General features: G+C 41.0%; 2 protein-coding genes across 4 annotated transcripts in view; both read left to right on the forward strand.

Annotated features, from left to right (window-relative positions):
• Positions 1-2,482, forward strand: part of Cnep1r1 (CTD nuclear envelope phosphatase 1 regulatory subunit 1) — a 12,846-nt gene extending 10,364 nt beyond the window's left edge. Inside the window, exon 6 of the mRNA XM_046435103.2 lies at positions 1,130-2,482. Coding sequence (XP_046291059.1) covers positions 1,130-1,171 — 42 coding nt within the window. The 3' untranslated portion in view covers positions 1,172-2,482. The remainder of the gene's footprint in view (positions 1-1,129) is intronic.
• Positions 2,483-15,070: 12,588 nt separating this feature from the next.
• Positions 15,071-47,968, forward strand: Heatr3 (HEAT repeat containing 3). Of its 3 annotated transcripts, none has more exons than XM_058575839.1 (16): positions 15,071-15,382; positions 15,509-15,681; positions 17,545-17,632; positions 19,819-19,931; positions 21,827-21,936; positions 24,509-24,649; positions 25,372-25,449; positions 26,252-26,529; positions 30,517-30,607; positions 30,707-30,864; positions 31,119-31,201; positions 31,827-31,963; positions 38,279-38,367; positions 42,413-42,556; positions 44,899-44,981; positions 47,089-47,225. In XM_058575839.1, the coding sequence occupies exons 1-15, from the start codon at positions 15,251-15,253 to the stop codon at positions 44,950-44,952; spliced, it is 1,869 nt and encodes a 622-aa protein (XP_058431822.1). In that variant the 5' UTR covers positions 15,071-15,250; the 3' UTR covers positions 44,953-44,981; positions 47,089-47,225. The 3 variants fall into 3 exon arrangements, with proteins under 3 accessions (XP_058431822.1, XP_058431821.1, XP_046290905.1); XM_058575838.1 differs by having other exon boundaries at positions 15,073-15,382; positions 44,805-44,981; positions 47,089-47,968; XM_046434949.2 differs by lacking the exon at positions 25,372-25,449 and having other exon boundaries at positions 15,169-15,382; positions 44,805-44,981; positions 47,089-47,968.
• The last annotated feature ends 12,980 nt before the right edge of the window (positions 47,969-60,948 follow it).

A 60,948-nucleotide genomic window follows, 5' to 3' on the forward strand; every position in this document is an offset into this window, starting at 1 on the left:
TCCTGATTGAACTCAGAGTCTCATGCATGTGAGTAACCACCCTCCACTGAGCTAAATCCCCAAGCCCTCTTATTGACTTATAAAAAGAATATGGTCTAGATTTTTCAAATTTGCTTCTTTTACCACCAGTTATTGGGCAATAATCACATGCAGGTCCTTTATCTCATTTTTGGTCTTGATTTTTTTTATTTGCATATTGTCCCATTTTTATGAATCATAATTTAATCCCCCATTGAACATACAGTTGTTTCCCTACTTTCCATACTATATGTGTTTGTATTCTATGATGGAACTTAAGCTCCATGATGATAGGGGACTTGGTCTAGTTCATTACTAGATCCCAGCACTTCACACAGGGCCTGGCACATAGTAGGTGTTTGATAAATATTGAATAAATGCATTGTTAATAGTACGTATATCTGTGCACTTGAATCTAGTTTCCATAAGATAAATTCCCAGAATTGTTTGGATTATGTAACATGCACTTAACTATTATTATTTTTATTGATTTTTTTTTGTAAACTTGACTCAGCTTACACAGTTTTACCAGCATACTGAATAAAACAATGGAAAAGGTATTTATTTATGAAATTTCAAACATAATTAAAGAGCAGTGTGTAAATGTTAATTGTTCTAAACCATTTTACTTTTTTTGTGAAGAAATTAAAACTTTTTTTTTTTTTTTAATTGGAAAGGAGAAATGGTTTTTGTGTCAGACTTTGGTAAGAAGTATAAATTGTACCAGTTTGGCATTTTATCAAGTGGATTGATTGGCTGGTTTCTAGGTAACCGGTGGGCAGGGTCTTCAAATAAAGACGTATATGTGTGGTTTTATTTTTTTATGTTTCTGATGCTGGAAATTGAACCCAGAGCTTCATGCATGCTAAACATGATTTCTACCCTTGAGTTACACCCCCAACTTTGTGCATGTGTGTTAAAGTAATAATTCAGTCCACAAAAAGGAAACTTTGAAGACATAACTATTAATTGTTTAGTATTGACTAAGTATAGAGAAGTATTTCTATTTTTAAGTATTTCTGGTTTCCTGCAAATGTCCTTTAAAGCTTATAAATAAATGGTGGTATGTTAATAGAACTATATTGAAAAACATTATTTTTCTTTTTTACAGACAGGAAAACTAATTTTGAAACCTAGGCCTCACGTTCAATGACAATCTGCACTCATTGTTATAGGACCTAAAACAGTCTTTTCTTCAAATAAGTGATACAGCAAAAAGCCATAAAGGATTCCTTTTGCAGTTGGATATGTGAAGGTTATAGAACAACTGACAAGAAGTGTGCAATATATACCCAAATTATCCTGATGATGGTGATGACTCAAGTTATCAGTGCTTTGGTACCTTTGATTACCTGTGTTCAGTATTAGTGTCACTTTAGTACTTCAGCACCTGCGAAGATTTTTGCAGATGAAGTATGTATGTATGTTACTAAGTTAAACTTAGAAACAGAACCTCATTCAGTTTTTATAATGTATTTTTGCAAACTACTGTAAATAGCAAATCAATGCCAATGTTAAAGAGGAAAATGTTGTGTGGACTTTGTTCTCCTGCACCAGTGTTTTCAGGAACATCTGCTTGCCATCCCCACAGCTCTTCAAAACCAGCTATTATGTGTGCCTTTCATTCGTGACTCCTCTTTTAATTGTACTGCAGGAAAAACATTGGATTCCGCTTATTCTGAGGAAAACTCATCTCCATTATGTTGTAAGAAATTATAGATGTTTTGACAATTTTTGTTAAACCAGATACTGACCTCTCACATCTATTGTCATATTTTTCAGTTCACTGTTTTCATTTAATGCTAAATATACTTTATATTTTTTTAAGAATTTTAAGAACACCCAGAGTCTTCTGAATGTACAATTTTAGTTATAAATTATGTATTGTTTGGGGATTTGATAGTTGTCGTTTTAGATAATTGGATTGAATGCTGTGGTGGATATACTGTTACACTAGTAGTATACAGGTGTGACTGAGTGTCCTGCTCCATTCCCAGGATAACACAGGAGCGGTGCCACAAACTAGAGTCTACAATTCTCACTGTTTAGAGAGCGTTAATGACATACTGTGTATGTATAACAGCCACATGTACTATAATAACCCTTAAAATTAAACTATTGGGATTGCTGTAAATATTTTAAAGTACTGGAGGTGCCTTTTACCTGTTTAATAGAAGATTTTGGAAGTTTAAATTATTTCATGAGCAATCTTTTAAATTTCATTTAACATAAAGCTGAAATTTCAATAATAAGACAAAAACTTTTTAACAAGGCTGCCATTTAACATAAATGTATTTATCTTGGCTTTCACACGTAAAAAAAAATTTATTCTTCGAACTGCAGCAATAAAACCCTCTGCTCCTAAGAAGTCTTAGAGGGTATTCTATATATTATGCTTTGTTTTATTTTCTGTAAATTTTGTAGGTAAATGTGTGCATAAAAATAAATACTTTATATATAACTAGTGATTAGACTTTTTTTCTTTGCTTTATGTAAGTATGTAACTCTGAAAAAAAAATATTTTAAACATACTGTCTGTATCAGATAAAGGCCAATTCCAAATGAGATAATTTACCTTAACTCTGTATCCAGTAGAGCAAATTTGAAGCATTAATTGTAGGTACCTAATTTATTAGGTTATTGTTACCTTTAATATGTCTTATTAATCATAACCTAGTAACATTTGGCTTTTAATCAGAAAGTGCAGGTTTTCTCATGTTGCTTTTTACAAACTTAGATTGCCAGTTTCCTCCAAGACTATAAAGCTGAAGAGGGAATTATAGGTCCTAAATTGTTTTTGGAGTTATGAACTCTTGAATATTTAATAAAAATCTTGACTCTTCTCCCCTAGAAAAATATGCCTGTATGCATTTGCATGCACTTGAAAGGTATATCCTGATGCCAGACTACTTGGAGTCCATTGGCTCCAAAAAAAAAACTTCTGTTACCCTTCCAGAGAATTTCTTCACTTTATTTCTACCAGAACATCTCATTTCCCAAAAAAAAATTTTGCTCCAGATGAAATGGCTCAAGGATCCTTGCCACATGTGTTTCTCAACACCACCTCCATCCCCTCCTCCCTCCTTCCACACTGTTGGGAGAGTTACAGTTGAACAGTTCTCTAATTTTACAAGTAGGGAAAGCAGTCTCAGACTTGTGATGACCTTACTCTGGGTTCCCAGGATTTAAGATAGCCAAGCCAGACATGGTGGTATTCATATGTAATCCCAGTGATTTGGGAGGCTGAGGCAAGAGGATCACAAGTTCCAGGCCAGCCTCAGCAACTTAGTGAGGCCCTGTTTCAAAATAAAAACAAAAATAAAAAGGCTGGGGATATGCACAGTGGTTTAGCACCCCCAGTTTCAATTCCCAACATCAAAACTCAAATCTCTGACTTAAAAATTTAAGAGTCTTTATAATATGGTTAAGAGTGTAGGCCTATAGGTCAGACTGGGTTTTGAATTAGGTTTGCTGCTTGCTAGTTTTCTAACAAGTCAAATTATGTAACCTTAGTTTCTTCATTTATTAAATGGCCATAATACCAATATCCTAGATAAAGGAAGATATATAAGATATATATATATGATGTAAGTCTAATGCCAGTCTTTTTATATATATATTTATTTTTTGGTTGTAATTGGGACACAATACCTTTATTTCACTTATTTATTTTTATGTGGTGCTGAGGATCGAACCCAGGGTCCCTCACTGAGGCAAGCACTCTACCTCTGAGCCACAACTCCAGCCCTAATGCCAGTCTTTCCAAGTTTATTCTAAGTATTGAAGTCTTCATTCATGTAAAACACTTAAAGCTGTGTGGCTGAGGGTCCGTCTCTGTAAGATTAGTTGTCATACCAAATCATCAAAGTAAAAAAATTAAATATAATTGTAACTTTGCAAAATTTTAATTGCGATAACCAACATTTTTAAATGTGCTTTAAAAATCTTGATGGAATGCTTTACACTTTCCACAGAACAGAAACTAAAAATAGTCTGTTATACAATTAGTCACAAATATAGTCCTGGGGATTTTTTGAGAACATATGTGAGCATTGTCTAAAACGTTTTCTGTAGCAGCTAGGCCCTGCCACACTGTGCTTGGCTCAGTTTACAAATGTGCTCTAACTTCGAGCTTCACTGTCACTTCTGTGGTTCCCCTCTCCTGCTAGGCTTGTTTTCTGGCAGTAATTAAAACCTGTCACTTCCACGGCTCCTGCACCTGCCCACTAGAGCCACCTTGGTTTCATAGTTTGACAAAGTATTGACCTCTTCCACCATAAGGACCAGAGCTCTCCCTCCAGTTACCTTCAGTTTAAGGTTGATTGTTGTAACTGCCAAAATCATTGTAGTGTCCACCACCTCCAAACTGCTTCTGTCCACTGCCACCATATCCAGCCCACCATGGTTGACATCAAAGCCAGCACTGAAGTTTCTTCTATTACCAAAATTGTCATTGTCTCTAAAGCCGTCTCTATGACCATCACCAAAGTTTTCAGAACCACTTTGACCTCTTTGGCCACACAAAGCACTAGCCGTCTCTTGCTTGGCAGGGCTCTCCTCACTTCCTAGTTGGGACCCAGGCTCCACAGTATATTATAATCTAACAGCGTGGTCATCCAAGTTCCACTGCCTCAGTCTGTCATGATTTTAATCACTTCTATTTTCCCAAATTGTTCAAAATAAGCTTTGAAGGTGATGTTCTCCAGTGCCATCTTAATGCCACCAACAAAGATTGTTTTCACAGTTAAGTAGTCCCTGGTTTTTGAGGGTCTTTGGTTCCACACTCTTCCATCTGTTAGGCCTTATGTTCATACTGCATCCATCCCCTCCACAGTGGTAGGGGTGACAGACCCAAAGCCCCAGGAGCACTTAGTGTTCAAACCTCTCATTACCATGTAGCCCCAGAGTGTTCTCCACTGCTCAGAATGGCTTCTCAGACTCTGATCAGTCGTTTGAAATTTCAGCCCTCCAATGAAGAGCTTCCACAGCTGTTCCTGCTCTGGAGGAGACTTGACAGACCTAATGGCAGCGCAAAGGGGGACTTCAACAATGCTTCCTTTGTGGCATCCTTGGGCAGGAAGCTCTGCTTATGTTTTGAACTAAGCAGATTCCTGAATAGTGGATTAAATGAATATTTGGCCTCTAATGAAGAAGAAACTAAAATGGCATCTTGGTGTTCAGGTAACCTCACTGAAAGCAATCAAGCTGATGACTGCCTGGCAATGCTGCTTTTTGAGGGTTTTTGCTCCCTTAGAACTGGCCTCTTAGATGTTGCAGACTAAGTTTCCTCTGTAACAAAGGCTCAGCCTTCGTCAGCTAGCTGAGTTTAAACACTTCTTGTCCTGTTGAAACAGAAATTTCTTGTTTCCCCTCAGAATCCAAACTCTGTTTATCCTTCTATAAGGGTAAGTACATTTTCTATCTTCCCTCTCCTTTTCCTCCCCCATTAAAAACAGGAAATCCACCTTGTCTGCTTCATCATGGAGCACAAACATTTTTAAAACGGATGTTTCGGGTACAACTGATGTTTGCTGTGTAAGTTTGTGTCAGAGGCAAAAAAGAAGAGGATATTTGTTACTAAGTTTGGGGTTGGTTTGGTTTTGTGGCACTGGGGATTGAGCCCAGGAGTGCTTTATCACTGAGCTACACCCCTAACCCTTTTATTTTTTGAGACAGGGTCTGGGTAAGTTGCCAAGGCTGGCCTCCACCAGTGATGACCTCTTCCCCTTAGGGATCCCTCATGTTCTAAAACACTCCTGGGGGCCCTGTCATTGTGTGCCTGCCCATTTCCTTGCTGTTTTGTTGAAGACTTATTATCATTCATGGTGAATCCAGATGTTGGACATGGTTTCTGTCTGCCCAGCTCCTTTTGAGTGGCCTCACTAAGTTTGGGAGATGCCAGCAGTCAGTCCAGCCTCCCGGTGACAAACAGAAAACTTCCCCAGCACCCTTGCATTTGGGGCACAGGCATGTTGCTGGGCACTCAGTGATGTTCAGGGATGGTGCCATCACTTTCTCATCAAACCAGTTGTATAGAAAGGCTTTGGACGATTTTTTTCTGAGAGTTTAATCCTTGAGCCAATCTTTCTGGACTCCAAAATTCTAAGGTACCCAATATGTTTTAAATAATCTGTTTAATCAGGCAAAGCTTTCTGTTCACCTGATTGCTGGAGTATTGCAACAGAAGCAGTGTTCCAAGGAACATACTTTTTTATTTTAATATTTTTATTGGAGCTTTATAGTTATATGTAGTAGTTGAGTTCATCCCAACAAACTCATACATCATGGAATTCGATTTCAGTTCATGATGCCCCCTTTCCCCTTCCATCCTCCCTCCCCTCTCCCATTATTTTTTTCCTCTGCTCTACTAGGCTCAAAGGTCACACTTTGAGGAGCCCTGATCTGTATGCAAACTAGGAAGCTGCTTCCAGACAGTGCTAGCTGACAGGTAAGAGGGTGTAGGGATGCTTGTGGCCGGAGCCCCCCAGCTTAGCACACTGACTTGGATTACAGTCCTGGTTTCCTCCATCAAACACGTGGACCAGTGATTTGTTCTCTCCAAACCCTACTTTCTTCACTTAGGTCTATTAATAGCTATCTTTCAGAATCATCTTAAGGGATAAATTAAGTAGTATATGTAAGAAATATAATTTTCCATTTTTTAAATTACAAATTTTTATTTTGAGTCCCTATTCTAAGTTCTTGTCATATATGTATCTTCTGTGGTTTGAAGAAGTGTTCCCCAAGACCCATGTATTGAAGGCATGATCTCAGCCCATGGTGCATGAGGGGTGGTAGAACCTTTAAGAAACAGGGCCTAGTGGGAGTTCTCCCAGTCGGGAGCATGCCCTTGATGCAGGTACTAGAACCCCAACCCCTCCTTACTGGCCATGAGGTAAGTAGCATTTTGTTCCGCTACACACTCTTGTCATGATGTGCTGCCTCGCCACAGGTCCTAAAGCAACTGACGCCTACAAAACTGTGTTAAAATAAACCTGTCTTCTGTTTAAGTATGTTAGCTCAGGTGTTTTGTTATAGTAACAGAAATCAGATTATCACGGTGTCTTTAACACACAGGAGTACCTGGCATGTGGGAAATGCGCAATTACTGTCAGTTGAATGAATAAACCTTGACTTTGGTATTTAAATTGTGTTTGTATATAAATACCCTACATCATAAAATTTTATTATATCATGTTGTTCATATAGTTTTGGGGAGAAGATAGTATAATGGGCCCCCCAACTATTATAGCAAGTCTTATTTCTTATATATACCCTATTTTTACTTATTTCCTCAGTCCCACAAAGGATTAATTTGAAACATCCCACACATCATTTCATCTAGAAATATTTCAGGAAATGTTTCCAAAAGACAAAGACTTTTTTAGCATAATCACAATAACTGTATCATACACACAAAAAAAAACCCCAATAATTTTATACCTTCAAATATTCAGCTTAACCTTCCCCAACTATCTCATAAATCTGTCTTTGTCTGTACTGAGGATCAAAACCAGATCTTTGCATATACTAAGCACATGCTGTATCACTGAGTTATACTCCCAACCGTAAATATCTCTTTTCCTGTTGATTTGTTTGAATTAAGATCCAGATAAAGGAAACTCGAATAGTAACAGTTTGGGGGAAACACAACCTAGGAGCTAGGTTTTTGAAATCTCTGTATCTGATGACATTTGTGCACAAGGAACACTTTCCAATAAGTAATGTCCAGTGATTTCTGCCAAGGGCTCTACAGCAAACCAGCACTCCCGAGGTGTGAGCTTCAGTACCGCCTCTTCATGTACTAATAGCCACACAGGAAATGGGGAATTGGACGCATGAACCACAGTGAAAGTACAGGGCAAGTGCCATGTAGCATCTTTAGATAGCACCCAGTCCAGGGGATGTGGCTCAGTGGTGGAGCACCCCTGAGTTCAGTCCCACTTGGAAAAAAAAGCAAAAAACCAAAAAACTGGAGAGCACTCAGTCCAATAAGAGTGACTCAGGGGCTGGGGTTGTGGCTCAGTGGTAGAGCCCTTGACTAAAGTGTGAGGCACTGGGTTTGATTCTCAGCACCACATATAAATAAATAAGATAAAGGTTATCAACAACTAAAAAAAAAATTATATATGTGTGTGTGTGTGTGTGTGTGTGTGTGTGTGTTTGAGAGAGAGAGAGACAGAGACACTCAGGAGGGAGACCACCAGGAAGACCTTGGAATAGATATGTTTGAAAGTATGGAACATACTATTGATAGATAAAGATGTTTAGACATTTGGGGGAAATAATGACATTGATGGAAAAACAGGATAATGAAAAAAATCAGTTATTATCTTCAGGAAAAATGAAGGATTGTGCAGGAAAGGAGTGTGGTTTGGTGGACTTCTTAGTTCAAAAGTGAGTAATACTTGCATTGCCCTCCTAATTTAAACAGTGACAATCTAATCAAGAACCCCCAGGTGTAGTGGTGTGCACCCATAATTCCAGCTCCTTAGGAGGCCAAGGCAAGAAGACTGCTCATGCCCAGGAATTGGGCACCAGCCTGGGCATCACAAAGACACCTTGTCTCAAAAAACAAACAATCAACAACCCACACAAACAAAATAACATTCATGTTGAAATAAGCAAAAGTGAGATATGTTTTAAAAAGGGAGAATCTGTACACAAACTCTGAATTGTGACTGTGTAGGTAAATTCTGTCTTTGTACAAATCATGTACTCTTAGGAAAATCACTTAACTTCTGAACCCCAGTCCCCTCACATCTGAAGTGGGGACATTAATGTTGCAGGGGATTGTCAAAGCTCTTAGAGCAGTGTCTGACACAGTGAGGGATGCCTGCTCTCAAGAGGGAGAGGGGAGACCTTTATAATTATCAATGAATCTGGAGAACCAGTCAAAGCAGGGATAGATTCTGTGAGCTTTTCTTTAATCAGCTTTGGGGCTGGGGTAGTAACTCCGAGGTAGAGCACTAGCCTACTATGTGCAAGGCTCTGGGTTCAATCCCAGCACAAAATACAAAACAATCAACTTTATTTAGGTTAATTTATATATAATAAAATGCACCCAGTGTAATTGTACAGTTTGATGAATTTTAATAAATGTAGTGCCCGTGTAACAATCACCATAAGCAAGATACAGAACATTTTTGATACCTTGAAAGACTCCTTTGTCAAGTTCTGTCCCCAACCCCTGGTCCCAGGCAACTTCTGCCCTGCTTCTGACTCTATAGATTACATTAGTCTTTTCTAGAGTTCCATGTAAATGAAATTATAGTATAATTATATAATACCATAATCTTTTTGGTCTTCTTTTTCTTAACATGTTTTTGAGATTTTTATCTATGTAAATACATATGTTAGTAACTTGTTCCTATTTATTTAAAAAATTTACTTATTTACCTATTGATGGGCATGTGGGCTATTTTCAATTTGGGGCTATTATTAATAAAGCTTCTGTGAATTGTCTCGTACAAATCTATGTGGATACATTCACCTTTCTTGGGATTATCTTGGAGTGGAATTGCTGGGTCATAGGCTAAGTATATGTGTAAGGGTAAAAGAAATTGAAGTTAAAGCATAAAAGTTAAAGGGTAAAAGACCGGGTGTTGTAAAGTTTCTAAGCTGCAAGGTCTGAGTTAAAATGTAAAGGATTAGGTATTGTTAGGTTTCTATGCTACCTGCAAAACCTGAAATTTCTGTAGCTGTTAAGACAATGCTTAGAACCGCCCAGTAAACATTTCCCCTGGCTGTTTGGTTGTTTAATAACTGAAGGGCTCTGTGTAACTGGTCACATAGTCCTTTAGGTCCTAAAACCAATCAGTTTGAATGTGTACCCCATTTAGAAATGACTATCACTCCAGCCTGACCTGTTCCCGCCAATGAATGAACTAATCATGTTTAGGAGTTGTTGTTCAATTTTCCCGCGCCTCATGATGATTTGTTCTGATGTATACAAAGCCCTCCGCCCTCCCCATAAAGTGTACTTAAGCAGTGCTCAGCCCCTGCTCTGGGCTCTGGGCTGCTTTCCCTTCTTGAGTGGGCACGGAGCCCCAGCATGCTGGTTCAATAAATCCCCTTCTGCCAATTGCATGAGTGGTCACTTGGTGGTCTCTTTCTCCGATGTTTCGCGGGACCCTTACATATGTAGCTTTTATTTTTTTGGTATAAGGAATGGAACCCCGGGCCTCTCGTAGGCTAGGCAAGTGCTCTACCACCGAACCACATCCTCAGCCTGCATATTAGCTTTATCAGAAACTGCCAAACTGTTTCCTAAAACAATTGTGCCATTTTACATCCCCATCATCCATCAATGTTTGAGAATTCCAGTTGCTACACACCAGCCAAGATGGTTAGAATGAGGAAGGCCGACAATACCAGCATTGGTGAGGATGCAGATCAGCTTAAAGTGTTTCCTCAGCACTCCAAAACAAAAATAAAAAAGAAAGAAAGAAAAGAAAAAGAAACTAATGCCTGTTGGGAGAGTTAGGATTTGGGGCAATTTGAATTAGAAATAAATCCATTCAAGCAGATGCAACATGACCATCCCAGGTATTCTCTTTTACAATGTCCACTTGGTCCAAACAATCACAAAAACAAGTAATAGATTGCAAGGATAAAGATATATTCCCTGTCTCAAAACAAAAAATAAAAAGGACTGGGTATGTGTAATAAAGTACCCCTGGGTTCAATCCCCAGTGCCAAATAAAAGATTCAGAAAGAAAGAAAAGAAATCTCCTTTAATTCCACTCAAAAGCAAACATAGGTGACATTTTGGTATATATACTTTCTTAAGTTTTTCTCTTCATATGTAAACAAACAAGGTCCCTTTTGCCCACCGTGTAGTACACCAATCACCAAAACAATGTATCGTTTGGTACTAGGGATTGAGTCCACAGGTACTTTACCACTGAGCTACATCCCCAGTCTTCTTTATTTTTTATTTTAAGTCAGGGTCTTACTAAGTTGCTTAGAGCCTTGCTAAATTGCTGAGGGTGGCCTCAAACTTGTAATCTCCTGCCTCAGCCTCCTGAGCCACTGCTGCAGTCTGGCTGGGCACAAATAACCGAGCCGCCATAAAGCCTTGTAGATTCAAAAAGCAACTCTTTATTCCTGAACTCTCACCGGCACTCTACACACACTTCCCGGGAACACACTCCCTCCACCAGGCTCCTTGCGCCAATTCTCCCAGAATCCCCCGCGAGAACTCAACAGAAACTCCAAAGTAGCGGGCGCCGGGATCCGCCCTAATCCCAGAGCAGGGTCATCTTTCAACCATTCCCTCTAGCAAAATGCCAGGCGTCATTCCGACTACACAAGCCACCAGGATTATAAGTGAGGGCCACTATGCCTGGGCCAAAACAATGAGTTTTGCAAAAGAGAGTTTATTATTAAGGTGGCCAAGCTTGAAGATCAGACACCAACTCTCAAAGCCTCCTCCCTGAGATTCATAAGATAAAGAAGCCAAGTGGTTTTAGGAGGGGGAAAGGTGATTGGAAGTGAAGTAACCAGTGGTCTGTGAATGCATAATCAGTCTTCATAGCTCTTCCTAGGGCACATGGTCAGAAAATGGCAGCATTACCATGATCTGAGGGTAGGATTATCAGCCTCCTGACATCAAAGAGGACATCCACTGGACACTTACACAGGCCCAAGTGAAGAGTCAGCGGTTTCATCACATCAGCCTTCAAGTTCATGAAAAGTAACCAGGTGACCATTACCATCATGATCCACACATCAGAGGTGCCATGGATGGCAAGGCTCATGCAAAATTAGTAATACATGACCTCCAAAATTAGTGAGTGTGAAATTCAAACTAAAAGAAGTGAAATTAATGGATTTATTCAGGATTTCCCTCAGTTTCATATTTTACTCTGGAGTAGCAATTCTCAACCAAAGGTGATTTTGCCTCTCAGGGGACATATGGCCATCACTGAAGACGTGTTTGGCTAATCACAACTGGGGATTGCTCCTGGCATCTAGTGTGCTGTTGAATATGCTAGAATACACAGGATGTCCCTCCCAGCCCACCATGTCAACCATGCCTGCCTCTATCTGTTAGATGCCAGTGGCACCTCCTCAGTTGTGACAACGAAAGCATCCCCAAATGCGGCCATCTTTCCTCTGCAGAGCAAAATTGCCCCTGGTTCAGACCCACTGCTCTAAAGCTTTGCTTTACTAATCTGGAGCCACCATTTAAAGTAAAAGAGCTGTTTAAAAATTAAAATTAATTAAAATTGAAAATGGAGCTCCTCAGTTGCACCAGCCACATTTCCAGTGCTTGATAACCACATGTGGCTTGTGGCCACTGTACTGGAGAGGGTAGAGAACAATTTCCTCATTGTAGAAATTTCTGCTGGATAGTAGTGCCCTGCAGAATCCTTCAACAGGTCTGTCAAACCCTGGGCCCATTTAAAAAATATGCAATCATCTTTTTTCCTCACTTCTAAGCTTGGGATAGTCTTCCTTAACAGTTCACTTGTATAGTAGCTGTGTTAACATCAGAGACTGGGTCTTAATTATCTCCTTATCCCTAGCACCCAGTATTGTGCCTGACACATAGGAAGCACACAGCAGTAGATATTTATTAAATGAATGAATAAATGATGTGACATTTAGTGGGCAGCAAGTCCCTTTGCAGTGGACTTTCTTGGCTAGCTATCAGTAATCCCGTTATCATCTTACCTGCCATGGCAAATTGAGGCCCAGATGGGAGGTCAGCAACAATAGTGTCTGTCCCACATGCTCCGGAGGCCATCAACATGCAATTTTCTTTCCAAAAATAATTTCCTTTTTTCCCCAAAAAATGATCAAAATGGTTCCCAGCCCTTTGATATTTTGAGACCCCTCAAAGTCTTTCTGAATAGAGAAACCTTCCCTTGGTCATTACAGTTCATTGGTGGCAGATCTGGAATAACCAGAGGCCATCATCTATCTTGCAGAGGACTGACAGCAATGACATTCCTTGCTGATGACTGCCTGGTCATTTTGTGTAGGGCCAGCTGAGACAGAGGGCAGTAACCATATAACAGGAGTGGACGCCGCAGGGACTTTCATTGAGCTGTCGGGTGCTGCTAATACAAATGCTATCCTTGGCCCTCCTCCCAGGAGCTCCCAGGCTAGTGAGGGCAGCACCCAGGCATCCCGGGTGCATGCTGCATCCCAGCCCCTACATACATACTTTAAAAATAACAACAAAAAATGTAGTTGTAGATGGACAACATGCCTTTATTTTATTTGTTTATTTTTATGTGGTGCAAAGGATCAAACCCAGTGCCTAACAAGTGCTAGGAAAGTGTTCTGCCACTGAGCTACAGCCCCAGCCCCCTACATGCACATCTTTGATGACAATTCATGGACAACTCTAAAAAAGAGAGGCAGAGGACATGAAATACATGGAGGGCCCAAGCGTGGTATATCTAATGGAACAGCAGGGAGGGTAAGGACAACAGGCCAGGTCCAATGGGCTGGCCCTTTTTTCTTTTTTTATGTCTCCCTCCCCTCCCACAATAAGTCCCTACAGTTGTAAATAGATCTGAGACTGTATACCGGGAAAGTGGAAATGATCCATGTCAGAGGGAGCAGTAGAAGTTTGCTGAGCTCTCCAGTTCCCCAGGCTTAGGAAAAGAATGGTCCAAATGTGGTTTGGGGAAGGCTGAAGAGGCTTCTCTGGCTGGAGATGAGGTGTTGGCCCTACATAGCAGGGTGCTGTGGCCACCTGGATTCTGCAGCCACAAAAGGGACTGTCAGGTTTTTAGGAAGTGTTGCAGAGCATGTTTTGCAGAGCAGGTCACATTACAAACATGTGAAGGGGGAGAAACAGAAGTCCAGGGTAGTATTTAGCTTTCTTTCCTGATTGAACCCAGCCAGGGGCACTCTACTACTGAGCTACATCGAAGTCCTTTTATTTTTATTTTTTTTTATTTTAATACAGGGTCTTGCTAAGTTGCCCAAGCTGGCTTGGAACTTGCCATCCTCCTGCCTCAGCCTTCCAAGTACCTGGGATTACAGCGGTGCACCACCATACCAGGCACCAGTTATGGTTTCTGAACAATTTTTTTTTCTTGCTTATTCCCACAGAGAAAAGCAGGAATTTGGTTTTATCTCTTCAAAATTCTTATCATTTTACTCCATCTAGATTTCCTGATTTATGTAGTCTCCATTCATTCAAGAAGTTGTATGCCAATTTTGTGCCAGACCCTGGGCTAGTGTTGGAAATACTATGTGTGGAAACTGTTCATTTTGTCCTCACAGGATGGTGTTAAGCTGGTAACTGTACAGCTACACAAAGAAACTGTGTTTCACGACTGTAATCTTGACCTGTGCTTTGTAACAAAGGAACAAGGTATAAACTGTTTCAAGACAGACCTGGGTCTGGGGATACAGCTCCGTTGGTAGAGTGCTCCCCTTGCTCCCACAAGACCCTGGGTTCAATCCCCAGCACCAAAAAAAAAAAAAAAAAAAAAAAGGAAAGAAAAGAAAGAAAGATCTATCCCTGACCACAAAATCAGTGGAGGTGCCTATGGCCATGGAAAGATTTTTAAGCAAGGGAGTGAAAATAAAGAGAAAGTGGAGGGATGTTTTGAAAATGTCACACAACTGCTCTGTGGATGGGGGTGGGTAGGATGGAAATGGAGAAACAATGAAGACAGTAACTTGGACTAGGGAGACGCAGAATCTGTGGCCAGATACGAGAGAGATCTAGGGAAAAAAATCCTATCAACATAAATTGGTAGCGCCAAAGTTTCCTTATATTTAAAGTAGATCTTTGCTAGGCCTGCGTTTCTGTATGGGAACTGCATCTCTGGAATTATTTTCTAAAATATGTTTTGGAAATATGTTATTTCCCTTGTTAGACAGTCAACTCCTGGAGGACAGGATTACTGCGAGACGGAACTTTCCTTCCTTACAGAGCTCACTTAAAAGCTATGCATTTATTGGATGGAGGCGGAGACCCTGTCATTCTCAGGAGAAAGCACAGGACTCCGCCTCCTGCCAGGGCTGGCCCCGCCCACACTCTCCTACACGCCTGCGCAATCCCCGTGCCAGCCCCCTCCTCGCCGCCAACGCGACGCACGCATGCGCGCTCCTTCTCCATGTGTGCTCGGGCCGTCACCCGGCCCAGCTAAGCAGAACACGAATACCCCTCAGCGACGAGGCCTTATCACGAGCTCCGCAGCCCCCACAGTCTGCTGTTGCCTTCCTTTCTCGGTCCATCCCCACAGCGCGCGTCGCCATGGGAAAGAGTCGGACGAAACGCTTCAAGCGACCTCAGTTCTCTCCCACCGGCAACTGTCAGGCCGAGGCGGCAGCAGCAGAGAACGGAGAAGAAGATGACGACGGGCCAGAGGCGGAGCTGCTGGAAAAGGTGAGTGAGGCGAGAACACCGCCAGACCCGGGGAGCGGGTACTGGGCTGGGGCAGACCGAGCTCCAGCGCCAAGCCCCGGGCGCGCGTGCGCACTGCGTCCCTGACGCCTTGCTCTTGTACCGCAGCTCCAGCACCCGACCGCCGAGGTTCGCGAGTGCGCCTGCGCGGGGCTGGCCCGGCTGGTGCAGCAGAAGCCGGTGCTCCCGGCTCTGGCTCGCCGCGATGCTGTGCGCCGACTCGGGCCGCTGCTGCTCGACCCCAGCCTGGCTGTTAGGGAGACGGCGGCCGGCGCGCTGAGGTGAGCCGGGAGAGGGTCCGGGGTGGTGCCCACCGCTGCTGTCCTCTGAGCCTGAGCTGTCACAGTAGGCAGCCAGCGCTTTATGTTTGCCAGGCACGCACTCTCCTTGCTTCATTCCCAGGCGCTTGGAAGGGCGAAAAACCTGCTCCTGGTCTCACAGTGGCAGGAGTCTGGGGATGTGAACCTACGCTCCATCTAGACTTCAGAGGACACCAGGACTCCCGCATTTCATCTGTCGGTTGGCAGCAGCCACCTGGCCAGGCTCCTTGCCTTCAAACCTGGCTCTCATTTCTTCCTCTCCTTGAACCCTCCAGAGAGTCACTCAGTTGTCTGACCTCTTCCAGTTTGTGCTAGGAATTGGTCTAAGGGCAGGCAGGACGTTGAGCGTGACAGCCACGATCCTATCTTTGCAGAAGCTACGTTGATGGGGAGAGAAAACGAGTAAAATGATAAATAGATGATATTAGATAGAACTGCTCTGGAAAAACATGAGAATGATGATTTGCCGGTGGGAAGTTTAAATTGGGTGCTTTCTAGATGACATTTGTGAACTGCGACCTGAAGAATGAGAGGGAAATAGGGGGAAGAGCATTCCCCATGAGAGGACCGGCAATAGCAGAGAAGTGAGGCAGCACACGGCTTGACTGATGTGGTTAATCCGCAGAATGGTTAGTGTGTGGCTCAGTAGAGTAGGAGTGGGGAATTGTAGGAGCCCTGGTGGGAGAGCTGGATAAGGTGGAGGGTATTGTGGAGCCAAAGGACCTAAGCTGGGGAGTGACATGGTCTGATTTGCTTTGGTGGCTGTATAGAGAATGGACTGTAGGGGGGGCAAGAGTAGAAGTAATGATTTGTTGTTCTTACATTTCTGTGTATATGTATTATTTATGTTTCCATCACTGACAGCAGTTTTGTATCACATGCCTACTATGTGCCAGGCACTGGCTAGGGTCTGGGCATGGGGTAATGAGGAAGGCAGGCATAATTTCTTTCCTTAATGAATATCTATTGAGGTAGACAAGCATTAACCAAACCATTTACATTAAGTGTGCAATTCCAACCAGTAGGAAGTGCAAAAGATGCTTTCTTTGAGAGGATATAACTAGTAGTTCAGGGAAGAAAATCCTGAGCCAATGATGTTTGAGGTGAGATTAAGGGATGGGTGGGAATTTCCCACTTGATAGAGGGTGGTTGAACATCCTTCTACCTCTGGGGAGAAAATGGTATGTGGAAAACCCTACCATTCCCCCTAATACAAACCGGGAGCACCTGGAATATTTTAAGGGCATCTTCTGACTTATCTCTATGTTTTTAGAGCTGGTACAAAGCTGTGCATTCAGAAGGCAAGCAGTGTTTTCTCAATTAAAATTAAATGTAGCCAGGGCTACTTCAGACTGTGTAATTCCCAGTAGCCTCACCTGCTCTTGCCCCTGTAGTCTTATTTGGGCAATTCTGGGGATCAAACCCAGGGCTTCCTACACGACAGGCAAATCTTCTACCACTAAGCCCCACCCCAACCCCTCTTGCAGTCTTGATTGCAAGAAATGGTCCCTTCATACAAGATGTAATTTATTCACTTTTCTAAAGTCTTTTCCCTTTCCTTTAGCCAAGCACCTGTGTGCTACCTCAGTTAAATTATTAAATAATAAAGTCATCTAGTAGAATAACTAGTGGTTTACATCTAGTAGAATAAGGACGAGAACAGGTGGAATTCTGTGGATTGGTTTTGCAGCATATGACAGAAATAATGAAGATTTCCTTTGGTAAAATGTACATATGGTTAAAGGTAGAAATAAATTTGAGGGCCTAATAGTATTTTGTGGCTTGTGATATGAAAGTAAAACATATTTTAAACTTCTTATATAGAAACTTCAGTGCTTGTGGAGGCTTTGAAATTTGCGATGACATGGTAACTAAGGACGTCATGACTCCTCTGGTGGCACTACTAAAAGAGGTATGCAGTTTTTAAGGTATCTGAATGGCAGCTTCCAAACGTCGCTTTTTGAAGGCAAGCTAAGATGGACTTTTTTTTTTTTTTTTTAAGTACTTTGGTGTTCTTTGTCTTTCCTTAAAACATCCTACAGAAATTTTGTTTATTTTCTTGGAAACACTGATCTACTCTCATCATTGATCCCAATCTCTCTTATTTTGAGCCTGTTTCCTTATATTTATATGATAATTGGAAAGGACCTTCCTAAAACTATGCAGATTTCTTATAGCCATTTTTTAGACTTTAAATTTTATACAGTGAAAATAGTTAAGTGTGTGTTGATTGCATCTTATGTACCAGGTATGGTTTTTATGTTGTGCGTGTTAATTTAATCCTCACAGCAATCCTGTGAGACAGGATTCTTTTTCTTGCAGTGCTGGGATCACACCCAGGGCCAGTGCATGCCAGGCAAGGGCCCTGCCGCTGAACTGTACCCCCAGGCTGCAGCCGTGGATTAGTCAGCTTTTTGTTGTTGTAACCAGAATACCTGACAAGAACAACTTAGAGGAGAAGAGTCCATTTTGGCTCTCAGTTTAGAGGTCCAGTCCATAGTCAGCTGGCTTCATTGTTTGGGACCAGAACATCATGCCATGTTGACCACTCAGTCCATTCAAATCAGGATGGACTGATTAGCTATAACATTCATAATCCAGTCATTTTACCTCTGAATATTCCTGGATTAACACAGGAGTTTTGGGGGGATACCTTATATCCAAACCATAACAGGCAGGTATTATATTATCCTCATTTTATAGATGACAGACCCAGGACACAGACTTTATGAACTAACGAAGATCGTATTGAGTTCTTATGTTTAATATCACACCATTCTTATCACATGGTATAGTTCGGTTGTTAAGGAACACCTACTTTCTCACACACACACACAAACACACACTCACACTCACACTCTCTCTCACATTCACCCAGGGCCTTGTGCCTCCTACACAAGTGTATAACCACTGGGCTACATCCCCAGTCCACTATTCTATATTAACTATTAACTTTCATTTAAGGCTACCTAAAAGTTATCCTTTTTTTTTTTTTTTAAGATTTTTTTTTTTTCACAATACCTTTATTCTATTTATTTTTTATGTGGTGCTGAGGATTGAACCCAGGGACTCACACGTGCTAGGCAAGTGCTCTACCACTGAGCTGCAGCCCCAGCCCAAGATTTTGTTTTGATGCCAGGCATCAGTATTATTTCCATTAGAGCAATGATGCTCGACTGGGGGTGATTTTGCTCCACAGGGAACATTTGACAACATCTGAAGACATTCAGATTGTCACAGTTTGGAGGGGAGGGGTAAGGGTTGCTGCTGCCATATAGTGAATAGAGGCCAGGGATGTTGCTGACCCTCCTTTAATGCAGGGGGCAGTCTTCTCACAACAAAGAATCATCTGATCCAAATATGGGAATGATAGAGGAGACTTAGATGGGGAAGCTCTTGTCATGGACTGCAGTTGCAGAGTGGTAGAGGGTGCCAGCTCTGGTCCGGCCTCACCACATGCTAAGCTGCACCCTCAGCAGCCTCCCAGCGCTCAGTTTCCTAGCCATCTGATGAGGTTAGGCATGCTAGTCATCCACCTCAAAGGTTCGCTGTGGGGATTAAATGACTTAATTGATATATGTCAGGTGCTTAGAATGGTGCATCAGGAGGTGCTATACAGATCTAGCTCTTAACATTTCTTTGCCTTTCTTACTGTTTTTTCACATAAGCTACAATACTTTATCTTGGTTTTGTTCTTGCATTTTAAAATGTGAATGTTTTCTATCAAGTTTGCCAATGATTTAAGAACCTTTCTTGTCCGTATTTCTTTATATATGTGATTATATATATATATATATATATATATATATATATATATATATTGTAGTTGGACACAATATCTTTATTTATTTTTATGTGGTGCTGATGATCAAACCCAGTGCCTCACATGCGTGAGGCGGGCGCTCTACCAATGAGCTACCGCCGCAGCCCTCTGTCCATATTTCTTGCCAGAGGGAAGCAAGGTTGTGGGAGTGGTAGTGCTTCTGAGAATGGATAGGCTTGTTAACCACTGTCATTTCCAATGTTTTGTTTTTTGTGTTTCTTCACTATTTAATTATTCTTTTGAACCAGGGTGCTAATCATGATATTTGGTTGCAGTGTAGTGCTGGACTGGACTCAAATGAGATGTCTCCACAGGAGAAAAAAGATCAGAGCAAAAATTCTATTGAGAACATAGCCAATGAGGCTGTGAACGTGCTGTGGAATATATGGTAAGATGCTTTTCAAGTGTGCTGCTCCTGCTGCCAGGCTGCTCTGTGCTGCTCCCCTGGGTTAGGCCAGTGCATCCATGACATATCGGGTGACCTGAGATCAACCCTCCTGCCCTCCTCTTCCTCATAGCTTCTGTGCACCTTTTCTCATTTTATATCTCATCCCTCCAGTTATCGCTACTGACTAAAATAAGAAGAGTCATCGCCATTAGCACCTGATGTTCCTCTCTCTGTCTCAGCTCCTTCCTTCCTGTCCCAGGCAGCAGTTGCCTTCACAGAGTCGCCCCAGTGCCTACCTGCTTTGGTGTCAGGAATGAGAGGAGGGCCACGAGCTTTGGTGCCTGACTCCTCTTTCCTGGCAGTGATCATTTGAGTGTGAAGTACATACACAAGAAGAGTCCTTTGGCCCCAGTGGGAAGAAGGCACTTTCCATTCCATGATTTTAGTGCCCCTGGGGTAGAGCATACCTGCTGCTAGGAATGGAAGTGGCTAGAAACAAACTGATTTGCTTTTTCTCCCCTTTTTTATGTCCATAATTATAACAGGTTTCTGTCATAGTTCCTTATTTCAGAAAGGCACAGGTGTTTCTTAGAATACATTAAATTGAATCCTGAAAAGCTGTCTCCTTAGCAGTCTGAACTTGGCCTGTGATTTCATCCTAAACCTGCCACGGGAATCCCAACAGAAATACTGGGGGATAGGATGTAAGGAAATGGCACTGGAGCAAACTGATGGGGGCTATTTTCTGTGATCTGGATGATTGATGCTGGGTACTGAACCCAGGGTCTGGAGCATGCTAAGCGTGCCCTGTACCAGGGAGATATACCTCCAACCCCTGTAAATCATTGACATGGAAAGTTTTTTTTTTTTTTTTTTTTAATTACTTAGAAAAATAGCCTGAATATAGTCTAAAGTGATTTCTCTTTCTCAAACACCTATGAGCCGTATCTTTATCATTTTGCAATAGAGATACTTACTCTCATAATAATTACCTTCGAGTTAATACTTTTGTTTCACAGATTCTGTTTCAAATTATCTTTACTCATGTATGCCTTGTTTTCCTGGCTTAACTTCAGTGCCACAATAATTAGAGGGAGGAAGGTAAATAGACAGACAGAAAATATTGTTCTTGGAGAACAACTTTAATGTAATAATGCAGTCAGCTCTGTTGGCCCCATCAGCATGTCCTGTGTGTATGGGGTATGTACCGAGGAAACATGGGTAAGATTATTATAATCAGCTCTGTTTACCCTGTATTTAGTGTGTATGCTCATTAGTAACATTGATAGCTCTCTGATTCTTTTATTAAAAGGTAGTGTAATTTCAAATGTAATTATTTATTAGAGTAATTATCTCTGTTGCAGATTGCATATTCCACTTGATGAGATTATAATTATAGAAGAAATGGATAAAATATAAATTTCTCTTAAATCTGTGCTTTCTGTATGAAAAGAAACCTTTCGTCCTTACTTGAACTTTTTTATTGTGCTGGCGTGGAAAGAATAGCAGGCTGGACCCAGGAAAACTGGGCCGTCACTGCCACTAATGAGATGTGTGATCTCCAGATAGATCCCTTTACCTTTTAGACCCTGGGTTTTCTCATCTGTAAAATGGAGAGTTGCATTAAATGACTTCTAAATCTCCTCCAGTCTAAACTGCTGTAAGGGAACTTCCATGGTAAAGAGATGGACTAAAGTCCATTCATGATGGAAGTAAACTAGACAACTAGTTTTCATGGGCAGCGAATATGAATGGGTATTTGTTACTTCATCTATCAAGTGGGGGGTTTTGACTCCAGCTCTTTGGTTCTGTTTTTCTGTGTGGGGGTTTCTGTGGTTGATTTCTTAATGTTAAAATGTGAATAGTAAAACTTTTTTTTCCCCCCTTCAATTTAGTGAATGCAGTAGTAGAGCAGTATCTATATTCAACAAAGAAGGGTGTTTGGAGATTGTATTAAAGTATTTAAGTAGGTTTTCCACCAATGTTGACCTGGCTATTTCAGTAGGTAAGTGAAGAAAAGGTGATGATTTATTAAATACATGTGTAACCGTATTCAAAAATTTGTACTCAGATGCAGCATGCTTATTCTGCAGGAGCAGTTTGGGTCTCATTGCATATGAATGTGTGAGGAATTCTGCTCTGAATCTTTTTAAATCTGTGATTAATTCTTTACTTACTCATATAATTCTGCTTTTTGCTGTGAAAAGGAGGAAGGTAATTATACGAGCTTATGTGGTTTCTAGACTGTTATTGCTCAAAAGCCTTTATTAAATTTTGAAATTTTATCTCCAATTATGAAAAACAGTAACCCACAACTTCCAGGCCTTTGATCCAAAGTTAATTGGAGTCTAAACTTACATAAATGTCTTGTAGCACTGTCTCACACTCTGGGCAGAAAACTGATAGCCTGTTTTGTTTTGTTCTTTTTTTTGTTTTGTTTTTTGAGAGAGGAATAGAATGATTGAACTTTCACTCAGGCCTGCCCCTTTCATGGGGCAGGAGTACAAAGTCCAACAATTTCAACTGCCTTGGTCCCCCACCTTCTGTATGTTGGACTGGAGCCATGAGGGACCCTTGGCTCAGCAGGGTGGGCAGTTCTACAGCATTCTGGGTGAGAGCTGATGAAGAGCTTTGCAGGTATCCAGCTGTCCTTTTATTTAACTCTGCCTTTCTCCTGGCAAGGAGAAAAGCTCTCTGCTTCTCTTGGCTCTAATGGATAATACACACGCACGCACACACACATACATATACATACGCACACACGCGCGCGCGCACACACACTGGAAATTGAACCCAGAGGTGCTTTACCACCAAGTTACATTCCCAGCCCTTTTTTAGTTTAGTTTTTTTTTTTTTTTAAACTGGTGATTACACTCAGGGGCACTCAACCACTGAGCCACATGTCCAGCCCTATTTTTTATTTTATTTAGAGACAGGGTCTCACTGAGTTGCTTAGGGCCTCGCTATTGCTGAGACTGGCTTTGAACCCGCAATCCTCCTGTCTCAGCCTCCTGGGTTGCTGGGATTACAATAGGCGTGCTCCACCGCACCTGGCCTTTTTTAGTTTTTTGGGGTTTTTTTTATATTTATTTTTCAGTTTTCAGTGGACACAACATCTTTATTTTTATGTGGTGCTGAGGATCGAACCCAGTGCCCCACGCATGCCAGGCGAGCACGTTACTGCTTGAGCCACATCCCCAGCCCCCTTTTTTAGTTTTTAAGACAGGGTCTCACTAAGTTGCTTAGGGCTTTGCTAAGTTGTGGAGGCTAGCCTTGAACTTGCAATCCTCCTTTCTCAGCCTCCTAAATCACTGGGATTACAGGCATGCACCATCATGCCTGGCTCTAAGAGAAGAGAAAAAGGGGGAAAGAGTATAAATACTTTTGGAAAAAATTTAAAAATGAACTTTTCAAAATGGAATCTGGTAGGAGTAATTTTTTGTTTGTTTGTTTATTATTTATTTATTTATTTTGTGGTGCTGAGACCCAGGCCTTTTACATGCAAGCACTCTACCAACTGAGCTATATCCTCAGCCCTTTGGGGTAGTTTTATAAGTAAAATGAGGATTTCAAAAAACAGTTAAACTGTTTAGGAAATCTGTAGATAATTTCATCTTAGGATGGTTTTTATTATAAGAGAATTTTAGGAAAATGAATTTTTAAGTTTTAAAAGAAAAACTATCTTTGTACTTTTACTCTTGTAGAATTTTTGTTTGTTTATTTTGTTTGTTTATTCTTTTTCCTCTAGTGGGCTTTTTTGAATGTGTTGGAGTAAAGTTACTTTGTATTTTATTAGACTGTTTTCTTTTTGTATTTAACTAAAGTCATGATTATTTTTTAAAAATGTCTTTAGTTTTGTTTTAAAAGCTAAACAAGGCTTAGATGTGATAAAGTAAATTTATAAGATCCTATCCTGTATATTAATATAGCTTCTTTTGAACTTGTATTATGGTAGCATAATGTTTTGTAATGCAAGTTGTAATCCATTGTCTTGTTTTAATGTAAGAGAAGAAGTGCTAAATGAAATACACAGCAATTAATGTTTTACCCATCTCTCAATTTGCTCATATTTTTATGAAAAATGATCTTTTTTCCTCAAAGAACTATCATTTCACTAGAAAGCATCCTAGCTTTTAAGATCATGATGAATTGAAAGGAAGCCAGAGTTTCCCAAAATTTAGGGTTTGTTTCAAAAACAGAGCTGCAAGAGTTTGATCCATAGACTGGCATTTGGTCCATAAGCTGTGCACTACTGATCCAAGATAAGTATATAAATTGAGGTTAAACCATTGGAAACATTTATAATTATCAGAAATTTGCCACATTAGAGCCTTTTAAATTTTATTTAATTAAAGTATACATCTATAAAGAATTAGGGAAAAAAAGATCGTGTACTGCAGGGAGAGTTTGGAAGGCTTCATTTGCATTTCCCATTCTTGAGGTAAAATGTATGTATCCTACAAAGCTACATATATCTACAGAAGCTTTAAAGATGCACACTTTTGATGAGTTGTACTGGTTTAAATTATCCGAGTCATAATTCACTTGTTTCTAAGTATCACATTTTCGTCTTCTAGCACACTGTTTGCAGACAGTGACTGAAGATAACCCAGAGCTCCTGAAATCTTTCAGTGCTACAGCGTTGCAGGTGCTGGAATCGGCAATGCTCTGTCCTGTCAGTTCCATGGAATACATTCTATTAAAGACATTGGTAGCAGGTAACATTTAGCCAAATGAGACAGTGTGGGTTTTTTTGGTAACTTTTAATAGAAGTGGGACCCAAAGTTCAGTCTTTCTTTCATTTCACCACATTAGGATTTTCTGTGCTTACGTCTGTCCTGAAATTGTATATTTATTGAAGACCCTTAATTCACGTAGTTGCCCATAGTTATGAAGTCTATTAGAAGAGATTTGTTTTGATTGTGACAAACTGCTGTTGTCTGATAAAGACATGTTCTATCAGCACCTCCTCTTAATTATGCACCAATGCATTAAGAGATTGACTCCAGGGGCTGGAGATGTGGCTCAAGTGGTAGCGCACTCACCTGGCATGCGCGGGGCACTGGATTCGATCCTCGGCACCACATAAAAATAAAAAAATAAAGATATTGTGTCCACCTAAAACTAAAAAATAAATATAAAAAAGAGAGAGAGAGAGATTGATTCCAGGTATCCAAGACACAGCCACTTACTTTTTCATGAGTTCTTCCTGCTCCCCTTTTCATCCCAGTATCTCTGAATACAGCAGTAAGAACCGCTCCGAGGCTCTTTTGAGTTAATGTATTGCATACAACATCTGTTTGTGTTTCCTTTTGCCCTCCCTTTGGTTTTGCAGAGGTCATTTTATCTAAGAGGTTTTTTGCGGGGTTTTACATTTTTTTCTCCCAGTTCTGGGAATTAACTACATCCCATACCCTTTTTATTTTTTATTTTGAGACAGGGTCTTGCTACGGTACCCAGGCTGGCCTCAAACTTGCTGTTGTCTTGCCTCAGCAGGAGTGCACCACCACATCCAGCTGTATGTGTATGTGTGTGTGTGTTTTTTTTTTTTTTTTGAACTGCGGTAAAATGTACATAATATAACATTTACCATCTCACCCAGGCATGGTGTCAAACGCATATAATCCCAGCAACTGAGGAGTCCGAGGCAGGAAGATAACAAGTTAAAGGCCAGCCTCAGCAATTTAGGGAGACCATGTCTCAAAAAATATAAAGGATTAGGGATGTGGCTCAGTGGTAAAGCACCTGGATTCAATCCCCAGTAGCACCGAAAAGAAAAAAAAAAATTAAGACAGGGTCTTGCTAAGTTACTAAGGCTGGCCTCAGTGTTCTATTGCAGTCATTTTTCAAAAACATTCATCTGACTACTTAATGGCAGCTCCTGTTCTGTTTTGATAAGCAAAATACCAGGAACCTGCTTTCTAGTTTGTTTGTGAGATCTTGGAGTTTTAGTGCATTCCGTTCCACTCTTGGAATATAAAAAGCTGCTCAGGAGAGCAAAAATGGATTAAGATGAAAGAAAACAAGGCGACTCGGGTTTTCATTTCACCAGAAACCTGGTAGGCCTTCTCTGGGTCTGCTGATAGGTCTGAATTAGAGAAAGGCCTGTGTGCCCAGGCAGGAAATGAAGGTCAAGGGTCCTAACAAAGAGTGCCTGCTGCCTCTGTGCGGTACCTTTTGACAGTTAGTAAAAGCTGAACAAAGGGACTGGGGTCCAGACATTTCAAGATGACGCCTGAGCCTAGAGAACCAGTCTGTGGAAACTGGAGTCCCCATAAGACTTCAGGCGAGGCCGTGTCCTTGTGCTCCTTTTTTCACAGGCACAATCTGGAATCTGAAGGACGTCATTCCGTCTAAGAGTCAGGCAGAGATCATAAATGCCATACTAAAGATCTTATCCGAAGTCTTGGAAATGGATGCTGGCGAAATAGTTATTCAGATGAAAGAGGCTGAAACTCAGAGATTAAAGACTGCGGCAGAGACTGAGGAAATGTTAAAGAATGTTAATGGTGATGATTTGATTGAAGACGTTGAAATGGAAGAAATTCCTCACAAAAGAAAAGTCAGAAGGAAAAATTTTGTTTCCGATTTACTTCCAGTAAGTCAGACTGATGCTCTAAAACATGGACTAATACAGCAGTTTTCTTTCAACAGGTTAATCCTTAGCTTTATAGAAAAGTACTGTAGCAAAGTGAACTATAGAAAGTGAACTTCAGTAAAAGTTAGTCATATTTTCCCGTTGATTCTCATTAGAACATCAGAAGTCTCTCCCAAAGAGAGAGAAAAAAAAAAACAAAAAACTTTTGCCTAAATGAAATTTGCATGCAGGAGAGAATCTCAGATGAGACAGTCCAATTCTTTTGGAATGCTTCAGAAATAACCCAGTTATCGCAGGGCACTGTGGGGCACTCCTACGATCCTAGTTACTTGGGAGGCAGAGGCAGGGGAATTGCAAGCTTGAGGCTAGCTGCAGCACCTTAGTGAGGCCCAAAGCAACTTGGCAAGACCCTCTCTCAAAGTAAAAAGGGTCTGGGGCTGTGGCTCAGTGTTCAAACATTCCTGGGTTCAATCCCCAGTACCAAAAGAAAAAAAAAAAGTTGTCTTCCTAAATCTTGTGCCTCTCTCTTTGGTTCCACATTATCTCCCAGATTGTCTTCAAACTAAAGGAATTTGTTCTTTGCCAGATTGTCCCTTGTTTTCTGGTCTCTCTTATTTAAAAGTGTTTAGCCTTAGTAGAATGACAGGCCAAACCTCTACCCACTGCTGACGAGCAAAGGTTGGACGACTGTGGTGTGCCTCTGCTGGTGGGCATGATGTGGGGGTGAGGGTGAGTCAGGTTCAGGAATCATTTCAGCCAAGACAAACCTTCAGCAGACTTTGGGAGAACATTTATCTGGAGGAGGAAAGAAAATGGGCTGGAGGACAGAGGATCAGGCTTTATTCATGCACCGTTCAGGTGCTCATTGACTGTGCTCCTGATGGTGAGGATGGATGATTAAGACATGGTTCCTGTCTTCAGGGACCGCTCCTCCGACTCAGGAAGACAGAGCCACACGGCTGTGGTTGTGAGGCCTGTGCTGAGAACAGTGACAGGGCCGGGCCTAGATTTCTGAGGGAGTGGTTTCTGTAGAGACATGCGACTCATCCCTGCCTGGAGCAGAGGAGGGGCCTGGCTAAGAAGGCTTTGGGGACAGAGTGCCTGCGCTTTATTGGAAGGCAAAGAGAGCAGCAGCCTGGTGAAGGCCCCTGGCATGGGTAGGAAGAGGGCATTCCAGTGTGCTGCTGCCCGTCTCCAGCCTGGCTCCCGGGGACTCCTTAAGGGAGTAAATATTGTTACGTAGAGCATTTATTTTTATATGAGTTTTTTTTTTTTTTAAATAGAGGGGCTCGGTGGTGGAGAACATGCTTACCATGTTTGAGGTCCTGGGTTCACACACACACACACACACACAAATGTGCTCATAAAGTGCAGTGTTTACTTACAGCAAAACTTGCCTTTTGAAGTCTTGACCTACCTGAGTGGCCTGGCTGATTAACATGCTGGCGGTTTAGCGAGCCAGCATCAAGTGCCAGTGGGGTGCTAGCACCATGCTCACGCGTGCCAGGAATACAGATGTGGAGTCAGCTGTGGTCTTTTACGCTGCCTAGTGGTTTCTGCTGGAGTCTTTTAGAATCAAAACCCTTAATCACATCATTTAATCACATCATTTAATAGCATAGCCACAAATATATAAAGAAAGCTGTTTAATGTGTTTTTTTTTAAACACATGCCAAAGTAGAGTACCCCCTCCCCCGCCCCCACGGTTACCATTGATCCTGTCGTATCTGTTTGATTTCATCTGTTTCCCACTCACTCTCCCCTTTCTCTGTGGTTACTTGAAAGCAAATCTCAGATGTCATAACATTTCATCTAGATTGATTCTTTTTGTCAGCTTGATAACAATAAGCAGAGAAATGTTCTGAGCAGCAGTTACATAAAGTAGAACCTAATTTCCTTCTGATCCTCATCTTCAGGCATTCTACATACATGAGAAGAGAGCAACAAGTCTCTTTTAGCTTGAATCTACTCTGACAAAGGTTTGTTTAGTTGAACAATTTTATATACATTGTTAGTAGAGATAAATGGAACACAGATGTAGGAATCCATGAGTTACATCTATAAAATTAGAAAATTGCTGTTTTTTGTGTGCATATGTGTGTGTTTGTGTGTGAATGTGTGTGCATGTGGTGCTAGGGATTGAACTCAGGGCCTTGTCAGTGCTAGAAAAACACTCATATTACTGAGCTACATCCCCAGACCCTTTTTAAAATTTTATTTTGATTCAAGTTCTCACTTCTCACTAAGTTGCCTAGGCTGTCCTCAAACTTGGGATCCTCCTGCCTCAGCCTCCTGAGTAACTGGAATTACAGTTGTGTGCCACCCTGACTGAACCCCTCCTCTTCTTTAAAAGGACGTAGTTTAAAGTTGCAGTTAAATTCTTGGGCAAAGAAGTTGTTAGTGAAGTTTTTAAATGAATGGGAACATCTTGGAAAGGAAAATGGGATGGTGTCTAGGACTTATCAATGTGCTTTTTCCCTTGGATCCAGTATGTCTGTCTGAGGAATTAAGATATCCCAGTCCATTTGGCCATCCGTATCCACAGGGGATCGGTTGGTTTCAGGACCCTGCTTGGATTTCAAAATCCTCAAATGCTGGAGACCTGTATATAAAATGGCATCATTGTTGCATACAGCCTACGCATGTCCTTATGTGTGCTTTCAATAATCCCTAGATTATTTGTACCACTCAGTACAATGTAAATATTGTTGTTCTATTGTTTAGGGGATAATGACAAGGAAAAAGTCTGTACATGTTCAGTATAGTACAGTTTTTTTCCCCCAAAATTTTTTTAATAATTTTTTTTAGTTGTTGATAGACCATTATTTTATTTATTTACATGTGGTACTGAGACTCAAACCCAGTGCCTCACTCACACCAGGCAAGTGCGCTACCACTGAGCCCCAGCCCCAGCTTTTTGATCCAAAGTTGGTTAGGCAGTCACAGTGACATATGCCTGTAGTCCCAGCTACATAGGAGGCTGAGGCAGGAGGATCAATTGAACCCAGGAATTTGAGACTGGCCTTGGCAACCTAGTGAGAATCTATCCAAAAAGAAAGGAAGGAAGGAAGGCAGGTAAGTAGGTAGGTTGATTTGGCTAAATCTACAGAGGTAGAACTGAGAATCTGAAGGGTTATTGTAATCTGAAATATTTCATGCTAGTGGAGCGAATGTTTAGTAAGTCACAGTGTATCTGTTTAATGGAAGGTTACACAGCCATGAAGATGATTAGAACACTGCAGAAATTTAGAAACATTTTGACAATAAAGTATACATTGTGTTTAGTGGATACAGTCTTTTGGAATATCATTGTGTCTATTTCACTTTTCCATTGGTTATTTAAGAATTTAGGTCGTGTAAATTTAAGTATATAAATTTAAATACCCATTTTAAGAAATGTTAATTGGTGAAGTTAAATTGATGCTCTATATTTTCAGAGAAAAATGTCTTCCTCTTTTTTTAATCTTAAAGGGATATTTATTTTCATCTTCAAAAACAGCCAGGAAGCAAGCTGTTTGCTCCTTGGCGAAGCTCTGTTGGTCATATAAGGCTTTTAGCAGTGTTATTAATGCAGTCTTTCCAAGAGGAAGTCAGTGTCCTAAAGCAGGTTTGCTGTGTTTAAGTGCCTGGTGTCTTAAATGAACTTTTGTTTTAATCTTAGTATTTTTGACTTCTTAACACATTAGATTAAGTTTCAGGGTGAATTTAGTTCAAAATTCCTGAATACCTATCTGTTCTCTCCAGCTCACTAAGCAACGCTTTAGAGAATAACCATGCAGATAGATGGAATCCCAGTTAACAGTGGCCTGCTTGACCGTGCCAAGGGAGTGAGAATGCTTGTTGGAACTTCAGTCCTTCATAGCTTTTCTTCTACCTACCCCACCCCCATATGCTCCCTTCCAAGTGCAAAAATCTTCTAGTAGGCTTTCGCTAAGAAAATTCATGCAAAAATAATCTGTCATCCCCCCTCTCCTTTTTTTTTTTAAGCCCACTGACAAGGAACTGAGAGAAACCATAGCAGTGCTGACAGCTCAGCAGACGGCTCTGGAAATTGTCGTCAACATGTGCTTCAGTGAAGGTTTGCTCCCAGTTGACATGTAGACCTTTCCCCCAGGCGGGGCGGCTTCCAAGGGATTTCCTTTAGCATCCAGCTGCAGGTGGTCTGCCCTCTTCCCAGATCCCTCTGACGACGAGTGGGAAGAGCTGTCCAGCAGTGACGAGAGCGATGCGTGCATGGAAAACCCCTTCAGTGAGTGTGGGGGACAGCTGCTGTCCCCACTCTGCCTCTCCCATGAGACTCACTCCGCTCTCACCAACTGCTTCATCCCACAGAAGGTGAGCCTCCTTCGTTCTGGGCTCTGACAGAGTGTGGGGAAGGTTTCAGAGAGCTGTGCCTCCTGTGTGCACAAGCAGTGAGCCCACACTTCCAGCTTGAACAGAACCAGCAGGCCTGGAAATGGGCCAAAAGATCATTCTTTCTTGATCATCCTCAACATTTTACTTGGAAGTAATGTGTAGAAGTTTCGTAAAGAAATCGTGTGTAAGATGACGATCTCTGACCTTTGCCCTACTGCCTTTTTAAAACCTAGGTTTTTGAGAAAACTGCCTCCCCAAACAATGTTGCACTTGACATATGTTCAAGGAATCCTACGTGGAAACCTTTGATTAGAAAGTAAGAACTTTATTTTTAATTTTTTTTAAAGAACTTTTCTATTTTCAAAAACGCTGGTCATGGGATGGGGTTGTGGCTCAGTGGTAGAGCGCTCGCCTAGCATTTGCAAGCCCTGGGTTTGATCCTCAGCACCACATAAAAATGAATAAATAAAATAAAGGTATTGGGTCCAACTACAACTAAAAAATACATATTAAAAAAAAAAGTTGGTCAGGGCTGGGGCTGTGGCTCAGTGGTAGAGCGCTCGCCTAGCGTGCATGAGGCCCTGGGTTCAATCCTCAGCACCACAAAAATAAATAAATACATTGTGTCCATCTACAATTAAAAATATATTTTTACAAAAAGCTGGTCATTATGTGAAGTGTTAGAACATTAAATAAAAATTGCTAACTCCTCCCAAGACCCAGAAGTTCCTTATGGTTCAGGAAACGGTGTACATCAGAACCCTTCTCTGCATGAACATTTGATTGGCAGATTAACAGCCCACTTTACAGTTCTTTGTGACCTGCCCACAGACCCCCTTGTACTTACAGATATTCCCAGTCAGACCTTGAAGCTTAAAAGTTAACACTGAGTTCTGCTGGATAAATTTTAAAGAGGCGGCATCATTTCTCTTCCTTTGCAGAATGAACACTATTCAGTGTAGAGCCCTCGTGTGTCTTCAGAGTCTGGTGTCACTCCTGGATGTGGACCATCTGGGAGGAGTTCCAGCCCTCCAAACACTCGCACAGCACCTGTCACAACTTCTTTTTTCTCAGCCAGGTAAATATTTAGGAATTGATCAGAAAGACTACTGGGACAGAGCAGAGTTTTTAAGGGGCAGACCGTGGACTTTGTGATTGTGTGTTGTTTATCATCAATCCTGCAGAAACCTTCCAGTCACTAGCAGGCATGTGTTTATAGTCACCGGTGGTGAGAGTCAAACCAGGTGTAGGGATGGAGGGGGTGTTTTTCTTCTTTATTAGAGTTATAATTATTTCCAATTATGTCAGGACAATTAAGGCTGAAATCATAAATAATATCAGATTCTCATTAAGATATTTTGGCAATTCTGTATTTTTTTTAATTATAGGAATTTAAATTTGACTGGGTAATACATACATTGTATGTGGAACAAAATTCAAAAATTATTAGAGGATGTAAAGTGGACTATGTTACTTACTCCTTTGTCCCAGCCGGTTTCTCTCCCAGAATCAAGTCACCATTTTCTTATATTTGGTTTCAGAAAGATTCTCTGGGACACTTGGGGAAAGGAAAAAGGTGGGAAATGGTATAAAAATCACACATAATTCTACACCTAGCTTTTATCAAACCTGTATCTCTCTCCAAACATTTTTGCAGTGTAGGAATTGAATCTTTTAATTTACAGGTCTCTGATAATGGATTAATTTCATTTGTACTCAGAAACCTAGATACGGTAACATACCATGGTTAAACTTTTTTTGTGTGTGTGTGGTACCAGAAATTTAACCCAGTTCCTTGTATATGCTGGGAAAGTACTCTACCATTGAGGAAAATCCCAGATATATATATTTTAATTTAACAGGATTTAACTGGTCCAGTAATAAATTGGGTAGCCCTTAGGACCAGTACAGATTCTGTAAGACTCCCTTATTGTTTTTTAGCACCAGGGATTGAACCCATAGATGCTTACCCACCAAGCCACATCCCCATCCCTTTTTATCTTTTATTTCAATAGAGTGTCTCACTAAGTTGCTTAGGGCACCGCTAAGTAGCTGACTTTGAATGTGTGATCCTCCTGCCTCAGCCTCCCTAGTCACTGGGATTACAAGTGTTCTCCGTCACGCCTGGCTGTTTGTACAGGGTTTGATACATGTTCTTTAACAGATTTTCATAGTCTATTATAGTAGAATCCCATTTTAACTCGATCTCGTTCAGCTGAAGGAGCTCACACAGTCCCACTGAGCAGTGGCATATTGAGAGGCTTGTCAGCCTGAGCAGTGACTGTCGCTTCGTATTTCTCTCCCAACCTTCATAGAGACCTTGCATGTGGTAGAGGATGCTTTCACTGACCTTTGCTGGCATTCTGCCTCCCATCAGTCCAGCAAGATGTCCCGTGGGGTGGGAAGGAGGAGCCCATATTGCTGGTGCCCACAACCATCCACCCATTCTTATGGTCTGAGGCAGAGGGCAGGACTGAACAGGGAAGTCCACAGCCAGGGCCTCTGGTGAACAGGCCATACCCCAGACTTTGACTGCTTCCAAGCCCTGCCCAACCCTAGATCTACAAGCTGCCCGTCTCTTGCCTCCAAGCCATTTCTCAGTCCAATCAAAGTGCCACAGTCCCATTCCCAGCAGCAGGAGGAGTTTGTTTCAAGTGAAGTAAACACACCTGCCTCAGCTGGACAGGAACACTTAGATGTGTTTGTCCTGCTTGTCTGGCTGCGTGCACTCATTGAGCTGCACATTCATCAATGCACAGACCATAGGAAAACCACACCAAGCTGAGTCCTGGAGAAGAAGGGAGTGTTTTGAATTGTGGGGAAATATAATTAAGCACTTTGATCTTAAATTAATTCCAGTTTCATGACTTTTCGTTTTTGTTTTTTTGTGGTGCTGGGGATTGAACCTAGGGCCTTGTGCATGTGAGGCAAGAACTCTACCAACTGAGCTATATCCCCAGCTCCATCTTTAAAAAAATAATAATAATCTTTAAAAAAAGTTCAGAAATATGACGTGCTGCTAGGTTAAGAACATATTAATATTTCCTGAGAGCTATAATGTTATTTTTATAGAAATCACCTACTGCAGGTCACTGTCACATCAGTAGTTTTGAAAAGCTCCCTATCTAATGATGTGGGCTCCATTATTCCCAGTGATTTGTAATTTTAATTGATCTCCCATGTATGAAAGGGTTTGGATTGCAAATGGGGAAGGTTGTTGCTGGGGAAACATTGCCATTAAAATGTCTCTGGACTGCCCCCATTGCTCGGAGTCTATCCTTGTATCCTATCTGTGGCTTTTGTATCCCTTAACATTGGTATTCAGAGAAATGGAATTAACAAGTGGTTCAGAAATAATAATAGAGCTGGGTGCAGTGGTACACACCTGTGATCCCAGCAGCTCAGAGGCTGAGGCAGGAGGATCGCAAATTCAAAGCCAGCCTCAGCAACTTAGTGAGGGGCTAAGCAACTCAGTGAGACCTCAAAGGGCTGGGGTTGTGGCTCATTGAGTAAGTGGCCCTGGGTTCAATCCTTGGAACCAAAAACAAATAAATAATAATAGTTGTTATTTGTTTTGGAATAGCAGTAAATTTTCTTAGAATAAAATCTGATTTAAAAAACAATCACACAGTATTGAGACAAGATATTCTAATGTAGTCCTTCTAAACCTTTGGGATTTATTAAATAATGTAATCCTAGAGATTCTATATAGATGCTATGAACCGTTATTGGAAAAGTTTTGGTGGCGAGGACAGGTTAAATTTCTCTACTTAGAGTTAAAGGTATGAGGTTCATATAACTCTATCTAACTTATCCCCCCCCCCCACCAGTTGAAGATGGGCACAGTAACTTTATTTACTTATTTATTATGTAGTACTAAGCCTGGAACCCAGTGCCCCACACATGCTAGGCAAGTGCTCTACCACTGAGCTACAATCCCAGCCCTTCTTTTTTTAAAATGTTTTTTTTAGTTGTTGATGGACCTATATTTTTTATTTATGTACTTATATGTGCTGCTGAGAATCGAACCCAGTGCCTCACACTTGCTAGGCAAGTGCTCTACCACTGATCCACAACCCCAGCTCCTCTATCTAATTTGTTTTAACTTTTGGTTTTGTTTTTGGTTTTTGCAGTGCTGGGGATCAAACCCGGGCCTTTTGCATGCTCAGCAAGTGCTCTTCCACTGAGCACTAGAGCCCCAGCCCTGGCTTGTTTTATTTTTGATACTAAAATACAGAATACAGACCTGAATAGCTACAAAATTTGTGATTCTGTGTACATACCTACATTATATTTGTGGCTGACATCAAGGATAAAAAGTGTTTTTGTAGTATCTTTGTCTCCTTCATTAAAAGCTGTTGATTTTCAAAACATCAGATCCTTAGCTATGTTGTGTCTTTGCATTGGGTCAGTTGGTCAGTTTTGCTCCATTACATGAGTTCTAAAATCATTTAGGGTTTTCTGTTTTCCCAGATTCTGGTAATTAGAAAGTTATTTTTTTGGTTAGAATGGAGGTATCCCATCTGGGATGCCTTTTCAGAATGCTGAAAGTAAGTCTGAGAAACTCACAAATACAATTTGCTTCTTGATTACTCCTAGGCTGATTATTTACCTACATTTAGACCTGCTACACATTCTTAGATATTGCGTAGCATTCTTGAGGGGAAGGACATTTTGAATTAACCTCTTGTCTAACTTTTGTTGTTTACCTAATTTCCCTGACAACACCATATCTGTTGACCTTTTACTGAAAATTTAGCTGAAAACCAAGGAGGTTTAAAGTGCCTTCCCCAAATCTGGATATTTGGCCAAAAATATGAATTAAATAAAAATCGCCCAAGCATTTTCCGTAAAGTGCAAATTATACATAATGTAAAATGGTGTTTAGTTCAGATTATCATTCTATATCTAAGATAATGTTATTTTCCTGAGAAAGAATGAGAAAAGATTGAATCTGAGATTTGTTTTTTTTTTTTTTTTTTTTTTAACTGAGTAAGTTTATCATGACACAACTGTAGCTTAATTGTTTTATGTGGAGTTTGTGAATTTCTAGGGCTACTCTTGGAGCATTAAACAAGAGCCAATATGGTAACTTCTTAAAGTTAAATAGTAACAACCTCACATGAATTTTCAAGAGCCTATTATAGGTGCCAAATGTTAGGAGATATGCTTTATTGTCCCCTTTTCCTGGAGAGGAAGCTGAGATTTAGAAAGGTTATGGGGCCTCTTCAGATCATTCATGGTTTGGCATATGTTCATTGAGCACTTACTTTATGCCGTACACTATCTAGGTCCTAGGAATAGTGGTCTGAAGAGTTAGGCAGGGGCACTTGTTTGTGGAGCTTGCATTCTGACATAATGTTTAATGTAATTTCAGCTATAAAGAAAAAATTAACAGCAGAGTGGTATGAAGTGCTGGGCTAAGCAAGTGCAAAAGTCCTCTCTGAGGAGGTAACATGTGACCTGAGACCAAAGTGAAGTGGCAAGGGTCACATGTCAGGCAGGACTTCATCCCCGGCCTATCTGATCCTAAATCTATCCTGTTCTATGGCCTGTGATAATTACAGGAAATCCCCTACTTCGGTGCATAATATAAAGGACCAAAAAATTTAATAAGCTTTAAAGTTTGTGGGAAGGAGCCAAGCATGGTGGTGTGCACCTATAATCCTCTTGACTCAGGAGGCTGAGGAAGAGGATTGAAATTTGAGGACAGCCTCAGCAACTTAGTAAGACCCTAAGCAACTTAGCAAAACCCTGTCTCAAAATAAAATAGGCTAGGGATATAGTTCAGTGGCAAAGTGCCCCTTGGTTCAATCCCTAGTGCCCCTGGGGGAAAAAAAAATTGTGGGAAGTCACCTCTTTATCTCTCACCCAGGCAACCTAAAAGGGGGTCAGAACTGGGACAGGGTCCCAGGCACCACAAGATTTCTATTGCTATATGACAGACTACCCCAAAATGTTATGGCTTAAAACAACAATAATCAAGCTGGGCATGATAGCTCAGGAGTTCAAGACCAGCATGGGCAACATAGTGAGATCCTGACTCAAAAATCAAACAACCAATTTGTTATTTCACTGTTCCTCTGGGTCGCCCACTTAGGGTACCATGGACATTGTTTGTCTCCATTGGTGTCTAAGGCAGTGAATCTCGACAGAGACAATTTTGCACCACCACCTGCAGGGGACATTTGGCAGTGTCTGGAGGTATTTTCGATTGTTACAACTTGGAAGTTGCTAGTGGAATCTAAATTATTTAGTCCAGGGATGCGATAAACTTCCTACAGTGCACAGGACACCTTGTGCCTACATGACAGAGCATTAGTGATCCTGTCCCAAGTATCCATAGTGCTGAGATGGAGGAATACTAATCTAGGGCCTCTGCTGGAAACCTTGAGGGTTCGGGGCCGCATCATTGGAAGTTTTTTACTCATCTGAAATTTGGTGCTAGAACTGGGAGGCAGAACACCCACAGATGACCCCTTCATGTGACCAGGCTTCCTCACAACATGGTGGCCCAGCTCCAAGGGCTAGAGTTAAGGGAGAAGAAGGTCATAAAAGCAAATGACTTCCATCGGACACACACGAGTCATTCACTTTTTATGCCCCATCCTGTCATTTGTATGTTTTGTTTTTGAGAAGTCAGAGAGTCCTACCCAGACTCAAAGAGGGGAGTAACAGACTCCACATCTTTATTGGAAGTGGCAGGGCTCCAGGAGATCACGCAGAACTGGGAATACTGCTGAGGCCATTTTGGAAAGTACAGTCTACAGCACCAAGGGAATTGCTTTCCTTTCCTATAAAAGGGGACAGGGAGCCAGCTTGCTGTGCGACCCTCCCTGGCCTGTATGTGGCTGTGTTGGCACAGTTGTTTATGGCTGCTCTTGGGTCTATCCTGCATGGCCAGAAGGGACAGCTAGAAAGAAGTGGTGATGAGGAGCAGGAATGTGAAGGAGAAGGTGGGTCTCTGCGCAAGCAGCAGTTCTTCCCTCTGCTGTGGGCTCGGTGGACAAGGAGGTGACTGTACCACAGGTGTGCCCAGCGCCATGACGGGGCTCTGCAAAAGGCTGGACTCGGTTCACGGCACTGGCTCAGGCTCATCATGTGCCAGAGCGTGGATCACATGAAACCCAGAGCCCACAAGTCGAGGACCGTCTGTGGGACACACCCTTGCTGTGACAGTTCCGCCATGCCCTAGCTTGTCATTTATATGTTTCATTGTCAGAATTGGTGCACACTGTACTTCTGGGCTTAAATACCTAGATTATTTTTATTAATCATAGTTGATGAATACTTAACATGTTCTGTTTTGATCCTGTTTCTTTTTCTACAAAATAGCTTGTCCTGGAGAAAGAGAAGACTTACATTTTATCTTCATGTTTTGTTTGTGTTTTAGATTTTGCTAAACACGATGACTTTCTGGAAGCCATAAGTGGTGCCTTGCGGGCCCTTTTACAAACAATGGCCTCCAAAAACATTTCTCAGGTAAGAGTTTTAAGCTTTTTTATGTGAAACTTAAGAAGATTCTGTATTATGAAGGTGAAATTAACTAATTTTTTAAAACCCTTATTTCTATTACAAGAGTAATGTACAATCTTAGTAAAAAGAAAACAGAAATGCTTAAAATAGAATGTGAAGCAATACACACAGGTGCTTTTTTTTTATTGATTTAAGTTCTTGTTGGATATATATGTTGAAAATATTTTCTGAATATCGTTGGCTTTGGTTTTTTTTTTTTTTTTCCTTTTCCTTTTGTGGTACTGGTGATTGAAGATTGTGATCTTAGGGTTTTTAAAATATGGATTCATATTTTTCTTTCATGCAAAAACCAATATTTACATAATAGGAATCCCTTCAGATTGGTTTCTGTGTCTCTTTGACATGGACTCTACATTCAAACCCTAGATTTTTGATCATTTTTTCCTTTTCAAGTTAAAGAAAATGTCTCAGACTCAACTTGTAATTTTCCTGCTTAAAACGTGAAAATATTTTTCTAAAAGCCCTGATTTCTTTAGTGGAAAACTGAATTTTGGGGGTTTATGGCCACCATGTTGTCATCACTTTTAAGCCTTTTTTTGTTGAAATAGCCAGGGAATAGCAAAATAAAGTTCACACTGGTATTTCCAGGTTAAAGAAGAAGGGTATGGTGTTTTGCTCTGTGTGTGTGTGTGTTGGTGGTGCTAGGAATGGAACCCAAGGCCTTGTTCATGCTAGGAAAGTGCTCTACCTCCCCACCCTAGAGTACTGTGTTTTAAAGTTGCTTGAAAGAATTCTGTGTGTGCTTATAATAAAGTTAGCTGTAGTTTTCACTTTCATAAATAAGGGGGGAATATTACTTTTATGTGTGCTTGTGTGTGTGTGTGTGTGTGTGTGTGTGTGAGAGAGAGAGAGAGAGAGAGAGAGAGAGGGAGGATTAAACTAGGCATGCTCTATCACTGAGCTACGTCCCCAGCCCTTTTAATTTTTTGCTTTGAGACACGGTCTCACTTGGGTTGCCCAGGTTGGCCTTGAATTTGCAATCCTCCTGTTTTAGGCCCAAGTAGCTGAAATTATAGGCATGCACCACTTTGCCCAGCAAAAAGGAATTACTTTTTTGTTAGCTTTGTTTTTTCTTTTTTAACACCCCTGGATTTAATTAAAAAAAATTTTTTTTTAAAAAAACCTCGAAATAAAAAACAGAATGATAAAGTCTAAAAAGGTAGACTATACTAGGCACGTGCTTTACCACTGAGCTATGCCCCAGCTTTAAATATCTTCTCTTTTTTTGTGTTGAAACATCAAATTTGCTGTTTCATCCATTTTTAAATGTACACTTCAGTGGTGCCAAGTGTGCACTACTGCGTACCCATCACCACTGTCTTTACACGTTTTTCACTTTGCCAAACTGAAACTGAACCCATTACACACTGACTCCTGTCTGCCCTGCTCTCTGGTAACCACTGCTCCCCTTTCTTGTCTGTGATCAGGTAGTCTGGGTGCGGTTTCTCCTTGATACAGCTAGCATATATCAGAATCTCACTCTTTTTTTTTTAATACAGTACTGGTGATTAAATCCCGGGGCGTTCTACCACTGAGTTACACTGGCAGACTTTACTTTTTCAAGATTTTGAGATAAGGTCTCCTAGTAGTGCAGCTCTGGGGCCTCCTTTTCTCCAGTGACCTTGACTTTGATCCCTCCAAAGCCACCCTTTAGAGCAGTGCTTCCCAAACCTTATCAGAGTTTAATGGGAATGATGTTTTACTATTAAATATAGCAGGTGCTATTGAGTTCATGTTAGTATTGTATTTATTATTTAAAAAGGTTTCTTTGTATGTTTGAGGATTTTTTTCAAGGACATAATTTTGGGCCCTCACTTTTTATGAAATGGAAATGCTGATAATACATAGTCCGACATATGGCTTTTGGTGGGGATCAGATAACCTTATAACCTTATAGGAATACAAAGTGTTTATTGATTTTTCCATATTGTACAGATATCATTTTCTGCATCAGTCTGATAATTTTAAAAAAATTACTCAGTTTATGCTCAGTTAATGGTAATCGTTCATACATATTAAGATCTTGAATTATTAGGTTAGTTGTAGTCAGCTTTTCATTGCTGTGACCAAAAGTCCTGCCAAGAACAGTTATAGAGGAGGAAAAGTTTATTTGGCACACGCATGGTTTCAGTCCATAGACCGCTGGCTCCATTGTTCTGGGCTCAAAGTATGGCAGAACATCATGGCAGAAGAATATGATGGAGGAAGGTGGCTTAGAATATGACATCAAGAAGCAGAGAGAGAAACTCCCCTCCCCAAGGACAAAACATATACCCCAAAGGCTAACCTCCAGTGAGTCACCTCCTCCTGCCACACCTTGTGTGCCTATAGTCACCACCTATTGGGATTAATGCACTGATGAGGTTAAAATGCTCTAGCCCAGGCCTTTCACTGCTAAACTTTCTTGCAGTGTCTCACATATGAGCTTTTGAGGGACATCTCATATCTAAACCGTAATGGTTGTATACCGCACATGAGCATAAAGTGTTCAAACCGGAAGAACTCTGATTCTCCCAAGCTTCGCAGGGAGAAGAAACCAAGAACTTATTTGCTGAGTGCCAGCAACCCTTCTGAAATTCAGCTGCCTGCTTCCTGCTTCCTGTCCTGTTCTTTACCTTGTTGGTTTGTACACATTCCGCAGCTTCTTCATGAATCACCTGTAGTGGTGCAGCTTGTCTTTATGATTCACAGCAGCCTCGTCCGAGCCATGAGGAACCTATAGTGCTAGCTTAGTTGTTGTTTTGGTCACCTTCTCACTGCTGGGACCAAAAGTCCTGACAAGAACAGTGATGCCGCTTTTGACTTATGGTATTTTCTGAGAGCCTGGCCCATTGTCTGTTGCCCGTAGAGTAGGCAGAAGCAATGCCCATGATTGAGAAGTGAGTATGAGTTTAGAATTTATAAATTTCACAAATAATAACTAGTGAGTGTTTTACATGCATCATTTACCCCTGTCACAACTGTGATGAAGACTTTTATCACCCGCATTTTACCGATGGGAAAATGGACTGCCAAGTGGGAGTGAAGCTAGGATTGGAGCCTGGGGTGTCTGGCTCCAGATCCAGGCTCTTCATCACCACCCTGTGCTGCTTCTCACCAAAGATTGCCTATGTCCCGACAGTCACGCTCTTTCATGGTCCTTGTGCCTAAATGTGTGCTCATGTTAGATTTAACTCCTAGGCACAATGGCGCATATCTGTAATTTCAACAACTCAGGAGACTGAGGCAGGAAGATCACAAGTTCAAGACCAGCCTGGGCAATCTACAAGACCCTGTATCAAAATTTTTAAAATAAATAAATAAATAAAGGACTGGGGCTGGGGTTGTGGTTTAGTGGTAGAGCCCTCTCCTACCTTGTGTGAGGCGCTGGGTTTGATCCTCAGCACCACATAAAAATAAATAAATAAAATAAAGATATCGTGTCCCTCTATAACTAAAAAACTATATAAAAATAAATGAAAAGGACTGGAGATGTAGCTCAGTGGTAGAGTACCTCTGGGTTTACTCCTCAGTATTGAAAAAAAATTATCTTAAACTGAAAATTACCACCACTTGGTGGAAGCACTATGTAATATCAGTCTTTAATACTTTATGACAAAACATATTAAAATTCTTACCTTGTATAGGTTCAGCCTATTTTTTAAAACCTACATGATTCTGTTATACTGTCAAAACCTTTATGATCAACATTAAAAGGGAATTAAGATCTCAGTCTGTGTACATCTGGAATGAAAGTCTTCAATGAAACTAATAGGACCTGAAGCCCCTCTTGTAGATTGGATAATGACAGTGACATGAACGGGCTCGTCTTAGCTCAGAATTGCCAGCTGTATTTGGGAATGATCAGAATACATAATAACTTCTCAGCCAGGCATTCCTACCGCTCCCAGCACCATACAGCTATAGAAGAGATGCCCATCAGCCCTGGCTTCTCGTGCTACTGGATTTGGTTGAGTCTAACCCTGGGAATGCTCCTCTGCTCTTCCAACAGTGCATGACACCTGATCAGCTGATGTCGTTCTGCAAGGCAGGCATTCACAGTAGCAACATCGGGGTCAGAGTGAATGTCGTTAGCATTTTAGGAATCACAGGCAGTGTCCTCGCCAAAGAAGCTGGTACACTTGAAACTCTTAAGGTAAAACAATTTGCTTCTAACCTAAAATGTTAAAATTTTAGAAATGGAAGAAGTGTATCTGTTGGTGTAGGATTTTAAAAACTTCTGTAGCATGATGAGAAGATATCATATCAGAAAGTTGCTAAGTTATATTATTAGAATGTGCCCTTTGGCTTGCTCTAGCTACGGGTATTAGCTAAGTATGTAAAATGTTGAGCCTCATTTTGTCATTTAACTTTACTCTGGAGATACCTTTTCAAAAATAAATTTGTCTTCAGTGAAAGACCAAATGCAGAATTTTTAAAGATGTTATATTTTCCTGCTGATGAAAATCCACCTAATACATTTCTGAGAAATACAAATAATTAATCACTCCACAAATTACAAACAGCAACTCTGGTAGCGCCAGCACAATAGGAATTCACTGGACATGTTTGCTTTCAGCACTCAATCTCAGCACAGTTGCTCAGGAACTGCCCTGCTAGAGGTACGGCATCACTCAACGGTCAGCAGTAGTGAAATGACCCTTCATTGCACTAAAAACTGCTGGAGTGCTGATTGCTGACTAATGGTTGATAAACTGTTTATATAAAGCACCTCTTAACCTGCTAAAAACTTTATAGTGATGACGAATTATTTTAAGCATCCCTTCAGAAAAATGATACATGAACATAGCAAGAAATTTCAAACAGTACAACAGTATATAATGAAAAGATTGACCTCCACTTCTAACAGTGCCCCCATTTGCCACTGTTATCTGTTCCTTCTGTATCCTTCCAGAGATGTTTGATAAATGTGCACACAGGTGAGAGTGAGCCAAGCTTGGCTACGTGGCATGTGTGTGCTACACACAGGTGAAATGGGGGTGTGGGGTTGCTCCTTTGCCCATAAGACTGGCTGCCGAGGTCCATTCTAGTTGAACAGCAAGTTTTTCCCAAATATAAAGTTTTAAAATGTTCTTATTTAGTCATGTTTCCAAATATGGGGGATGAAGGGTAAAGAAAAAGGACAATGAGTTGTGTGCCCACAGCAGAGTTAACAGTTACCATTCAATCCTGTACTCTTCATAGAGTCTCTGCTGGATATGTTAAAGTCAATGAAAGGCAACATGGTATTTGGCCCCTGTGGCTCAGTAAGCATCTCTTAAAAATAGGGATAGTTCCTTATGTCATTATCATGCCTCATACAGTTCACAGTTATTTCTTAATATGTCTAATATCTGTTTTGTGTTCATAATTTTCCAGTTGTCTTGGGAGAGACCTATTTAGTTTATGTGAATCAGTAAATTCCATATGTTTGATTTGGGATCTTCTCTGTCTCTGTTGATCCAGAACATTTCTCCCAGCAATATCTGCTCTCGGCTCCTGGATCAGTTAACAGTGTTCAGTTTTCTTGATTCATCTGATGGTTTTCTCACGGGATTGGGATTCTTCCTTTATCCTCTGTATTTCCTGGAACTTGGAGCTAAACCTGGATTCTATTCACATGAATTGTTTTTAATAAGACGACTTCATAGGTGGTTCTGTGTGCTTTGTTACATTCTAGAACATAACATGTATACACTCTCTTAGAGGTTATGTAGACCTCGTAAATTTAGATGAGAAAACTGAAGCCTGGCGAGGTTGACTAACTGTCCAGCAGTCACCCTGTTACTTAGGGCACAGCTGGACTTTGGGCTCAGTGTCCTGAGCATTTCTGTCCCCTCCCCATAATGCTGGATTGCACACCACCCTCGAGGCATAAAGGGTGATGCAGAGTAGCCAAAGTAGAGTGAGGTTACCCTGGGACAGTCCTTTGCTAGCTAATCGTGCGGGGAGAAGGAAAGAATGGATGCTAAAAATCAACCAGTAAATAAAGCAAAATGAGATGAAGTGTTGGGTTATTTTTTTAATTATCCTAGTGGTTTCCACATACTTTTAAAAGCAGATGTTTTTTTCATTACAGATAAGATTTCTATGTATTTTAACACCATAGAGAATTGTATTTGAGAGAGGGAAAGAGAAATTTAATGATTTCCAAAATCAATTTTTCATGTCATTTATGGGTCTTCATTCACTTTACTTAGGAACCATAATATGTTTAGTTTATCTTGCTGGTGTTATAATTGGTATATTTAAAGGTATTTGTAAAGTGTTTGGTCCTTTAAAAGTTTTCATTTCTCCCCTGGTGTTTTATAGAAAACAGTATGTGTGAATCATTGCCTCATTTGAAGTTAGCATTCATCTGGAGGCTGACCTTAGTCATGTTGTAATGTGTTTGCTGTTTTCAGACCACTGGGCACTTTCTGCTTGAGGTAGCCACCAAAGATCCCTCCCTTGTGGTAGCAGGAGAAGCTTTGGATGCTCTCTTTGATGTTTTTGCAGATGGTGAAGAAGCTGAAAAAGCCTCGGTTCAAATTAAATTGTTATCAGCTCTGAAAGAGTTCCAGCCAGTCTTCAAGATGAAGGTTTGTAGCTGTGTTATCTGAGTGCACGGGTCTCGGCATTCTCTGGGAAAGAGGGTGTTGTGTAGTTAGCACCTTGCAGTTTAGAGGCCTGTGCCTGTCGAATTCCTGTAAATCTCAGTGATTAACATTGCAGTTCATCCCCAGTACTTTGTGAAATGCTTCTTGACTGAGTCATAGCTCCACACCGACTGTTGAATCACTGTAATTGGAGCCAGAATGACATCTGACAAGTTCCTCATTTCTTTAACACGTTAGTACTGTTAAAATTCTCTATATAGCCAGGAGTGGTGGCACACGCCTGTAGCCCCAGCTACTTGGGAGGCTGAGGCAGGAGGATTGCCAATTTTGAGGCTGGTGTGGGCAGTTTGGCAAGACCCTAGCTCAAAAAAAAAAAAAAAAAATGTTTTTCAAAAGGACTGGGGATGTAGCTCGCTTATAGAAAGCTTGTCTGGCATGTGTGAGGCTCTAGGTTCAATTCCCAGTACTGCAACAGGGAGGGGGTCTTCATATACATAAATGCTGTAGTTTATACCTAACAAAGCACTTTCATGTACATTTTAAATGTATTTCATATCATACAGTACATCAAATCTTGATTTTATTATTATGGATATTTTCTTTTGAAAAGAGGCAAACTCCAAGTCCTCCTATCCTGGAGAAAGTAGCTATTACTGCCTTTATTAGCAATTTTATCTATTTATTGTGTTTATCACAAATAACAAACCTAACTTTGAGTCAAAAATAATTTCAAAAACCTTTGGTGGGGACAGGTAGGACAGCAGCCAGGATCTTTGTGTATGTGCGCTTGTGGGAGCACTACAGATTGAACCTAGAGCCTCACTCATGTTAGCAAGCACCTGCTCCTCCACTTTGATACACCTCCACCCTGTAGGCATTTTAAAAACAAGTTGAATCATGTGTCAATCTTTTATCTAAATCTCAATTTTAAAATTATGTAATTCTGAAAAAATACAAATATTTATCATTGTATATTTTAGGGTGTTTTTTTTTTTCCTTTTTCATAGTGCTAGGAATCAAACCCAATGCCCCAAGCATGCTAGCATGAAATTCTAGTACTGAACACATTTCCAGCCCAATATTTTAGATTTTAAATTAGACATTTGCTTCTGTCTGTTCAATCTATTGTTCAAATTGATTTGTCTACTTAGTCTGCTTTGCTGCGGTAATTACATTTCTCACTATTTCTTTTCTCAAAGGTATAAAGCCCTAATGAAATTTTTTTTGTTAGCTGGAAGGCTAACCTACAGTTTTGGGGTTTTGATGTTTTTTGTTTTACAGTGCTAGGAACTGAACCCAGGGCCTCGTACATGCTGGGCAAGTGCTGTACCCCTGAGCTACATCCCCAGCCCTCACCTGCAGTTGCTTATGTGAAGCCCTTTTGTGGGAAACCGGCCACAGTTGCATTGAAAAATGTTTAGTACCTATTTAGCCTCAAGTTGTATTTAAATATAATACCATACATTCTATTAAGAACTTCAATAGAGCAGTGTTTCTCCAAGGTGCCCTCTTTTTCTTTTAAATACATGTTTTTTTAGTTGTAAACGGACATAATACTTTATTTTCATGTGGTGCTGAGGATCAAACCCGGTGCCTCACATGTGCTAGGCGAGTGCTCTACCTCTGAGCCACAACCCCAGCCCCCAAGGTGCCCTCGTGAAGGTACCAGCAGCACCAGCAGTACCAGGTGCCTTGTTGTTAATGTGGATTTTCAGCCTCACCCCCAGACCCTCTGCATCAGGAACTCAGTGGATGGCCCACCAACCCATTTTTTTAAACAAACCTTCCGGGTGATACTGTTACACACTAGAACTTGAAAGCTACCTGTCTAGACCAGAGGTGAGACATATCTCACATGCTGTAAAACTCAGTTTTTAAAAGTCTAGAGTTATTTTTAAAAAGTCTTGGTTATTTTTGTAACTATCATTTTAAAGATGTACATTTTAAATTATCTTTATTCTTCATGTTCTGTGTTCTGTTTACCTTGGAACTAAAACTGTTTTACCACATTCTTGCAGCAGTCTTATTCAAAAAAATGATTAAATATACCCCAAATGAAATACTTTATAAATAAATTTTTTTTTCACAGATACGAAAAGAAGGGAGAGGTAAATACAGTCCAGATCAGCTATGTGTTCTCGACAATGTGAAGATGAATTTGAGAAGGTTTGTTGCTTATCAAGAAACTGTTGAGAAAAGACTAACTTCTTGAACCACGGGAAGAGAGATCCGGGCTAGAGGATGGAGCTCCGTGGAGAGCACTCGCTTAGATGTGCAAGGCCCTGGGTCCCTCTCTCCACTGCAAAGAAGAGAGACAGGGAACGACAAGTTCTTCCCCAAAGTATTTTTGGCTGAGAATACTAAAGGGATTCCTTTATATGTTTCTTAGAGGCCTTTTTTAATGCCTTTATTCTGAACATTAATTTGAGGTTCATAAAAACTTCAAATCCTGTCAGAAACTCCTGGTTAAGCCTTGAGATCCCCGAGCATTTCTGATGTGATCACTGTTGTCCCCAGTGTGTTGTCATCACTCAAAACAAAACATGGAAATGCAGCTCAGCCTCAGGTAGTTCTTAACTACTGTGTGAACAGGAACGAAACCTCAATATCATTGTCCTTGAATTTTGCAAGAAAGGAAAGCCCAGATCATTGCTTGGGTACTTTATTAAAGCCTGTATCACTTTATATTAGCTGAATCTATAACTGAAATATGAAGACAAACTTTGCAAAGTATTTTTTTGGTATGAAGTAGTATGTACCAATTATGAACTTTTATGAAGAAATTAATGAATTGAGTTTGTATGTTACCCTCCAAAGATTGTACTGATGAGCTAAATGAGGTGATCGCCTTCCTCTTAAACAGGAAGGTCTGATCAGCTATTGTTTTGTAACACTGCCCCTTGATTTAATTTGATATAGAATGAGAACTGGTAGAAAATATTTTTGAATAAATGACTTTTTAATTGAAAGCTTTGTGTCTTACAAAACCTTTTTTACAATCTTTTTTTCACCAAATATTCCTATTCCTGGGTGGTTAACTTGCTAAGGAATATGGCTTCAAATATATGAGACCTGAAAAAAGACTGACAGCAGGACTTTCCAGTATTACCTCTCAATATCCTTGAGTGACAGTGTGACAACAGGGGATTGAGGTGGAAATTTCAATGCACATCATTGGGAGGAGCCCGTGGCGCATCTCCGTCACCCAGCGATTTGCCGGATCAGAAGAGTCGCCAATGGAGATTTGAAAATTTATCATTGATGTATATATGTATATTTATTTTTTTGAAAATCGTCCAGAACAGTACCTTAGAAATACATAGCACTGTAAGTGTTGGGGTAGGAACTCCGTGGTGATTCTTTGTTTTAAAACTTTTTTTTTTTTTTTTTTTAAGATGCAGAGTCTTGCTGTATGGTTCAGGCTGGCTGGGTCCTCATGGGTTCAAACAATTTTTCTTCCTCAACTTTCCGAGTAGCTGGAACTCTAGACAGGCACTGCTGTACCTGACCAAGGATTTGGGGGTTTTTATTTTTTTAACTGCGTGTAATTTTTCCAAGCGTGTGTACATGGTGTAACACTTAAATCATGTTAAACATTTATTTCCTCAAGCATTCATCATTTTTTTATCTTAAAAACTTATGAAGTCCTTTCTTCTGGCTTTTTGACATGTTTGTTAGGATGCAGTGTTGTGTTATCTGTAGTCCCCTGCAAAGCAGTGGCACACCAGAACTCCCTGCTCCTGTCTGATCAGCCTTCCCCATCCCCCTCACCCCTCGACTCTCCACAGCCTCTGATGACCACCATTCTGCTCTCAGATTCTATGAGATCAACTTTTAAGAATTCCACATGAGATTATGCTGTACTTGTCTTTCTGTGCCTAGCTTATTACAAATAATGATCTCCAATTCCATCCATGATGTTACAAATGACAGGATTCCTTTCCATACTTTTTTATGGCTGAATACTATTCCTTTGTGTATATATAGCATATTTTTAATTACCAGTTGATGGACACTTAAGTTGTTTCCATCTCTTGGCTCTTGTGAGTAGTGTGGCAGTGATCATAGACATGCAGATGTCTCTCTACCATACTGGTTTCATTTCCTTTGGATATATGTCCAATAGCAGGACTCTTGGATCATGTGGTGGTAGTTTTTGGTTAGTTTTGTTTTTAATTGTTTGAGTAGCCTCCATACCATTTTTCCATAGTGCCTATAGTAATTGACACTCCTACCATCAGTGTGCAAAGAAGGGTTCCCTTTTCTCCATATCCTCACCAACACTTTTTTAGTGTTTTGAGTAGTACCTATTCTTACTGGGGTGAAGTAATTTTGTGTTTTTACATTGCCTGATGATTAGTGATATTAAGCTCGTTTTCATATACCTGTTGTCATTTGTATATCTTCTTTTAGGAAACACCTGTTGAGATCTATTAGTTTGTAAATGTTTTCTCCCATTCTGTAGGTTGTCTCTTCATTGTGTTCAGTCTCCTTTACCATGTAGAAGCTGGTTAGTTCGATGTGATCCCATCTGTCTACTTTCACTTTTGTGTGCTGTACTTTTGGGGTCTTATCCAAAAAAAAAAAAAACTCTTGCCTGTCCCAATGTCCTGAAGCCTTTCCCGTTTTATTCTGGAAGATTCACAGTTCCAGGTCTTAGGTAGCTAAACCTTGAAAACATTTAAGTTGGTTTTTGTCACTGGTGAGAGGGATCTGGTTTCTTTCTTCTGCATGTGGATGTCAGTTGTCTTAGTACCACTTACTGAAAAGACTGTCCTTCTCCAGTGCTTCTCCTAGCATTTTTGTCAATAGTCAGTTGACTGTGGGTGTATGGGTTGACCCTTAGGCGTCTGTTCTGTTCCGTTCATCTGTGTGTCTATTTTTATGCCAGTTGCATGCTCATTTTGATTAATAGAACTAGTAATTTGATTACTAGAACTAGAACTAGTAGTGGTGGAATGCCTCCTGCTTTATTCTTTTTGCTCAAGATGACTTAGGGGTTTTTTTATATACTTTTTTTGTATAAATTTTCAGAATTTTTTTTCCTGGTATTTTGATAGGAATGATATCAAATCTGTAGATCATGTTGGGTGGTAGGGACATTTTAACCATATCAGTGCTTCCAATCCATGAACATGGGATGTCTTTCTGCTTTTGGGTTCCTTTTCAACTTCTCTCATCAAAGTTTTATAATTTTTCATCATAGAGATCTTTTACTTCTTTAAATTTGTTCCTGTATGTTTTTTGTAGTTATTGTATATGAGATTGCTTTCTTGATTTCTATTTCACAAAACTTGTTATTAGCATATAGCAATTGCTGCTGATTTTTGTATGTTGATTTTGTGTCCTCTAACTTTGCTGAATTGGTTTCTTCTAGTGGTTTCTTTTGGGGTTTTCTATATATAAGACTTTGTCATCGGCAAACAGTGACAATCTGACTACTTCTTTTGGATGTCCTCTATTTCTTTCTCTTGCCTGGTTGCTCTGGCTAGGACTTCCAGCCCTCTGATGAATGAATGGTGAAAGTGGGCGCCCTTGTCTCATTCCAGATCTTAGGAAGCTCCCGGCTTTTCCCCGTTCTATAGTATGTTATCTGCCCGGTCCTCCTCCTTGCGTCACTGGGATGAATCCCCCTGGAGGGTGGTTTTTCTTTATTCTTTTTCTGTGCAGACGATCAAACCCAGGGCCCTGTGCGTGCTAGGCGGGTATATTACCACTGAGCTGCATCCCCAGTCCCCTGTGAGTGATCTCTTTAATGGACTGTTGGATTTGGTTTACATATTTTGTTAAGGATTTTTGCATCTGTGTTCATGAAGGATATTGGCTTGTCAAATTCTTTTGTTGTTGTTATTTTATCCTTTTCTGGTTTTGGTTTCAGGGTAATAATGCTGACCTCATAGAATGTGTTTGGAATCGCTTAAGGAAAATTAGAATTAGTTCTTCTTTAAGTGCTTGGCAGATTTCAGCAGTGAGACCATCTGGTCCTGGGTTTTTCGTTGATGGGACACCTTATTTCCGATTCAATCTTGTTCCCTGTTATTGGTCTGTTCAGGCGTTCTATTTCCTCATGATCCAGTCTTGGTGAGGTATATACGTGTCTAGAGGTTTGTCCATTTCTTGTAGGTCATCAAATCTGTTGGCACATGGTTGTTCATAATAATCTCTAGTGATCCTTTGTATTTTTGTGGTGTCAGTTGTAGTGTCTTGCAGGAAGCCATCCGTGAATTACACGAGGCTTTTCTCTTGCTTGGTATGGAAGCCAGGAGATTTAGGTTTGGCATTGCACGCTATCTGTGACTCTCCCGCAGCAATAGATTGCCCAATGCATGTGATCTTTATCTCCACTCTGCTTGGAAGATACCTCACGGTAGCTCCAGAGATGGGTGTAACCCTTTGGGAACTGGACAGCCCACCTTTAACCTTTTTTGCTGAAGAACATTCTAAGGAAGGCCTTTGATGTTTCTCGATATAAATAAAGCAGGTGTGGGCTCCATTTTGGCCAGAGTCTAGAAGCTCGATCCTTCTGATTGGCTTGCCCACTCTGCCCCCACTTTTGAAACTGCTTTCTGTGTTCTGTGATATTTTTTATCCTTCTGTTTTTCTTGGCTTTTATTTCTCAGCTAGCTCATTCCACCAGTGGAACCCCATTTCCACCACCCATGTGGGGCACAGGTGAGAATGTCTCCCTTCTCATTTCTGATTTTATTTATTTGAATTTTCTCTCTCTTTTTTAAGTCTAGCTGAAGATTTATCTTTCAGGAGTTTCTGCATTTTTGACATAAACATCGGTTGCTATCAACTTCTTAGTCATACTTTTTGCTGTATCCCATAGGTTTTAGTATGTTGTATCTCCATTTTCATTTGTTCAAGATAATTATAAATTTCCTTCTTGATCTATTGGTTGTTCAAAAGTAAGTTAATTTCCATGTATTTGTATAGTTTCCAAAGTTTTTCTTGTTAATGATTTCTAGTTTTTTTTTTTAACATTTATTTTTGAGTTGTAGTTGGACACGATATCTTTATTTTATTTATTTATTTTTTACATGGTGTTGAGGATCGAACCCTGGGTCTCACACATGCTAGGCAAGCACTCTAATTACCCACACCCCAGCTGAGATTTCTAGTTTTATTACATTGTGTTTATAAACAATAGTTGCTATGATTTCAGTTTTTAAATATTTGTTGAAGACTTGTTTTGTGGATCTATCCTATTTTTTCCCTTTTATTTCCCCCAAAGCTTTATTAAGGGAAAATTGAAGTACAATAAAACGCACATTTGAAGTATGCAGTTTGATCAGTTTTGACCTGTAGGTAACCAGTACAATCAATATAGAAAGCATTTCGTACATGAGGAGGTATGTATTCTGCAGTTTGGTGGAATGTTCTACAGAGGTCTGATGGGTCCATTTTGTCTAGGGTGCAGTTTAACTCTGCTGTTTCTTTCTTGATTTTCCAACTGGATGAGTCCATTGCTGAAAGTGGACTGTTAGAGTCCCCAGCTGGGACTGTATTGAAGTCTGTCTGTCATTTTAGGTCTGTTAATATTTGCTTTATATATATTGGGGTGCTCTGATATTTATATATTTTTAGAATCATTTCCTCTTGCTCACTTGACCCCTTTATCCTTATATAGGAATCTTGTCTCTTTTTACTGCTATTGATTTAAACCCCATTTTATTTGGCATAAGGGTGGCTACACCTGCTTCCTTTGGGGTTCCATTTGCAGGGAATATCTTACTCCATGACTCCACCTTCACTCTGTGTGTGCCCTGAGAGGGGACTGAGTTTCTTACAAGCAACATAGAGAATTGGAGAATTTAATACGTTTAGATCCAAGTAATTATTGTTAAGTAAGGTCTTACTACAGTCATTATATTCCACCTGCTATAGCATGTTTGCCCAAGGAAGTCAAAACCACTACTTTACTTTTTTTTTTTTTTGCCTTTAAAATGGAAACACTTGGGGCTGGGCTTGTAGCTCAGTGGCAGAGCACTTGCCTAGCATGTATGAGGCACTGGGTTGGATCCTCAGCACCACATAAAAATTAATAAAATAAAGGCATTCTCTCCATCTACAACTGCAAAAAAATAAAATAAAAAGTAAAATGGAAACACTTTATTTTCAAAGAGAATTGATATTTAAATGTCAGTCACTTAATTACATTTCTCTTTTTGCAGTTTTATCTTTTTGTCTTTATTTAGTCTTTAAAAGAAATACCTTTGAACCATGGAGATAGGGGAAAGTCTTATCTCTTCAGCATTCCTGTTTACCCAGCTCTGTTGGCTTGCTCCTGCCTTGTTGAAATTGCATGGACCAATACTGATTGAATTTTATCCATATATAGAACATCAACAACTTCAGAACTCTCTGCCACATCCAGAAATCCTGTGGTAAAGTTATGTAAGAGTATTTTAAAGCATTTACTTTGGAAGGTCATTTTATAAAGAATGGATCTTTAGTTTGTGTGAGAATTCTTTTTTTTTTTTTTCTTTTTTCTTTTGAGACATCTGTCTCACTCTGCTGTCTGAATTGGCCTTGAACTGCCTGCCTCAGCCTCCTGAGTAGCTGGAATTACAGGTGCATGCCACCACCATGCCAGGCTCCGTAGCGTATGTTTAGTTCAGATATTTTATCCCCTTCAAATAAAGTCTGTCCTTGTCTCTATCTTGTTAATGCTTAGATGTGAGTCTTCTGATTTAAGTAGACTATGTCACTATTAGATTGTCACCAAGGTAATTCCTGCTCCTTTGGATGCCTGTGCCCCAAGACTTGGAGTGTTGTAGGAGCACTGCAGAGTTGTTAGGTGACCTGAGATGTACATGGTAGTAGCAAGAGGTCTGTGATTGTTATGGTGTTTCTTTTCTTCTTTTCATTTTCTTTTTCTTTTTTCTGTGTGTGTATGTGTGTGTATGCTCGTGCACTCATATCCTGGGGATTGGACCCAGGGCCTCATCCATTGCTAAGCACACACCCTCACTCTAAGTTACACCCCTGTCCCTGAGGAAGTTCTTGCTAGACCATGCTTATGAGTGTACTGAATCCATATTGAACTGTGTTCCATAGCCTACCTATTTTCAGAACCTTATTCTCCTACCCTATCCTCAGTCTCATTTTGTGAACTCTATAATCAACTCGTTATTGTTGTTGTTGTGCTGGGGATTGAACCCAGGGCCTTGTGCATGCAAGGCAAGCACTCTACCAACTGAGCTGTATTCCAGGCCCTAATAAACTCATTTTTATAACCATGATGAATTTCTGCTGCTTGTAGCCAAAACCCTGATTAGTAAGTAGCATTCTGGAACTTTTTCTGAATACATTCATATCTTAGTTTGTTTCGTGTTGCTATGACAAAGTACCCAAGGCTGGGTAACTTTTTAAAGGAAAGATTTACTTAGGTTCAAAATTATAGTCAAATTTGAGGATCTGCGTCTGGTGATGGCCTTCCTGCTAGCAGAGTCCCAAGGCAAGAGACAGGGAGCAAGTCTTAATTACCTCTTCAAGGTCCCACCATCTCCTAACATTAACTTTGGGAAATTAAGTCCAATACAAATTTTGGCAGGTCAAACCACAGCTAAACCATAGCAGTCCACCTATACATACATACATTGTCATGGAAACAATGTTCTGAAAATTGGCTTTTTTCCCCCCTTTAACAGTAATTTATGGATATAATACACATGAGAATCATGTTTAGGTCTTAGGATGGATCTTTTTTCCTTGAACACTGGAAATTACTTCATCTCTACTTGCTATTTTGTTACATCTTAGCTTGATAGATTGAAGTGAACTTGTTTTTCTTGGCCTATTCTTGAGACAGCACTTTGAAACATTCTTTTGAGCCTTCCAGCAGTTTAAAGAATGGAATCTGGCTGGGCTGCATCCATTGGGCATGCCTGTGATCCCAGTAGCTCAGGAGACTGAGACAGGAGGATCATGAGTTCAAACCCAGCCTCAGCAATTTAGCAAGGTCTTAAGTAACTCAGCGAGACCCTGTCTCTAAATAAAATACAAAAAGGGGCTGGGAATGTGGCTCACTGGCTGAGTGCACCTGAGTTCAATACCCAGTACCCAACAAAACAAAATGTCCTCTTAAAAAAAGACGAAAAAAAAAAATTATACACACACACACACACACACACACACGCACGCACCAGATTGGGGATGGAGATTAAGTCATAACAGAGACTGGTCCTTCTCAAAGATCACCTGGCTGGCCTCTCTTTCTCCCTTCCCTCCCAGCCTCTGCCAGAAGAGGCCGGCTCCACCCCCTCCACCCCATGCTTCCCCGATCCGCATTTCAAGGTCCCCGTGGATACTTCCTGTTTCAGCACTTACCTGCCTTCCTTTCTGTTAATATTTCTACATTTTGGACTCCTCCCTCCACGAAGCTCCAGATTGGCTCTGCTGATTTCCCTTTTGGTCACACTGCTGTCCTGGGCCTGCCTCTGAACTCTTCATGTTCCCCAGAGTCCATCCTCAGGCAGGGTCCCCTTCCCCTCTCACCCCACTTGTTCTCCACGGTTTCCACTCTAACGCCTGTCTGCAGGGACCTCCCATAGTCAAGGACTCCAGAGTCCATGTTCCAGCTCAGCTCCCCGAGCACAGCACAGAAAGTCCTTCCAGGGGCTAGGCTCAGTGGTAGAGCACCTGCCAGCACTCGGAGCACTGGGTTCGATCCTCAGCACCCCATAAAAATAAGGCAATCAAATAAAGGTATTGTGTCCATCCACAACTGAAAATATTAAAAAAAAAAAGTCTTCCAATGCCCACTGGGTTCTTATTCCGAGTTATCACAGGAATGTACATTTTTTTCTGAACACTTGAAAAACGCAATAGTCTATTTGCAAATTTCCTCATTCAACATCTGATTTTTTTAGAAAACAAATATTGCCCCCATTTTACCTTCTCTCCACATTGGAATAAAAATAATCTATTTGGGGTTGGGATTGTGGCTCAGTGGCAGAGTGCTTGCCTGGGTTCGATCCTCAGCATAAAAATAAATAAATAAGATAAAGGTATCTGTGTCCATCTACAACACACACACACACACACACACACACACACACACATACATATACACATATATGTATTTGAAAAAAAAAAAAAAGAATGATCTTTTTCAAGCCAGGCACATGGTGCATACCTGTAATCCCAGCAACTAGTGGGGCTGAGGCAGGAGGCTGGCCAAATTCGAGGCCAGCCTCAGCAACTTAGCAAGACCCTGTCTCAAAATTAAAAATTAAAAGGGCTGGGAATGTAACTCAATGGTAAAGAGCTCCTGGGTTCAACCTCAGTACCAAAGAAATGATGATAACCCTTTTCAACTTTTTTTTTTTTTAATATTTTTTTTATTTTTTAGTTTTCGGCGGGCACAACATCTTTGTTTGTATGTGGTGCTGAGGATCGAACCCGGGCCGCACACATGCCAGGCAAGCGCGCTACCGCTTGAGCCACATCCCCAGCCCCCCTTTTCAACTTTTAATCCAAGTAAATCCACAATAAACTGCATATATTCATGATGTACAACATGATATTCTGAAACATGTAAAATGGTAAATTCTTTGTGGAATGGTAAATCAAGCTAATTAACATATAAATTACCTTACTCATTTCTGGTGAGAACACTTAAAATCTACTCTCTAAGCAATGTTCAAGTACATGATATATCGCTGTTCACTGCAGTCACCGGGTTATGTAACAGATCTCGTGAACAAACCAGAACCTTTCGGAAATATGCTTTCTTGCTTTTGCATTGTAGCTGTTCAGTGGTTCCCATTACCCACAAGATGAAGTTCAAAATCCTTCCAGGACCTGCAAGTAGGAAAATCACCTGCCATGTTGCCTGAGATAGTGCAACTACTTTTTTCTCTTTTCTTTCTCCCCTTTTTTTTTGTTTTGTTTTTTTTTTTTTTTTTTTTGGTGGTACTGGGGATTGAACCCAAGGATGCTCTACCACTGACCCCCATTCCCAGCCATTATTATTATTATTGTTATTACCATTTTTTAAGTTTTTATTTTGAGACAAAGTTTGTTAAGTCCCTCAGGCTGTCCTCAAACCAGGGATCCTCCTGCCTCAGCCTCCCAAGTCCTTGGGGTTACAGGTGTGTGCTACTGCCCGGTCCAGCCTTTCTCCTCCTCAGTTGTTTGAATGTCCCATGCTCCTCCACACATGCCTACCCCCGCCTGCCTTCTTTTCCCTCTTCATCTAGTTAATTCCTATTTGTCCTTCAAAATTCAGCTCAAAAGGCAATTCATAAGGGAACATTCTCCAACTCACCAGACAAGATCAGGAGTCACTGTTTTGGACACGCATAGCATCGTGAGTGCATTTATGAGGACCCTAACTTTGTGCGGGCTCACTGATAGACAATGAGGACACCAAAGCAGGCAAGAATGACATGGTCCTTGTCTATGCCGAGCTTATGGCTAGAGGGAGAGACATCATCAATGTATAATAACAAAAACAACACATGCTACAAAGAAACTGTATATGCTGCTCATGCTATAAGAGGCTTGACCCAGTCAGGGAGGTCAGGAAAGCCCTTCCTAGAGAAGCAATAGAAGCAGTGGACTGAGTGAAAAGGTAGCATGACGATTTCCAGAGTGAGCAGCATGTGCAAAGATCCTGGGGCTTCAGGGAGAGCAGCAAGACGAGGGGCCAAAAGACACTCTGGTGAGGTGGGAATGCACTGCCATGTGCCCTTCATCCAGTTCACAAATTGACCTCCAGGCCCTTGTAAGATGTTATGTCTTTGTCCTAAAAACAATGGAAATGTGAAGACTTCAAAGTATTTTTAAGTTTGCATTTTGAAAACCTCTGCCCCTGGCTGCAACTGTGGAGAAAGGATGAGAGGAGAAGCAGGCGGAAGTCGGAAGAGTTCCAGGCCACTGGTATTTTGGTTGGTAGCTTTGGTTCTAATCAATGTAGCGTTGACCTGGAGGGACTCAACAACAAGTGGTGAAGGGTTAATGTGAAGGGGAGACCGTAAGAGGCACTGTCAAGGCTGACTCAGGTTGTGGCTATAGGGTTTATTGGATGATGTTCCATTTACCAAAATGAGAGGCAGTCGAAGGAAACGAGACTGGGGGAAGCTGGTGGGCTTATTTTGGGTATGTAGCTGGATCCGTGATAAAAGAAAAATTCTCCTAAGGTTAATTTCAAGGGCCAGAGGGAGAGGAAAGAAGAGATAAGGAAGTGAATCAGTGAACAGCTGCAGGAAAATTAAAAAAAAAAAAAAAGAATGTTTAAGTTGAAACCTGGACTTGACCACCAGGGCCACCGCTTGGTTATGTAGAACCTTCCTGGACCTGACAGTTGCCGCCCTGCTGTCCCAGAGCCCCCCCCCCCTCCCCGTTCTTCCCCACGCCCCATCTCTAGCCAGAGCAGGGCACAGAGCTGTCCTTCCCCAGGGCTTACAGGACATGCCCTTAGCTCTGGTCCTGAGGACGTTCCGTGGTGCCCCCTCACCCCCCAGCTGGGAATCTGCAGACCCTCGTCCCAGGACTTGGCCCTTTGGCTGGCTAGCATCGGAGCACTCCATAGCCCTTTTATTTCAGAGATTCCTTCCTCCCAAGAGTTTTGGTTTAATATCAAGATGATTTTGAGGGCAAATAACAAAAAGTGCGGTTCCATTATCTTAAATTGTTAATGAATTTGTTCTCTTACAGGGAAAAAAAAAAAAAGGAGAGAACTGGTCAATCCAGCAACTCACTGGTCTCACCAAGTGCACGGATCCTCGCTGTGTTCTCCCTGGGCCTCCATTCACACACGGGCCACTCCCCTCCATGGCAGGAAGATGAGAGCAGGAACTTTTCTTTTTTCTCATTACGCCGCTCTTTCACTTTTCCCCCACCTTCTGGTACTGGGGGTTAAGTCCAGAGGCGCCTTTCCACCAAACTACCTCCCCAGTCCTTTTTATTTTTATTTTGAAATTGCAAGGCTGGTCCCACTTCCGTCCCCTGGATAGCTGGGGTTACAGTAGTTTGCACCACACCTGGCCATTGAGTGTCCTTTTTTTGGTACTGGGGATTGAACTCAGGGCTGCTTAACCACTGAGCCATATTCCCAGCCCTTATTATTTTTTATTTCGAGATAGAGTCTCACTAAGTTGCTGAGGCTGGCCTCAAATTTGCAATCTTTCTGCCTTAGCCTCCTGAATTATTGGCAAGACAGGTGTGTGCCACCATGCCCAGTCAGTAAGTGTCTTGTTAAGAACTAAATACATTTCCTAGAATCTCTTCCAGAGAAACCACTCGGTTTTTGTCATGGTCCCTAATGTTATGTTCTATAACAAACAACCTGAATATAAAGTAGCTAACCCAATGCACATGTATTCCCCATTCAAATCACGGTCCTATGCAATTTGAGTGTCTCTTTGAAGGATCTAGGAACCTTCTTTTGCAGGCTTCTGCCACCTTGGAGTCATTCTTATAGCCTCGTGGTTGGGAAAGTAGAAGAAAGTGACTTAAGGATCTCATTCAAAATTTTGGAGCCAAGCTGGGTGTGGTAGCACATGCCTATAATGCTAGAGACTCAGGAGGCTGAGGCAGGAGGATCCCAGGTTCAAGGCCAGTCTGGACAGCTTAATAAGACCCTGTCTTAAAAGAAAATGGAAACAAAAAACAGGACTGGGGTTAGAGCTCAGAGGTAGAGCACCCCTGGTTAAATCCCTAGTAACACACACACGTACACGTACACTCACACATACACTCACACACACTCACACTTGAAGCCAAGCTCCAAAGTGGCAAACACTGTTTTAGTTTACATTCTGTTGGCCAAGAACTAGCCTCCCACCCTAACCTGACAAGAAGGGAGACTGAGAAGTGTGGTCTCAGTCTGTGCCCAAGAGGAGCAGAAAGGATTCCCCAGCAGCGGCCACTGAGCTATGACTGGCATATCAATGGCCGGGATTAGGTCAGATACCTTCTCCTACATCTACCACTAAAAAAGGGAGTGAGGTTACCATGACAGCATTTAGAGTACTCGTGTCTGTGTGAGGCTAGGTCTCCCTCCTCGACTTCAACCAAACCAGGTGGGGCTGGGGATGGAGCTCAGGGTAGAATGTGGTCCAGTGGGTGCCCAGTCCAGGGTTCAGTCCCGGGCACTGCAAAAGCAGATCCCAAGAGCTCAAATGCAAATATTGCATTGCCCCCTTTTCAGGCCCAGAGAGGATTTTGCCACTTCATCATTGATTTTTTTTTTTTGAGACAAAAAATTTCATTTTCATTCAAGTCCATTGATTCCTTCGTTGTATAAAATGAAAGTGAAAACCAGACGACCATCTTGATAGGTGCAGAAAAAGTGTTTAACAGAGATCTGATACTCTTGGCAAACTCACAACCAGTCTCAGCCTTATAAAGATCTCCACAAACTCACAGCTTACAGTACGCTTAAAGATGAAAGACTCGAATTATGTCGGCCCAAGATCAGAAACAAGGAAAGGATTTCCATTCTCACCTTGTTTATTTATTTGGACTGGGATTGAACCCAGGGTTGCTTTACCACTGAGCTACATCCCCAGACCTTTTTTTTTATTTTTTGTTTTGAGATAGCATTTCTCTAAGTTGCTGAGAGTCTCCCTAAATTGCTGAGGCTGGCTTCTAAGTTGGGATCCTCTTGCCTCGCAGCCTCTTGTGTTGTTGATGCCCCATTGCACCCAGCATCTCTCCACTTTTATTCACTATTATAGTAGAGATCCTAATTGGTGTAATCAGGCTAAATATATACATTACTGAGAGATATACCTTTGGAAAATAAAAAGCAAAACTATTTATGGTTGACATTATTATTATTGGATGTAGAAGATCCTAAGGAACATTCAAAACAGCTACTAGAGCTAGTAAGTGAAATTAGCAAGGTCACAGGTGATAGGAGCGATATACAAAACAGTAAGTTGCATTTCTCTACGTTAGCAATGCACAATTCCAAAGAATAATTATAATAATT

Source organism: Marmota monax, unplaced genomic scaffold, assembly GCF_021218885.2.
Source record: "Marmota monax isolate L192 unplaced genomic scaffold, Marmota_monax_Labrador192_F-V1.1 WCK01_AAM20220418_F8-fsc00024, whole genome shotgun sequence".
Taxonomy (NCBI): domain Eukaryota; kingdom Metazoa; phylum Chordata; class Mammalia; order Rodentia; family Sciuridae; genus Marmota; species Marmota monax.

Coding starts and splice junctions, on each gene's coding strand:
- Heatr3 (XM_058575838.1), top strand. CDS start 15,251: ATGGGAAAGAGTCGGACGAAACGCTTCAAGCGACCTCAGTTCTCTCCC. Junction 19,932..21,826: donor AACGTGCTGTGGAATATATG/GTAAGATGCTTT, acceptor CCTTCAATTTAG/TGAATGCAGTAGTAGAGCAG. Junction 26,530..30,516: donor TTGTTTCCGATTTACTTCCA/GTAAGTCAGACT, acceptor TTTTTTTTTAAG/CCCACTGACAAGGAACTGAG.